The 69,502-nt window shown below is 40.0% G+C and overlaps 7 protein-coding genes across 10 annotated transcripts in view; 6 read left to right on the top strand and 1 right to left on the bottom strand.

Annotated features, from left to right (window-relative positions):
* Positions 1-15,543, bottom strand: part of tsc1b (TSC complex subunit 1b) — a 32,057-nt gene extending 16,514 nt beyond the window's left edge. For 2 of the 3 annotated variants that reach the window (XM_040157477.1, XM_040157479.1), the window contains exons 1-13: positions 15,308-15,543; positions 9,289-9,503; positions 8,910-9,013; positions 7,280-7,432; positions 6,274-6,418; positions 5,606-5,760; positions 5,430-5,503; positions 5,146-5,324; positions 3,431-3,549; positions 1,516-1,681; positions 1,264-1,385; positions 497-590; positions 141-248 (exon numbers count right to left, since the gene is read on the bottom strand). In XM_040157477.1, the coding sequence (XP_040013411.1) occupies positions 141-248; positions 497-590; positions 1,264-1,385; positions 1,516-1,681; positions 3,431-3,549; positions 5,146-5,324; positions 5,430-5,503; positions 5,606-5,760; positions 6,274-6,418; positions 7,280-7,432; positions 8,910-9,013; positions 9,289-9,397 (1,528 nt within the window). In that variant the 5' untranslated portion in view covers positions 9,398-9,503; positions 15,308-15,543. Of the gene's footprint in view, positions 1-140; positions 249-496; positions 591-1,263; positions 1,386-1,515; positions 1,682-3,430; positions 3,550-5,145; positions 5,325-5,429; positions 5,504-5,605; positions 5,761-6,273; positions 6,419-7,279; positions 7,433-8,909; positions 9,014-9,288; positions 9,504-11,775; positions 11,861-15,307 lie in introns of those variants that run through there. The other variant, XM_040157478.1, reaches the window with a different exon arrangement.
* A 3,186-nt stretch (positions 15,544-18,729) lies between these two features.
* gfi1b (growth factor independent 1B transcription repressor) lies at positions 18,730-23,012 on the top strand. Of its 2 annotated transcripts, XM_040157692.1 has the most exons (7): positions 18,730-18,828; positions 19,271-19,371; positions 19,744-19,923; positions 20,031-20,260; positions 20,513-20,650; positions 21,750-21,915; positions 22,424-23,012. In XM_040157692.1, the coding sequence occupies exons 2-7, from the start codon at positions 19,278-19,280 to the stop codon at positions 22,600-22,602; spliced, it is 987 nt and encodes a 328-aa protein (XP_040013626.1). In that variant the 5' UTR covers positions 18,730-18,828; positions 19,271-19,277; the 3' UTR covers positions 22,603-23,012. The 2 variants fall into 2 exon arrangements, with proteins under 2 accessions (XP_040013626.1, XP_040013627.1); XM_040157693.1 differs by lacking the exon at positions 18,730-18,828 and having other exon boundaries at positions 19,229-19,371.
* Positions 23,013-31,089: 8,077 nt separating this feature from the next.
* gtf3c5 (general transcription factor IIIC, polypeptide 5) lies at positions 31,090-38,637 on the top strand. The gene is made up of 11 exons (XM_040157914.1): positions 31,090-31,476; positions 32,227-32,425; positions 32,609-32,804; positions 33,115-33,298; positions 33,680-33,784; positions 34,353-34,467; positions 34,646-34,726; positions 35,491-35,579; positions 35,814-35,896; positions 37,069-37,211; positions 38,207-38,637. The coding sequence occupies exons 1-11, from the start codon at positions 31,273-31,275 to the stop codon at positions 38,389-38,391; spliced, it is 1,584 nt and encodes a 527-aa protein (XP_040013848.1). The 5' UTR covers positions 31,090-31,272; the 3' UTR covers positions 38,392-38,637.
* A 1,228-nt stretch (positions 38,638-39,865) lies between these two features.
* Positions 39,866-44,607, top strand: LOC120806597 (bile salt-activated lipase-like). The gene is made up of 11 exons (XM_040157913.1): positions 39,866-39,931; positions 40,354-40,501; positions 40,895-41,014; positions 41,096-41,293; positions 41,394-41,524; positions 41,709-41,816; positions 41,955-42,069; positions 42,706-42,892; positions 43,047-43,250; positions 43,927-44,136; positions 44,261-44,607. Exons 1-11 carry the CDS (start codon positions 39,866-39,868, stop codon positions 44,442-44,444), a joined length of 1,671 nt encoding a protein of 556 aa, XP_040013847.1. The 3' UTR covers positions 44,445-44,607.
* Positions 44,608-47,518: 2,911 nt separating this feature from the next.
* Positions 47,519-52,998, top strand: LOC120806405 (bile salt-activated lipase-like). The gene is made up of 11 exons (XM_040157555.1): positions 47,519-47,581; positions 48,029-48,176; positions 48,334-48,453; positions 48,588-48,785; positions 48,938-49,068; positions 49,516-49,623; positions 50,912-51,026; positions 51,556-51,742; positions 51,897-52,100; positions 52,461-52,670; positions 52,799-52,998. The coding sequence occupies exons 1-11, from the start codon at positions 47,519-47,521 to the stop codon at positions 52,989-52,991; spliced, it is 1,677 nt and encodes a 558-aa protein (XP_040013489.1). The 3' UTR covers positions 52,992-52,998.
* A 2,672-nt stretch (positions 52,999-55,670) lies between these two features.
* Positions 55,671-59,513, top strand: LOC120806670 (bile salt-activated lipase-like). Its single transcript, XM_040158038.1, has 6 exons — positions 55,671-55,676; positions 56,794-56,952; positions 57,256-57,455; positions 57,892-58,101; positions 59,120-59,298; positions 59,410-59,513. The coding sequence occupies exons 1-6, from the start codon at positions 55,671-55,673 to the stop codon at positions 59,511-59,513; spliced, it is 858 nt and encodes a 285-aa protein (XP_040013972.1).
* A 121-nt stretch (positions 59,514-59,634) lies between these two features.
* On the top strand, positions 59,635-69,047 carry zgc:92275 (cholesterol 7-desaturase nvd). Its single transcript, XM_040158037.1, is given in 12 exon segments — positions 59,635-59,739; positions 59,741-59,827; positions 59,829-59,889; positions 62,974-63,165; positions 63,566-63,591; positions 63,593-63,679; positions 63,682-63,720; positions 64,045-64,169; positions 64,365-64,490; positions 67,427-67,578; positions 68,883-68,992; positions 68,994-69,047. Coding segments are annotated over 12 exon segments (1,164 nt in total).
* The last annotated feature ends 455 nt before the right edge of the window (positions 69,048-69,502 follow it).

Below are 69,502 nucleotides of genomic sequence, written 5' to 3'. Positions count from 1 at the left end.
ACACAATTTTAGAAGGTTCACCTTGTCATTCTGTGACTGCCTTGTGTACAGCATGATTTGTTTTTGATGGATTATTTTCTTGAAGAAGGTACCCTCAAAGTGACTGGATCTGGTTCTGTGATACTAAAGCCAATACTCACCCTCTTCCCTCTCTTTCTCTGTTCTCAGCTGAAGCTCCAGCTCCTGTTTCTTCATGTAGACCGACAGTTCTGTCAAAGTCATGGAGACATTCTCAGCAGCTCCTGCATCTGATGGGGAAATGCATGTATTAAGACTGTGGGTATGACAAATCCAAATCATATTGAGTCTGATCTGGTTGGCAGAGTCCCATTGTATTGCCCCAGGTCTCAGTTCTATTTTTCAATGTGTCAAATTAAACCAAGTAAATCAGACAGGACCCACTATCAGCTCTGTTAAGTGTCGTGAAAACCCATGAAGACCGCTAATGTTAAATTTAATGAGATAAATTGCAGTGATGAAACTCATCATGACTAACCTCTACTTGTTGTTACTTCCGCACTCTTCTCTGTGTCTTTCACTGGCTCCTGTCTCACCAGTGCAGGTTTACTGCTTTCTCCTTGTCGACGATCCTGAAAAGTCACAGCATTAATAGTTTTATTATCAACTGTATTATGAGTTCATTTTAGATAAGTTGGTGATTTGCTCTAGCTCTTTCTGGTTCTTGTAGGATTACTTGTGCAATTTAAAGACCTGCAGGTCAGCACAAGGTACTTTTATTAGATAAATAAGTGGTAAAATGAAAAAAATAAATAAACAAACACCTGTTTGAATGTGAATGTGAGTCACTGTTTCTTTGCAATCCAATACAACACAAGTTCCTGATCCTCGGATGACTGACAGATGCAGGTTTAGATTTTTACATTTATATACTAGAATAAGTAATCCAAAAAATCTGACAACTGTTGAGAACCAATACCATGACTCTAATGATTTCATCTGTTTGCTCCTATTCATTTACTTCTGAGTACAAAATCAATCACTTTATCCACATCTGAAAATTCAATTTGCATCTTACTGTCAAAGAAATGAGTTTTCAAGATGACTGAAAGATCATTTCAATCGCTGCCATATTTGTCATATTTTTTCTGATGCTCCTAATTAAGCAACATACGAGGAACAGGATCCAATTAGGCTTCCATGAACTTTGGAAAAACAGCATATTCTTTTATCTTTTTTAGTTCTGTTAAAATAAATCAAAAAGTCTGTTTGCAGATTTTTTTCTCTTTCAGTGAGAGAGCATACCTTTCTTGGTGGACTGGACTGGACTGTGTTGGCTGGTAAGGAGATTACAGGGAAGTCATCTGAAAGTGTGGGAGGTGGGGAGGAGGTGGCTGGAGTGCTGGAGGCAGGCGTTCCTTTCCCTCCTGCTCAGATCAAAAACAATCGCCAGTCAACAGAAAAGAAAATTCAAGGCCGTCACTCAGGTGCCACGTTAAAAAAACTACAGCACACATATAGCTGAGTTGGAATATTTTCTAATGATGTAACCTGTACCTGATGTGCAGTGGAAGCGGCTGGGAAGGTGTGAGGCACTGTGGGAGAGCTCTAAGTTGGGCGACATGCCCCTGGAGGAAGGGGGCGTGGCCATGCCACACAAAGAGGAGGGGCTCCATAGAGGGTCTTTTCCCCCGCAGGAAGAGTTGAGTTCACAGGTGGAGTTCTGCAAAGAAAAAGAGGCCAAACAGAAAAATTATCACAAATCTGAAAGACGAAATATGTAACAAAGACAAAAACTGCAAATCTTGAAAGTTAGCTAAATTTCCACCGCACTTAAAGGAAGAGTTTGACACTAAAGAAATACAATACTTTGATTTCTTGCAGAGAGGTGGATGAAAAGTACACAATATGAAATTACCGCCAGCAGCCAGTTAGCTTAGTTTAGCATTAAGCTAAACTTAGACTGTGAATATGTTAACTATCTGTTTTCCCCTGTTTCCAGTCTGAATGCTCAGCTAAACTGACTGGGTGCCGGATGTAATTACATGTTGAACAGAAACATTTCGCAAAATGTTGAACTAGTCCCTTAGGCCTAATGTGCTGTTCTGTATGAGACACCTGGTTCTGCATATGTGGTTCTCAACCTGTGAAATTCATTTCTTCTGCATTCACATGTCCTTGCTCAATTTACTCAGTTACAAAAAGCATATTTTATCACTCCTTGTCCAACAGCCCCAAGTAATATCTGCCCATGCAAATAGGTCTGATTTTACTCCCCCTCCTCCTCAGGATAATCCAAAACAGTCTATGAACAAACATTTCGATTTGTAATTGTGCTGAACAGACCTTTAAGAAATGGTTCAGGAAATATAGCATGTTAAAAATTTTGCACACATTACTTGACTTTAGTGTCATGGCCCCAAATCCACAAACTTCTTTATGCACTGTTGATTTTTTTGACAGTCCAATTTCAACAAAGTTCACAGATTTCCCCCATTGTTTTATAGTGGACAGACACCACCTCTGCTGGCATCATAAAATTGAATAAACTTCTATAAAATAAAAACACTAACCTTTAGAGAAAGCAATGCCCTGCCACACAGCAAATGCCATATTATTTGGCATTACAGCGTGTGGCTGTAATTCAGGTAAAATCTAGTTCTTGGGGGGGGGGGGCCCTTAGTTAGCAGGAGTTTGCTGTTCTAAAGATCCATATTTGAGACCCTCTGACAGATCGTCTAATCCAAACCATGTGCAACTGCACCTAACCTCTGACCTCACATTGGAGTGTTGTCCGAAAAGTTTTGATATTGGGATTCAAGTACTGCGTAGTTAGGTATATTGATGTCATTATTATAACCGGGGACTACTACCTATTATACTACACCTCAAAATGTATCGAAATTGACTCAAGATCCTGGGATATTCACCCTGTTGTTTGTCGGGATTCATGCATTTATATGCAAATGGTAACTTTACTAAAATATATGATTTTCAATATTAATTTATATAGTAATGACAGTGGCGCAGGTGGAGGTTCAGTATTTTGATCCAATTTTGTCTTTATGGAATAAGAACCAGGTCAACAACACAACGTCAAGCCAGTTTAAAATGTAGTTTTCCTAAAATGGCGAGTCCCCCATGTTTTCCAGATTTCCTGTCTGTCTGGGTCGCAAAGACAAATCCTCAGATAGACCCCAGGGGGCAGAAAAACACCCAGACCCCTCCCCCATGTGGCCGGCCCAATAATAGAAAGGGAGAGGCGGCATCTCCAAGGTAACCAACCCTTGGGATTGTCTACAGAGAGGTGGCAGGACAAGGACAGAGGGCATGTGTTGTAATTCCTGAAGCTTGACCCAACTGTCTGCCAGACTACTGACTTTGAAGACTCAAAAACTGTCTGTCCACTCACTTTCTCTCCGTATCAAGCCAGGATTTTGACAGCTTTTGACTGGATTATGGATGACCTTACCTGGCGTCTGGAGGTTTGTGGGCTGCGGTAGGAGGACTGTGTCCCTGAGAAGGGGGGCAAGGACAGGGGCGGGGGTAGCGGTTGCCGTGGAGTTGAGAACGGGGTCGAAGAAGAGCTTCCTAGTGTCAAGAAACAAACAGTCTAATCAATCTTCAAATAGATGCAACCTGAGGTCCCTCTCTGCTCTTTTGAACACTACTGTTAAGATTTGCCCTTTAAACCAGTTAGAAAACACAATGTTTAATATGAGAAATGCAACAGAATTACGAAGAAAAAGCTGAACTTTCGTCATTACAGAAAACCCTCTTTGGAAACCTATTAGGGCTTAATATGCATTGCTGATTGTAGATGGGGTTTTTTTTCATCAATTGATTGATGTTTTTATCTATAAAATGTCACAGTCACAAGTTCCCACAGTAAAAGTTGACGTCTCAAGATTTCTTGTTTATTCCAAAACCAGCAACATATTAATTTATTTTGATATAAAAAACAGAAGTAAAGCACCAAATCCTCACATTTAAGAGGGTGAAACAAGTAAATGTTTGGTATTTTTCACTTAATAAATAATTTAAATAATTAGGTGCCTTTAGAAAATGTGGCCACTTGTCTGCTGACGGACTAACTTATAAATCGCCTTATCGTCCCAGGACTAGAATGCCCATATTTCGTCCTAAACCAGAAATATTATCTTCAGGACATGTCAGTATCAGTGCTGATGCAAAACAAAATAGGTCAAAAGATATCCTTAAATATTAATAACTGAGATTTTAAAAACGAAGCAAAACTGTAAAACAAAAGATGAGCAGGAAAGTGGTCAAACCACTTACAGAGAATGAATGAACTTTTACCACATATACAGAGACTTTGCCATAAGGATTAGATCACAATATGGCAATACTGAATTTTAATATGATTTTTACATCAATGTGTAATTAAGTACTTTGATTTGTGTGGTATTTAATATGTCAGAAACAGTTACTCTATCCATAAACAGTTTCTCAATTTATTGTTCCAGAAAATGTTCAATATAACAATATATTAATTTGCAATATAAAATAACATATACCATTATAAAGAAATGTACCTGTATCAACAGCTCCTATACATTTTTCCAAGTAAGAACTGTTAATCCTAAATTACATCTGAAACATCTGAATGTGTCCCATAAAATTCCAAACTCTGACTAGATCAGATACTGATGAACTAGTAAGTTCCACCAGAAAAGATAAAATTGTGCATATTAATAACGCCATAGTAAAGCATGGTGATAAATAAGGAGCCACAAGCTATCCTGTTTAACAATTCCTGTCATTACACTACGCATGTAATTGCCGTCAGCTTCCTGCTGTATCTTGTTTATCATATTAAGGAAAGAGTAGACTGATTAAAAACATAAACCAAAAGCATTGTCCTCTCTTTCCTCCTCAGTGTATACATTGGCTTCCAGTTAACCATAAACTGCAGTATAGAAATGCCAAATATATATGTGAAGTAGTTCAGAAAAACACTCTGTAGCATAGTTTTTCCAACAGAGAGCAGAATATTATTGTTCAATAAAAATAAAGTGTGTGTTGATTGTTATGCATTTATGTAAAAAAATAATTCATATCACTAGATCAGATTCTCTCAAATTTAAACATCAGTCTCATCCTTAAATATCCAGTATTCTTCCTACTCTGTTAAATTTAATACGTATGTGTAAGATTTTTTCTGACCGTAGCTGCTGTGAAGGTCTGTGTAGGGGCTGGAAGTGCAGTCTTGTGGTCGCATGTGGATCTGGGGGTAAAAATTCTCAGGCATGGTGGCGTAGCCCTCCTCACAGGAGGCCTCCTTGGGGTCTAGAGACACTTTGGCACATTCGATGACGATGTCATGGATTTCATACTTTTTCCATCTACAGCAAAGCAAAAGCACTATTAGTCAAAGTGATGCAGCAGACATGGGTGAGAAATTTAATACCAGAGTGTTCCTCTGCTGGGCACAACAGCATGCGACTTGCCTAGTGGGATCAAGCTCATGATCCTTTGTTCCTGTCACCAGTTCAGGATGTATACGAACGTGTTCAAGCATCGGCTGAATGAAAGATTGGACATAGAATTTATATTAGCGATCATTTTTTCTATATAAGCTCGAATGAAGAGCAACACAGCACAGCAGCAGGGGTGATATCCTCACCTTTACTACCTCCTCAAATGTATCCATGTTCTCCTTCATGCTGTAATGGGATCGCAGGTAGGACACAAAGTTGCACGGGTACATTCCGTAGAGGCGGTGGAAGAGTGAATAGACGCTGGCGTGCAGGTGGATTAGATAAACCTCCGAAACATGCCCTGAATGTGTAAAAAAACACAAATGTGAACTCCAGGGCAACAGATACAACTTACAGCAACAGAATTAGTTTTGTTGGCTTTTTTTGGCCTGGTTTGTTGACCCAAACTTACTCCCCATGAAACGACTTTGGATTTCCATGCTGTAGTTAACAGCCTAGATCACTCTAAGTGTAAACATCCTCCCAGAAGCCTGTGCGTGGGTTACTCTTTGATAGATTATGATAAATTAAATAACAAAGCAAATATGATATTTAAGTTTCTAAACACCCAATCCTGTTGCTTCATGTCATAAAACTACAAATGTAGCCTGATGCAATGTCCTTGTTTCTCTACGGTCTGTGGCTGTATAATTCAACACAACAGTCTAAAGGCCTAAAAGCGTCTAGTCTTGACCCTTAAGTTAGCAAGCTGGGGCTAACTTACTCAAAATGAACTCAAAAACTCTCACTGACATTTACAAGTACATACATGTAGCACTGACATGTTTTTTGAGACATGACAGGATGTTCCTACCGGGGTTCTTAAGGTTCCAGGATGCCAGGCGGCCAAAGATGTCGAAATACTCCCACAGGTGTTGTTTCCCAGCTTGAGGGATCATGGGTAGCAGAGTGATCAGTACCAGCACTCCAGTTATCAGCACCACTACATCCGTGTCCGTCTGCCAGGAAATTAATTTATTAAAGTTTACGACAAAGTCAAACATTAAAAGGTTCGAATTAAGACCCTTTAATTATGGTCTAACAAAGACAGTCACCCTTTCTAGATATTTATCGCTATTGAGGAGGGACATTTTACAAAAACAGCTCTTTACGTCAACCAGTATTTCATCTAATGGACAACATCAAGGAATTTTGGAAATTGTGGACAATTTTATACGGGCTACTGCAACAAAATTATTACAATTCATCCTGAGTGGGGCATAAGTGTGTCTACCGCATTTCATGGCAATCCATCCAATACTTGTCAAAATGTTGGTAGCATGGTTAAAACATAATCTAATCAAGGGTCAATCAGCAAATGTTTGAGCGACAACCTTGCAAACTGTCCCGTTTGACTAGACAAACAAGTAGTGTTGCTCTGAGGGGCACTGAGTGACAAAGCTAATCAATAACATACTGCATCAAACCTGTAAGGAACTGTATACTGTTCTATAGTTCGACAACACCCTTTCGGTGCCTGCCAGTATTAAAAACATAATCCATAAAAGGCTACATCTGCAGTAGTTTTACAAAGAGGCTCTGAAGCCAGCCTCAAAGGGTCAGTGCAGATGAAATAAATCCAGACAAATATTCACTTAAGCAGCTGTTCATTGACCTGACTACCGCTTGATGTGCCTCCAAAACCTTGTAAAATTATGTAAAAAAAAAAAAAAAACACGATGAAATGTACAGTCACTGAACATTGCATAAATTCTCAAAAGCAGCTGGATGATAAATCGCTAATCCTCATCCATCCACATACTTCTCAGCGGCTTGACAAGGAGATTTCTTTGTTCACAGAGTCATAACTGGGCCGTTACCTTTAGGCATTTGAGCAGCGAGAGCAGCAGAGGGTATCGAGCAATCTTGTGGATCCAGGACGGCTGCTTACGGATTACATGGCCAAGCAGGGTGAGGGTGGGCAGTCGGCAGGCCTGTTTGGTCATACACTCGTTCATCTTGTCCAGAAGGTGCTGTGAGGAAGGAAGGAGAGGAGGAACAGCAGGGTAAGATTTGTATTTAACACAATCATTTTTGGTGAAAGGTAGCAGGAGGTCTTTTTCTGTATAATTATAAAAGGTAAAGGAAACTTGATTCAGAATTGTGTTGTTTTTTTTTTTACCTATCAACATATAGATATACACATGATATAATGTACAGTGCATCTGAAGTTACAGAAAACATCAACAGCTAAAAATCACAGCTGTGATTTTATTCTGACCTATCTAACAGAAGTCAAAATGCCAGGATGGTATGGGTGTTCTTGTTACATGCAAATCAAACCATAGAAGACCGTAGAAGTAATTATGACGACCTCAAAGCCCCACGCCACAACAAGTCCACATGTATTAGGTTGCTATGGCAATATGCCAACACACAAAACCAGAATCCAACAACAACATGGAAGCAATTGACGATATTTCTAAAAGCTGAGGGCAACACCACCAACACACTGAATGCCTATTTTCTTACAGGTGCAAAGTTTTGAGTTTAGTCCACAACTTAAAATCACTACATTTTGACACATTTTTATTTTCGACAATAATGGGAGACAAATTCTAGACTACATACAGTCATCTGTACAGTATATATCAGCAGTGCTTTCTTCTCACTAGTCATTTTTACTAAAAAATTATTTATTTCTTTTAATCTTTACTAAAAAGACTAAGTCTTTTTAGTAAAGAAATTTTTTTCAAATACTGAGAGTAGAGCAGCAGTCCCACCACAAAGTGGCATCCCCTTGTCCAAGCAGAATGGGTGGGGGCTGGAAGCTTAGTGACATTGTGACTACTCGCAGGCCTAACTGGTGAACTGCTGTAGCTGGCGAGCTAACCATTAGCTTGCTAGCTGTTCCAGCTGAGCTAGCGCTAGCCAGTCACAAAAGCTCCTGGAGCTTTTCTCTATTTTCTATCTACAGTTCCATTCACTTCCCTCTGGCATGTTGTGCACTAATACACATCATTCTGTTTAATAGAAAGCTATTTAAGGAGGGAAAATAAAGCTCTCCGAGCTAAAAAGGCTCCCTTACTGACCGACAGCAAGCATTAGCCTAGCTCAGTCACTAACAAGACATTAATTTCACACCATTTATTCAAAAGACGAATCATTGTCATCATACCATGAGCTCCTGTCTCCTAACTGTCTGAAAACCATGTCAGACAGTTTTTACTCCGACAAAGGAGGTTAAATAAAAGTGAACGGTACGGTAGCTTTCTCTACTTTGGACTCTCCGCCTTTCCATCCCCTCAAAGCTCAGCACTTTCAAGACAACTTGCTATTGGTCAATGGTGCGAATTTGTCAGAGTTCATCAAAGTCGAAATCTGCGTACTCACGCAGACTAATTTCACCTCCTAGAGCAGATACTCTCATCACAGCAATTCCATTGGAATGAATTGATTTGGCTGTTTGAAATCCTGGTGTGACCAGGATTACGTAGGAGCGTTTCTCACCTTATCATGTGGCTCTCTGACTGAGGAGAGGATATGCATGGCCTGGGCAGAATTTGTTTCCAAAAAGTAGTCCACCAGCCCATTCAGCAGCATGGACCCTCGCTCTTTGAGGAAAACGGGAAAAATAATTATAACCAGTTAGTTTTAAAACGACAGACAGGCAGGCAAACTAAATCAGGTGAATTCCACCAACGGGGAGCTATGTTAACAGACCATCATTCTTCAAACAGTTGGTAAAAAGGACACTAAAAAACAAGTCTGGTGCAATCTTCACACACTAGCCAAACCAAAGTAAAGTTCCCATTTCTCAAAGCCCACCAGAAAGCTGAGCACAGAGAGATAAACCATGCTGATGTTAAATCAAGCCAAGTAATCCTACCAGTGCTGAGATGCTCGTTGATAAGGCCTCTGATCTCTTCTAGCTGGTGGAGGTCGGAGGTCTCCAGGAGCGGGAGGAGGTCCCCCACATTGGGCTGCTCCCTGGCCATGGTGGTGGCAGTGCTGGAGGTGGAGGCAGCGTCTCTCTCACGGTGTCCGTCCCTGGCTGCCTGGAGGACTCCTGGGGCCACCCTCCGATACAGTCTCCAGGCACCTCTACATCGCACCAAGACCAATTCATAAACATGTGCCAGAATTACTTAGAGCTCTGATCTAGGATTAATGGTCACATGACAATAACAACTCTGTAGTGGGAACGCAGGGTTTGTGCTATTTCTTCAAATCAGAAAAAAAACAACTGAAATGTTGTCCATAATGATGTTACTTCATCTAATTTACTCAGACATGAAAAAAAGCGTCCCTGAAAAATAAAATGAACTACATTTTGGATGGCCTTTAAACGTCATCCTTTCAGAGGAATGCTGCTTCATTTTCCATGAGGTCATCATATTAGACGGTATTATCAGAGACACTACGTCCCTATTTCTCTGCAATTTATGGTTGTAATACTGATATAGACCCAGTGTTTCTGCTATAGACCTGCAAATTTCAGTGTTACTGAATAATGTGTAACAATAACAAATAAGCTTCAGTTTCAGTCCAGTTTAATTGTAACACTGTCACTGATGATTTCCTTTACATTTGCTCTGCAATTCCATCTTTGGTTTTAAGTACTTTTGCAATTTTTGTGCCATTTTACCCATTAATTTAGACAGACCCTGATGGTGTGTCTACTGGTGACATTCTGATGAGGACGAATTATGAGGCCTAGGGCTGTTGATGAACTGACAAGATTACATCTGTGTGAGGTCATGCTTTGTCATAAAGAAAGGGCAGGGTTGTGACAGGATACAGTAAATGTGAGTGGTGAAAGTGAAAGAGCAGCACTCGTCCCTACCACATTCCCCCCACTGAGAAGCCCTTATGCAAAGGCCTTAAACTCAAACTGCTGAGGTTGTACTGGGCAGCTTCCAGGTGGAACATCCGTGGATTAACAAAGATTTCTTTTTAAAAAAACATACGTATTATTTCAGTCCCACTGAAAAGAATAAATGCAAGCCGTGCGTTGGCCGTAATGGGATTAACTGGCATAAGTAGCAAAGACAGCTGACAAGTGTAAACTGTCTCCACTAGCTTAATAACTGAACAGACACACATAAATGAACTATCATTTAAAGTAAGAGTTCTATTTAACGCTGCTCTAATCAACATTTTTTTTTAATTAACAATAGATTAAATGAAGTGTACTGTGAAAATGGTGCATTTGTAGTGATAAAGGCACAGAGAGCTTTTTACTAACTCTGCAGTTCCCCTGCAGTGTTTGAGAGTCTTAACTCATTGTTTTGGTTTTACGACCCTCAACTTTTAGTTCACTCTCACACTCTCGTCAGCTTTGTTTTCAGCGGCAGCTGGCATCTGCTCTCAGTGAAAACACTCTAAAAACCTGTTAGCTAACATGTTCGCCATAGCAATTCCATAAGATGATAATACATTAGTGCTTTGTTTACAGCTTTTTTTAAAATGTAGATTTATGTATAATGTCAATGTATTATGTCTGGAACAAAGGAACCAAGTACATATGCTAACGAAGGTTGTGGGATGCGGCTGAAAGCTGAGTGGACATTGAGTTAATAGGATTTTGTCTTAATGAACTTGATTTTAATGAGAATAGACCTTTTTCACAAATGGAATTCTCCCTTCATTCATTTTATTATTTATACCTGTGTTTTCCCTTCTGTGACATGTCAAAATGTCTCTAGTAAAGAAGGCTTACATAATTTTGTTCTTGAAATGAGAAAATAAATTATCTTTACTCGGGAAAGTAAAAAATCAGCAGGCATTGATACTTTTCCCATTGAAAACACCATGTAACATGTGAATTACTGAACACTGAACCAGCTGGGATATAATGTACTGTTATATCTGACCTACAGTAAAACACACATTTTATACTGATTTTTCATACCAGTCCTAGTGTTCAGTGCACGTGTTGAGAGTATTATAACTGAACCGTACACAGCCTCATAAACAAAAACAGACCTAAACCACCTCACTTATACAGCGCAAATAAAGGAAAGATCAGAGAACAGACTTAAAACAGATTAATCAAACAAATAAGACGCAGAACTTCCAAGACGTAATTAAGACACTGCAACAGATCCCAATATATGACCTGCACCTTATCTGACCCCGCTAGCGCCAACTCATTTTAATCCTCCCTTTGAACTATCGGCGCGTTGAACAAGGAGTATAATTCAAGAGGTATATTTAACAACTGTTAAACCCCAGCAAGAATTTGCTTTAAAAAAAAAAAAAAAAAAAAAACATAATGTGTGTGACGCTGAGTCAGTCATTTAAAGTAAAGGGGAGCCGTGCAAATCTCCATCTGAAAAGCAGGCATAAACAGTTCTGATAGGCAGGTCATTACCATCAGGTTGTCTGTCCCCAGCAGCTTATTCCCTCACAGGAGTAATGAACCAGCACCAGAGATCTCATCAGTCTTTAAGATCTCCTTTCAGCACTTAGGCCACAAAGCAAACACAGTAGAGGATGAGTAGAATCCTAATATGATTTAAATTGGTTGTTTTTTGGGGGTTTTCAGGTTATAAACTATTTCATTAGTGCAGAATATTGAATCTTTCAACACATGTAAAATGCTACCAAAACCAAATTAACAGGAGCTATTTTACAATGTGAAAGAAGAAGAAATGACAGGATTTTATCTTATTTCCATTTAAGTCATATGTCAGATAAAGACATTGGCCTCTGGGAAGAAACATCACGATATTAGCCTCCTTGAGCCTCTCATTCACAAAAAAAAAAACAAAAAAACAAAACAAGATGATAAAAGCTTGAATACATTCCTGTTTGTTGATTCACAGAATAAGTCACAACGCGATTGTCTCCCTGGTATCAATTAACTGCTCAGTCATGGGGTTGTTTCGAGCCGGGGTGTGGACAGTGGATTCAAATCTGGCTGTTTTCCACCCTCTTCTCTCGGGGACAGGTCAGTGGCCCAAGCATGAGCTACCCTCAGTGTGGTCTCGGGCAGCTTGGGAACGATCAGGAGGACACAAAGAACCTTTATGCCGCCCAAGGGCTTCCGTACACACACTGGAAATAACATTTTGCTATGTGTGAGCTGTTACCAATAGGCTCCTTTTCTCCTGTGTGAATATTTTAAAGCAGTTTCATAAAAGGGACAAACGGCCTGCTCAGTCCATTTGAAGAAATGATTACCATCAAACCAATTGCCTTTTCAGCTAGCAGAGAGAGACTTGTTGCAGGAGATAAAGGGAAATAAAAATATTATAGTGCTTTGCTGAACAAACCAGGGTTTAAGGCTACAAACAACATTATTTTCATTATCAATTACTCTGTTTATTGTTTTTGTCAATTAACCAAGTAACCGTTTAGTTTATAAAATGCCCAAAAATGAATAATGCCCATCACATTTCCCCAGAGTTCAGTTACCTCCTCTAATTGCTTGTTTGTGTCTGACCAACAATGCATAACCCAAATTAGTATTAAAATATGGGGCTGCAACGAACAGTTATTTTCAGTATCAATTAATCTGCTGATTATATTCTTGATAATCAATCAATTGCATTCCAGTCTTGTTTTGTCTGGCCAACAGTCCAAAACCCAAAGGTATTCACAGTAAATTACTATAAGGTGAGAATAGGAAAAGCAGCAGTAACCTTTGAGAAGCTGAAACCATAAAATGTTTGACATTGTTTTCTTGAAAATGGACTTTTAATTGATTAACAATTTATTGATGATCAAATTACTGGCTGCTTCATTTTCTGTTTACCAACTAATTGGTAAACAGATTTTAATTAAATTGTCGCAGCTTTATTCAATTTACAATGATATAAAAGAGAGAAAAGCAGCAAATTTTTAGATTTGAGAAGCTGGAACCAGTTTTGCATTTTTGCTTAATAAAAAGACAAAAATTATTATTCAATATGATAAGAGATACTAGATATTGTTGGCAAATTTTTTTCTGTTAATACACTAGTCAATTCATCATTTTTAGCAATAAGAAGGTAATGAGCCTTGACATATAAAACTTATACAGATAAATAATTGAATTAACTCTGACACAAAAGCCAAACTTTAAATTGCTTTACATATAAATTCTTACATAAAAAGTTTTATTGTTTTAATTCAATATACCCACAAACTATATGAGTATATATAAATAACCAGAGCATTTAAACAAGGTCAATTTTGATGGAAAACTGCAGCGAGGGCTGGGCAACATGCAAAAATCTTATATCATAGTAAACAGAGGACGGTCTCCTCTGATATTTATCAAAACATCTGTCAAGTTAAAAATCACATGTCATGTGTTTTAGTTTATATTTATCTCATTAGGCAGACATGATAAAAGGAAGTCAAACTGGAGGCACCATTTTTTTGTGCAGTCTTCAGTGTTATAGAAATGTAGTAATTGATTTCTAATATTAAACTATGCAACAAAAATTGTAGATCACATTTCGGAATAATAATTAAAAAAAAACTCCCACAAAAACAAGGGACAAAAACTTAAGAGTTAGGGCTGGGTGGGTATCAAGCAGTGTGAAGACCTTTGAGCTCTGGGAGCTTGTGGTTAAATCTGAAAGTGGTCTATATTCCCGAGAAATCCCAGAGTCCGTCGTTCACCCCGACAGGCGGCTTGAGCTGCATTACCACATCAGGACCCTTAATTTACATAAGGAGACAACTACCTCATTTTAGACTGTGTTTTATTCTGGAAAAATTTGCGTAAGACTGCTTTTGTTTAGACATTGAAGGTTGTTTGCACAGTTTTTCTTATATTTTGTTAGAAATGGCTTTTTTTTTTTTAACCCAAAATCAGGTATCATAGTGACATTTGTATCAAAAGTTTAAAATGATCCAAAGTCCCACCAAGCAGGGCCATAGGTACCGTTAAGGCCACATGGTGGATACTACCGAACATAGCTGAATAAATCAAATATGGCCATTGCAAATAAGCAAATGATTTTGAAGACGCTATTTTTTTTATATCTAATCAGGCAGTGTGTTTGAGGGGGGGTCTGCAGGGCTGACTACAGCCCTCTACAACCCAAGTTAGCATTTTGATAGATTAAGCAAAGTAGTGACAGACAGCCATTAGACCAGAGAACGGTGAGGCCAGTACAATGTGTCAGAGGGGTCGAGGAGGTCAAACTGTGTGAAACTACTGACCCATTTTGTCTCCACGATGACAGCAGGGCCTGAGTGATGGTGGCCGATTGAACACATGCCAACAACAGGATATAAATGACTGATATGCCAACAGGAAATAAACGGTCAGTCTGAATTCGAGTTTGATGCAGCTGGAAGACTAAAGCAAGGGAGCATGATGCAGAAAGCTGCATGGGTTCGTAATGATGAGATGCATAATGAGGCATCAAATAAGCAAATTAAACACACGAAGGCCTTAACGACAGTGTGTTGTAGTGAGGTGCACACTGAGAGCAGTGCAGAGCCCAGGCAGGCTAAGGAGTGAGGCTGGAAAGCGGCAGAGCTGCTGCTGTATGTGGACTGACCACTGGCTGCTGCCTGTCGTAAACAACTCGCAGAGAACAATGGGCAGGGTTGGGTTTACTTTATCCCATTATAAAAATATGTAGGCAGCCTTTCTCGGGCAAGCCGAACACCGCTTCAAAGCACACAAAAAACGCAGATTAATTCACGACGTAGCTTTTAAAGCATCAACATCTACTAAATCCATCACCGGGTCTTTCGGAAAACAAGTCAGTCCCACCGCCGAGAGCTAACGTTAGCTGGGAGCAGCGACCCACACTCGGTCGGGGAAGCATCTCGCCTGTCAGCCAAGTTCAGACGGCGGAGAAGCAAGCCGAACAACTCGTGTTTAGTAAAACAAGTCTTGTGTGTTGAGTTTCGCTGTAAAAAAAACACATTAGATGTAAATAATTGGACCTGTTTACCTGTTAGAGTAGCTCCACTCCACAGGGCGCCGCCATCTTGAACACCTCACAGCCCATCCCACCGCAGTCAGCCTCCGCTGTCGGGCTGCATACAAACTAATCCCACAAGTTAGCGCCCTGGGAGTCGCAACCGCAACTTCTGCAACTAATTTACCAGAACAACATCTAAAATAAGTTTGGTAAATTACATCTAAGAACTCAGAAGTATAATTTCCATATACGCCCCGAGAGATTCTTCGCTCTATTGGCTCTACTGCAAAGCTAAGATTGTTTTTCCAGTCTCCCCATTGGTGGAAGGATGAAGTGTGTGTAATGCGGTTTCGCGTGACCCACATGTGAAGAGCGCACGCGCAATACATACATACATACATACATACATACATACATACATACATACATATATATATATATATATATATATATATATATATATATATATATATATATATATATATATTTGAGGGATGCTTATGGAAGCCCGTGTCTTGTTAGCAAAAGTTATCAATGGCAAAAATATGGTGTGTTAAAACAATGAGATAATATGTCAACACAAGTCAAAAATAACTGATCAAATAACTGATCAAAAACTGTGCAAAATCTTCATTTTCTAAGTCAGATTATGAAATAGTAATTCAAATGTTTGACTTAAATAATTTCTCATAATTTTGACATAAGAAGTTAGAATTTTGATTTTGAAAGTAGTGATTTTGACTCGGTTTACTTTCACATAAACTGTCAAAACTTTGAAATAGTATCTCAGAATTTTTACTTACCATGTGGATTTTTTTGCTTTAGCCACTCCTTTTGTCTTTTCCTGGCACAACTGGGCTTCCATACCATCAATTCCAATGTTAAAGCTGGATATGTGTTTATTTTAAGTTCTGATTACATAGCATGAAAGATGACTGTGCATCACCGTCACTGACAAAACACCTGCAGCTTCTTTCTATCAAAATTATTCTGATCAAACTGCTGGCCTGACAATATGCAATTGTTTTTGGCTCACTCATTTAAGTCTTAATTCATGGTATTAGGTGACAGGATGAGCATTCAGTAGAAACTTTTCTGACAAACTCAGCAACGTGAGAGAAAAACAGGACTTAGAGCAGCCAAAAGTTAACAAGTCAGTAGTGTGAGGTATTACACTGAAGTTAACTGGGTGCTGTCATACAGTTTAAACTAGACATCACAGTTCTACAGTCATATTTGATTTGATTCTACTCAATTGTCACTGCACAAGCGCCAGTCCAATTGCATGCAGTTTAGCATCTAACCAGAAAGTGCAAACAGTAGTGAGGTGCATACAGATTTAAAAACAAATGAATGATATTATGAGATGTACACTATGGAGTCTGCAGTAGAATGATGTTGCTATACAGTATGCAGGGTTCACAGCGGGCTGCTCTCCAGACATGAAGCCAGCATGTTAAAAGGCCAGTTCATTTACAGGGTGGGGTGAATGTCAGAAATAGACATCTAACTTGTTGCTTTCAACCTTCATGTATAACAACAGGGTAGGTTAGCTAAGCATGCGTGCTCTGTCACAACAGCACTTAACACTGGAAATTAGATAGAACAAGAGCAAATAGGAGCACAAACAGGACTGCATGATAAACAAACAGACAGGGTCACCTCGCCACTTTAACCAGCCTCATATCAGACAATATCAACTCCATAGGCCTGCATGTGTGTGTGTGTGTGTGTGTGTGTGTGTGTGTCTATGTTTGTACGTCCCTGTTTCAGACCTGCAGCCCTACTCTTGCAAGAGTAGCATGCTCCACCTATGGGTAGGAAAAGAAATAGCAGCAGTTTCACACCTGCACACAAGACACAGGCAAATACCTGGTAGTAACATAAAACCTGCAGTTTCTAAAGTCTGATATATAAGTTACATAAATGATGAAATTGAGAATGAAAGCTGACCAAGGCTTCACATGAAGCTTTATTGTGAACTTGTCCATCTGAAAAGTATTTTCATTATATAAACGGAACATGCACAAAAAGTAATATTATGTTAAATATTAAAAATTATTAAATAAGCTGAATTTAATAGTGTGGAAAAATAGTCACTGATCCTCTTATTTCTCACTTTTAATAAATAAACTTACACTATTGTCGGTTGAGTGTCAAGGTTTGTTTACATCCATCGTATTTTATTGTATTTTATATTGTGCTTGTAGAAACTGATCAAGAAAAGCCTCCTGCCCTCCCAGCCAGTGTTGGATCACTGACTGGAAATGACTGAGCTAATGTATATTCAAACAATGTATTTCTTTATTCTTATTTATTTATTCATTTATTTATTGGGGGATGGCGATACTGTTATCTGGAGCATGGAGAGGAAAAAAGCACCAATCAGGCTGCCTGAATTTAACATCTGGAAAATTGTGTTATGTGGTGAAAATACATTTTAACAAATGTTTTGAATATGTCCTAATGTTTCAGTCTTTTCTCAACGTCCAGGTAAAAGTGTCAATCGTCAAGATGCACAAACTGTCCGCAAGATGTCGCACTTGCACTTTCTCACTCATGTAAATCCACTTCTCAAAGTGTTTCTCGGCTTCCACTCTATGTTTTTTAACATAACTTCACAAGTTGGCATTATTACGATTATGATTATGATTATTATGATGATGATTATTATGATTATTTCAATTTTGGGGGAAAAGATGTCACTTCCCAGGTTCCCCGTATAACTGTCCATCCTGCTCTCCGGTATATCCTGCATATGTGACGGCAGTATCCTGCAAAGAAATGTGTCCTGCCAGAAATATCGATATGCTGTAATTAATAGAGACAGCACACGAACAGTCAACAGTGCTAGTCTCCAGGACTGGTTTGGTGTGTGTATCTTTGGAGGTGCCAGAGTCTCAGATGATCTTGTGGCCATTTGAATCTTGCGCACAGTCATAAACACTTCGCTTCGAGTAAATCTTGTAAATCAAATATTGTTCGGTGGAAATAGGTGGTCGGACTTTTGGGTTGAAATTCTTACTTGTTTTTGCTTTTTTTTTGTGCTTTTTTTTTGTGCTTTTTTTTAAACGTTCAAATTGAAACTTAGCTTTAGGCCTATATTTGTTTGAAATTCAAATGTCTCTCTAAGATCGGCGCAAATAAGCAGCCGGTGAGGCAGCGAGACATTACGAGCCCTAATTTAAATGTGAGCTTCCAACACTTTTCCACACTCTTCCTCGGAGCACTCGGTGTTTTGTATAACTGTTGCAGGGACAGCAAAGGCCCTGTGTTTTTCTAGGCAAATTTCCATCTTCAGGTTGGCCCTTTCATTGGTTGAAACCACACTCAGATTCCCCCTTGCGAAATTATCTGATTGAAAATCAGGGAGGGGAGAAAAGAAGCAGCAACAAGTGTGATGGTTTTACGCTGCTTTGCTTTTCTGACTTTTAGGAAAGGATTTAGCTCCTGCGCCGAGCGCCTCTCATCCAGAGAAGAAGCCAATTATTATTATTATTATTATTATTATTATTATTATTTAACTTCGACGGGAACCCGTTCGGTCAACGGTGAGTAGCCGCTACCTGTGAGAGAAACCAGGCTACAGTGAGACTTTGTCAACTTGTATTACTTTTTCATGAATGACGGGATGATGCGAACTGTGAAAATGCCTCCAATGTGTGGATTCATCGTTTCTTTTTCTCGCAGCCTGTTAAAAAATATAAAGACGAAATCCTTTCTAGAGTTTACCATATGGATAATATTATGACAGACTGAAATAAAGCGGAGTAACCCACCTGTAATTTCAGACGGAAAACAAGTCAGTTAAATATAAAAGTACCCGGGAGATCTTAGAATTATATGTTGGAAAGGGACCGGGGTTTTTTTTGTTTTTTTTTTGTTTTTAGAAACCAATTTTGACTTGATCAGCGTTTTATTAACATCTATTCCATTTTCCAAAACAAGCTGCTTAAGAGTCACTGTGTCGCTAACTACATCTGTCTGGTGCAGGATCAACATGCCCCGGTCATTCCTGGTGAAAAACAAGAGGTGCACGTCCTACAATGTTCACCGATCATATGAAGAGGAGCCCAAGGCCCCCGTAAGTACAGGTAAGACCAGAAAAAAGAGAGGCATTTTATCTGAATGTATGAGGGATGCAACGTTTAGAACAATCAAACTGCTGCTGTCTACTTTAGTCTCCTTATTTAAATATTTTTTATACTATTTTGCTGTTTTAAACATTTGACGTTTTTAGGCAAATTGTTTTAGAAAAAGGGATACTTATCAATCATCCATATGCCATTCAATAACTGTTAGATCTGAATTTTGAGGTTTAGCACAGAATATCCACAGTATGTTTCCTATCTGGACAAAATATCCTCCAAGAGGAACTGCTGGGTTTTGTTTTCATGGGATGTTTACTTAAAGCTCCCTGTCTTTTTCTTGAGTCAATCACACTTTTATTTGTTGTGGATTTGCAGAAGTCCCGCCCGAGGTTCAGAGCACAGACTCTGCAGACAGGCCTCAGTCGGAGGGGCAGTGTTCCCCGCCGGACCGCTGTTCATTTGAAAAGGAGGAGGCAGAGCTTGCGTGTCCCTTACCTGTTCATCCGGAGCCCACCAGACCTCCCGCGGCTCCCACACAGCCATACTTTCTAGCCGGTGAGTGCATTTATATCCATCTTCTTCTGCCAAGTCTGCAGTACGGCATTACTTTAAATCAGAGAGGTAAGATGTGTTTTTCTGTGTCTGCATATGTGCACCCTCAGAGCCACACATGGCAGAGTTTCCGCCTTACTACAAGCCAACGTATGCCTGGGAGTCGGTGCCTTCCTCCTACGAGCTCCGTCAGATGAGTTTCAGCCCCACGGTGCTGCAGCATGCCAACAATCTGTACGGCAGCCACATCAGCCGCAGCCCACAGCCTCAGCAGCCTCTGGACTGCAGCACGCACTACTCCCCGACCTCTAACACCTACCACTGTATCACCTGTGATAAGGTACACATCACACGCTGGCTTCACACCTGCACATACACCATGTAGGAAAAGATAAAATCTTAAGTACATTTTGGAGTAATTTGTGAGTTTGTTGTGCAGCTTCTCTTTTCCAGTCAAGTGTGCTTTGTCTCTCTCACACACATACCTGCGCTAGATCCACTTCAAGGCCAAATGAAAATGTCAAATGCAGATGCATTTCAGAGTGACTTCACTTTGTCAGCAGGCTTTATTGACGGACTAACTCCGTTTCAGGTGTTCTCAACGCCCCACGGACTGGAGGTTCACGTCAGGAGGTCACACAGTGGAACGAGACCTTTCGGCTGCAGCATCTGCAGAAAAACCTTCGGTCACGCAGTCAGTCTGGAGCAACACATGAATGTCCACTCTCAGGTATATCAGTGACTCTACGCCATCATCAGCTACTTCATTTTAGAGGCGGACTTCAGCAACTTAGTATTGCACAAATACTAAAAAGTTTGGAGGACTTTTGTGAGACAGTTAAAAAAGACTGATGGTCAGAATCAAAGCAGCAGAGGCTGAGATATTCAGACTTTTAGTCCCTTGTGTGGATTAAGTTTCAAAACTGCTGGATCCTAAACTTCCCATAATGCACGTCTCTTCATTAGACCCTGATGACGTCACTGTGACACCATCAGAGTTAATTTCTCAGACTGGCCAAAGCTCCTCCAGACCCACGGAAGACATTATACAAATGTTTTTTTCCAGACTGTGTAGTACTCTCACTTGCGATGAGTAAACCAAACTTGATGTGTAAAAGTGGTGGCTTGCCACTTTAAAAACACAATTAATGAATACTTATCAGTGCTGATCATGCATTAAAAAAAAAAAATCATCATTTCAAGTCATAAAACTTAGAGTCACAAGAACTAAGAACTTTAAGTTCTGACACTGATCTGAGAATAGGGACTGAAATGCTAAGAGCTTGTCAATCTATATAAAGTTAATTAAAAGTTCAGTTGATTTCACTAAATCCCAGGAGGAGGTTTTACAACATATAGCTGAATAAAAACAACTTACTGACTTTTACTGCCTTTTCTGACATTGACAAAACGATCTCACCACAAGGTCAATTTAGTGGCTCTCGTAGGGCTTTCAATCATATCACACGATCTTCCTCCACATGAAATTTATCCGGTTGTCATGGAATTGTAGATGTTGCACTTTTTTTCCAGAGCATTCCAACGACTAAGATCCATACTGTCTTAAAAGCTTAGCTTTAAAATTAAATTGCTTAGAAAAGATGAAAATTTCAACATCTACAATTCCCTGAAAGCAGGGCAAAGTCCATCTGCTGATGAAGATCATGTGTTATTAGTGAAAGCACAAGAACAACTACTGCAGTGAATGGATCTTGTGGTGAAATTGTTTTATCAGCTGCTGTGTCCGAGGCCAAGAGTGAACTGTGAAGCTCAGCATTTCTGACATCCAGCTCTCGTGTAACACCTTTTGTGCTTTTGTCTTTAATCAGGAAAAAAGCTTTGAGTGCAAGATGTGTGGGAAATCATTCAAGCGCTCCTCCACTCTCTCCACACACCTCCTCATCCACTCGGACACGAGGCCTTACCCCTGCCAGTACTGCGGCAAGAGGTTCCACCAGAAGTCTGATATGAAGAAACACACATACATTCACACTGGTAAGTCTACATGGAGATTATTTTACACTGGGTGGCCCTGTTATTATGACAGTAGTAAAAAAGGAAAACTGTCCATGGCTCCTCTCGCTGTAACCGTCTGCTTTTCAAGTGCAGCATGCAGGAATTGTTTCCAGGAGTAATATAACTGCTGATAAATCAGAAAGAGAAACTTAAACAAATGTCCTGTTGATTTGCATATCTGGTTTTCCTGCTTCGTGCAGAGTTCTGTAAAAGGACCTTCATTCAGTCCACATTGGTTGCCATAAATGTTTGACAAATCTGAACAATGGCACGATTCTTCACCCATCATCAGGATCACGCCATTCAGTAGTTCAAACTTTATCTTTATGTTTAAAATGTTTGGCACCATTTTTGGTGTGGATGACAAGCCTGATTTTCCAGAAAGAGGTGGAAAGGAAATTGCATCTCCTTTACACAAATCATTTGAAACGGATTCAGGATTTGATTGTGTAGATTTCTCACTGTTTGTGTGTGTTTTATTTTATAGGCGAAAAACCCCACAAATGCCAAGTGTGTGGTAAAGCATTCAGCCAAAGCTCCAACCTGATCACCCACAGCAGGAAACACACAGGCTTCAAGCCGTTTGGATGTGACATTTGTTCCAAGGGCTTCCAGCGTAAGGTAGATCTCCGCAGGCATCACGATAGCCAGCATGGCATGAAGTGAAAGAGAAACGAACACGAGGACCTACACTCAACAGTAGCAAGTGTTTGTACGTGTACAATAAATTGCTATTAAAACAATAAGCTGATGTTATTGTAACCTGAATATCTGGTATATTTTGGATGGACTTTACAGATAAAGTACGAGAATAAGAAAGCTGTGAAATCAAATTGCAAGCGAAGGCGATTTAATTCCAGAAAAATGTCATCTGTGTCATGAAGAAATTGAGTGGTTAAGTAAAATATATTTAGTTAATATATTGAAAGTTGTTTTCTCTCAAAGATGTGTTTACGTGTGGATGAATGGGAGATGTCGCTTATGTTTAACATGTGCTTTTGGCAACAAGAACGTCACTTTTGGTTGCATAGAGTTAATTTAAAATATGTTCTGTATGTGAGTTGATAAATGCAAATAAAGGGTGAACTGAGCAGGAAGATCTTTGGTTGTTCTGTTAAATTAAAATGCATAAAGACATGGAAAGTGAAATACAATATACAATCCCTCACAGCTAGAAGGTAAAATACACGCACAGTGTTTGTCTAAGATGACGTGATGAGCACTGTAAACACACGTTTTCTCGCTGTTCAGCTCTTTCTCTGTTTTTCTCTGAGTCACTCTCCTGCCGGAGCAGGATGTAGACTAACGACATGACTGTGGCCTCAGGTGAAAATCTCTTGCGGGACCAGGGGTAGTGTGTAATGGAGTAATTCCGCATTCAAATAACACACCTGGAATACCATGCAAATCCGAGGCCAGAGAGCTATTCATTCCTAAGAGTGGCCTAGAAAGCAGATGAAGGAAGGTTTGACGAGATATGCCGTTCTGTTTGATGCTCAGCAGCTTCCTTGTTATTACTGGAGAGGCGAAACCAGCTCTATAATCTCAGTAAAAAATCAGAATTGCACAAACTGTCAGCTCGACCATAATGAATTTTGGCCACGCACCCTTGCATACATCCATTGTCGCTGCTTGGCCTTTCCAGTGAGTCTAATGGGATACAGGGATTAATAAGAGGCTGTGGGAAAGGGATTGATTACTTAGTCAACTGCCACCACACCCAGCCAGCCCGTTGGATTTACTTCAACTCACCACCTTCCTCAAACACCAAACCTGTTGGAAGATCTGGATTTGCTGCTCCAGGCAAATCAGATCTTCACCTGAGCCTCTTAAATCTGACAAACACTGGATGAAGCATAGTCATAGTCAAAAATGGTTTTTAAAGGTACAATGGACCAACTTCAGCTCAATGGAACCTAATTGAGATGTAAAAATTGCGTAGAACGTATGGCTGAATGACACTTTTGTTATTGTGTCACACACAGCCATTCTAATGTTTTCTCATCTGTACATCAGATTCTTTCAGGGCTTCATTGAGCCATTTCATGGAAAATGAACTGTCTTAGTATCATCATTAAAATGGGAGTACTACTTACAAATACAAACTGGCAATGTTATGTCCTTTCGTTCTTGTGTCTCAGGCTAAAATATTGTTAGGATATTGATGATGAGAGCGCCTTTGACCATCTGCCTGTTGGAGACCTCTGCCTTCAGGAAGATGTTGTCCAAAACCTGGCCTCTCTTCACCTGAACCCATCAGAAGCTGGGATCATGTCGGGAGGCGGTGTTGTCAGGGATGCACTTGGGGCAACCCAAATAACAAAATCTACAAAATAAACCCCAAATTATGGGACTGGCCTGGTGTGAGGTATAAAAGGGTTTTTTAGGAAGGATATGGCACATTCAGTGTTTTTTATGTATATGTCAACAACAATGTGTGTTGGATTGATGTTATGTTATTTGAAATAAAATTTGATAAATCCATTGCATTGTGCCATTAGCAAACAAGACACATTTGGATTTTTCTCAACTTAAATATTATTTATAAGTAGAAATCATTATGCTTTTAGTGTATTGAACTTAAAATGTTACTTCTGATCTATTCAGTATTTAAGTCAGTTTCACTCAAACGAAGTAGTTTCTCAATTATCCATTACTTACATTTTTTTAAGTACAGTCAACAGAGGAAGAATACCAGCTCTAAATTGTGTAACTAAGCATCTTTGGCTTCTAGACAAATGAGATATAATATAGATCATCTACAAATTAAAAGATAAAATCAAAGTTTCCAGTGCAAAAGTTTGTTCCCCTATGTTTTGTCACCTTGAGAGTAGAAATCAGTGTCTGAACAGGTAAGAGAGGAAACATGAGAGCTTACTGTCTAGCAAACAAATCTGATGGCTTTATGCAAAATGTCCCGATATTGCCAGGGGAACGGGGTCCGTTGTGATCCTGTGCGACAGTTAGACCAGTCCCTGCAATATGGTGTGAGGAAACAGAGGGATCAAAAACCTGCACAGGTAACCAGCCCAAAAAACAGGCAGAGGATCATCGTGGGTGGGACTAAACAAACAGGACATAGGTCCTGAAGGGGGAGGTGCAGTGCTGTGGGGGCTGCCTGGGGAAAAACAGGAGAAAATGGAGAAAGCGTGCAGGCCTGTATACACCTGTAGCATTTCCTAGCTGGTGAACAGGTGTATGGGTGTGAAAAGCTTTATGCAGTGGAGTCATTTTGAATTTTTTTTTTTAACACAAAGTAGCAGAAGACGACTGTAATGGAGGTGTTTATGTGGTTATACAGCCCTTGATCATTTGTTTATGTGTGTTGCCTGAGGTGCTGTGGTATCCTAAACGTTGCAAATTTTCCTGATTTTCTTTTTAACTGCGCAGCTCTTACTAAGCCCTCCAGGGAACAGACAGCAAGGGAAGTTTTTCTTGCACAGACACAGTATCTTGAGCTAACAGTGGAGTATTTTTATACATTTTGGGTGTTATTTTCAGTGTGACAGATATCCACAACATGTCAGCAAGTCGCTGCCTGAACAGTGGAGTTACAGCACAATCTGACACCAGAGACAGCATGAACAGCTATAGTGATCTACCAAATCTGTAGCATCCAGCAAAGATCAACCAACAAATTACATAATCAGGATTCACACCAGTGCTGTGTTGTCAAAACTAACACACCGCAATCCAAATGCAGCTCTGTCTCTCTATCTCAAAGACAAGCACAAACACACACACCGACACAAACAGAAGGTAAAAAGATGGAGCACAGAGCTGAAATTTGTCTTGCAAATGAGTTCTATGCAAATTAAACCCTGGCCGGTACTGCGGAAACGCAGCAGGGTGGATGTACGGCTGAACATGCCTGAGACAATGATACATTCGTGGAAGACTTAGCAGGACATAACCACTGTCTTCTTTTGAGGTTAAACTAAGATACCTGTCGTCATAATGACTTTTTGTCACAGCTTGTATCTCTAGCTGGCTTTGGTTTGGACATATACATCTGACTGGAAACTGGTTCATTAGGTTCAACCTTACAGCATACAAGGAAACAATATGAAATAGCTATGACGGCACAAATATCAAATATTTGAGACTTTCTGAGACTATTTAAAATTTAGATTCAAGGAACATGTAGTTTTTGTTACAAGATGAAATTTGATATGATGATAACTTATTATTTTCCAGTGAGAATTTTCAGGTGTTACAGCAGCAAAGGGAGGAGGCCAAAAAAGATGCAGCTACAAATAATCAGGGTCTACAAATATGACAAGAGGTGTAATCTATTCTTAAATGATAAAAACAGTCCTGATAAACCCAAAAGCTGTTGTTAATGGATAAGAAAAAGTGCTTACACAGAATATGTTTTTGAATTAAATTGCTACATTGCACAAATAAATATAATGGAATTATAGATATTATATATAACAAAAATAGCAGTATTGTTGGTGTCTGGTGTAAGATATTTCAGTTTCTGTGTTTTGTTGTTGGGAGTGAGCTGAAAAATACACATTTTATTAATAAAAAAAAGAAAAAGAAAAAAAAGTAAAAGTAGGCCCTAAAAAAATCTTAGTTATAAACAGGAGAAAGTTACAAAACTGTGTTGTTTTTGTATTGTCAGTGTTAATGTTGAATGTCATGCCAGGGATCCATCACTTTGTTTTTAAAAAGGGACAGAATATTCCAAATAGAAAAATAAGCTGTCAGCAGATTTCCTCTATATGACTGGACACAGGAAGATGCTGTATGATCACATCTGCTGCTGTCAAACAGTGTGGGGGTGTGATACTATTTGACTGCCAGTAACACTGTGTTGTGGTCCGGCCCCCCTATAGATAAGTGCAGTGATGACGTCTCGAAAAGGCTGTGTCTTCAAAGTGTCATACAAGAGGGATGAGAAAAAAACAGATCAACATTTCTTGAGGTTGCTTTTTCTAGGATCCAATCATCTATTTTACATGTGGGCAGCAACACTCCAATGCAGGAAACAGGAAAGAAAACAACTTGCCGACTTAAAACATGCCGATCCCTTCTTATATCTACAATTGTAAGCTTCAGAGATCATTTTATAACACCACTTTCTCAGCTTAAACTCATCATCAGGCACTAGCAGCCAGTGAGGGCCCTCTTTACATTCATTACCTACTAGACACATTTTATTTTGTTGCAAAAGATTTATTTATCGACAAGAGTTTGACGTGCCAAGAAAATATGTCCGAGCTGATACGGATTGGGGCATCCTGTGTGTACAGCTGTTTGTGGAGAGTGGTAACCCAGGAGACCCATATCATCCCCTTCTCTCTCTCCCTATGTTTTCATGTCAAAACTGTCCAATAATGGCAAAAGAAAAATGCCATGAAATTAATAAATTTAATATTTATTAAATTAATAATGTTTTTTTTTCAAAAGAAAGAATTGATGTTGCTTAGTAATGAAAAAATATTATTTATTTATTTTTTGTCTGTGCTTAATAACACCTGAAATGTTTATAGAAAATAATTCCCCTGGAAGATTTGAAGGCAGTATCATTTCTAGCAGATACTAGACTGCAGTGGTTCCCAACCTGGGCATCATGTCTCCTCCAGTGGGTCACAAGATAAATCTGAGGGTTCGTGAGATGATAGAGGGTAGGAAAGCAGAAAAAACACTAATGCTACACAACATTAGATTGATTTCCTCAAACATTCCTTTAGTCCTTGCTTTTATTAGCCATGGCAGTGGCATGGCTCTATGGACAGCAGTGTCTGTCGGTCCACCGCTTTGGTCCAGACTGAAACTATTGGGTGGATTGCCCTGAATTTTTTTTCATCTACCTCCATCATCAGGTCAATATTTTATTGAAAAAATACTTGAAAAAATAATGACGTTCTCACCATTCTCAGTTGTACTTTGCTTAGTGCTACTCTGCAAATATTAGCAGACTCACACGCTAAACAAAGAGGGTGAACATTATACCTGCATAACATCAGCGTCTTAGCATTATCATTATGAGCATGTTAGCATGCTGACGTTAGCATTGAGCTCAAAGACGCTAGCATGGCTGTAGTTTGTTAGTCTTGTCAACTTACAAATTACTGGATAATTTTTCCATTTTCAGGCCTCTATAAATTGTTCAGTTAAAACAGGGAGAGAAGTGCCACTTTAGTTGACCTAGTCATAGTGCGCAGACATATTTAACCGGTTATTATGAATCACAAGAAAACACTGCTTTGTTTTAGGGGTCATAAGCCAAAACGATCGGGAAACCACTTGTCTACTGTACTCTAGGTCTTGTTTGCATTTTGAGAGTTGTATGTAATTAAATGTTGAATGCAGTTGTGTGACAACCGTGGGTGAATCTTCACATCAGAGCCACTTGATGAATAAGTTACCAGAGTGTCGTGAAAGAAATCACTGATAATTATCTATTGGTTTGCCTACAGAAAGTGGATAGGGTTTGTGGGTGCGGCCTAATGCCTACATCACACATCCAAACATGGGCATGCATACGGAAAGCCTTTCCAACTGACACATGGCAAGCTGATGGTCCAAAGCTGAAGCAAGGGATGACAGGAGGGAGGGGATATGCTGAGTGAGAAGTCAGAGTGAGTGGGAGTGTGAGCAGGAGGTTGGGGGGGTGTTTGGTGAAATCTGAAAGCAGCAGGCGCTTCCAGCGTCAGCCGGGTGATGGAAGCTGTCTGATAACCTTATCATGGCCTCCCCACACTGTAACGGCTGGAACAGGCCAGCAGGGAGGAGCGGACAGGCCTTCAACTGAGATAGCACCAAGAGTTGGACGAATATTTGATGTACGAGGGCCCCCCAGAGAAAAAGAGAGAGAAGAAAGGAAGAGAAAGATCATCAAAATCTTCACTTCACCACAGCACACAACAGATTGTCAGTCAGTGCCTTCTGTCCCCACCTCTTTATATCCCTCCCACGAAACGCTGAGCTTTATAACACTGAGATAGACCTGTACAGGCTGAATGTCACTATTTATGTTTTTATTGAAGCTCTGATAGTATTCACAAAGCTGGTACAGTTGTATGCTGTTGATATGTCAATTTTCCATAAATGGAAGCCAGTACAACAGAACAGGGAACATAGCAAAGCCACGAGAACAGATATAGCTGACAGGGTGAAGAGTATAGAGTGAAAAATCTGACTAAACAAACTGAGATTCAGAAGAGAAGTAAATAAAGTGAAAATAAAAAAATAAATAAAAGCCTCACACAAAAACAACCCTTCCCATAACCCATCCTACACCAATACTAAAAGAAGTGATATGATATGAGAGTAAGCATTATGTTTTGAACAGGTATGGACGGCACCAAACAGCAGGCAGACAGAGTTAGCGACTAGCTGGTGAACTAGGATTAGCAGGTAAAGAGCCATCTCCTTCGGCAGTTGGTAGAGACCACAAAAGCAGGCTAAAAGAGAATGAATATTGAACTTAAATTCACCAGGTGAATTCACCAGCTTTTTCGCAGAGTGGGTTTTAATTTGTGATAGCCGGAAAAGCACACGTTAAAAAATAACATTAGCGACGATTTTGTCTTATTCAAGCGCGACCAGTGCAGAGACTGATTCAGGAACTGCTCAGCCTAGCTTAGCGCTAAGACTAGGAGCACAGGGAAACTGTTACATAGCCCAAAACAAATACACTTTCCAAGAATTCCAAAGCTCTCTTATGTACTTTACATGTTGTAAGCTTGCTTTAAGAGTTACATGTACAACAGCACTCAAAACGGGCAAAGCCACTTGGATAGAACTGGTCAACTGATAGAATTGGTCAAGACATAGTTCATACACCTACCTTAAACAATAATGCCTTGTTGTTTAGGTGTAGGTTTTATTTATACATTTGCAGGAAAAAAAAGTAGTTACGGTGAGAAATAGACAGTTTTGCAGTTTTCACTCACTGCTTTTCATCTTTAAGGTAAGCTGGGCTAAACCTGTCCCTGTACTGGCAGCACAAGGATGGAATTCAATGTCGCCAACAGGCTGGTAATTCATTAGTCGCAGCCTTGGGAGTCAGATGCAAAACAGCATCACTTTCCCAAACTGACCTCCAATTAGGGGAGTTATTTTCACAATCTCTACAATGTCAAATGAACGCACCATTCCAGCAGACTGCCGTTCTGCCCTTGCAGCTCCATTTTCACACAGACACCTGGCGTGACAAAGTGTTAAAAACACTCCGTCAGAGTGCCAGATTGTTCTTTGAAAAGATAGTAGTATAAAAGAAAACAAAAGAAAATCCTAATACCCCAACTCGAATGAAGGTGATTCAAAAAGCGCTAATAAGATGGCTACAGGCCTACATCGTTAAAATCTAGTGTTAAACCTTGTGCTCCATGAAAGACACGAGAAAAGAAGACAAACTAGAATCAGTGTAAACACAGGGTCACATTAGTGTAATTGCCTTTATAACAGTGTCTTAAATAACTTGGTAAACACACTGACACATCTGTTTTTTCAGAGTCTTCTTTCTTCTCTGAGGGGACGAGAGTCTGTTGACAGTTTCTGGGAGGGACAGCACGCAAATCCTCTTTACTAAGGTCCTTCTGACAACAGTGGATGGCTCCTTCTGACAATACAAAGATACACTTTATGTAAATGTTAAAACGCCAACTCCTGTGTATAAAATAATAACACATAGGCAGATAATATAAACTTAATTTAAACTGTTGAAAATGTGTTTACGAGGATTCAGTGACTTGTATTGTTAAACTTTACTGGAGGTATACTTGTATCCCCGCAGCCAGCTAATGTCCTCCATTGACTGCATTTAGTTTGGTTATACACCGCCACCCTGTGGCCAGAAGCGCGTCAGCAAAAGCCAATTGATTTAACTACACTATGTACATCGAGTTTGCTGTGACACGTATATTTTTTGAAACTGCCAATAGAAGAAGCACATACAATAGAAGAGTCAGGAAAAAATAGACAACAAGAACGATGATATATCATTTGCATTATTTAAAATCAGTATTTAACAAAGTAATATTAAGATATATATAAAGAAAACAAAAGATAGAAGTAGAAAAGGGGACAGATTTCTAAATGTACTATTTTAGTGCTCTTTTTTTCACTTGAGTTAAGTTTACACATTGTTCGATATCGAAAGGAGTTAAACGGAGGAGACCGTTTTGGTTTAAGAAGTGCCCGCGGAACTCTATGTGTCTACACGAGTTTCCGACCGGCGTTATTTTGCACTTGGACACACACTCACGCTGCTGTAACTTTGAGCTAGTAGCGTTTTAGCGGGTTTTCTTTATGTGTCGTTTATAGTCTAACTTCAGTGATGACTGCTCTCGCTTAAATATCACTAAACGAAGAGCCAGAATGGCGGATTCCAACGAGCTGAAGCTGGATTTCACTCTGAAAGAACTGACTCTTTCCTGCCAGGGTGAGGATGTGGATGTGCCCGGCAGCTCGTCTGCCGTGGAGCTGCGGGACAACAAGCTGGTGTGTGTGGAGTATCCGGCGGTGGTCAGCAATGTGGCAAAGATGCTGGAGACTCTCGGGGGTGAGCAAGCAGTGTCCAAAGTAAGTAGACCACAGCTGGGACAGACTGCTGCAGCTATCAGGCCTGGGCTTCTATTATCGTGACTTTGTGTCCCTTAAAACAGTGTTAAATACTGATCGGTTCACAAAGTCTTCTTTAGACTTCATACGGTTGTACCTTACTCTGTAGTGTAGGGCTTTTCCTTGATGTGTGTTAAAATAGCTAAGACAAACGTACTTTATACTTTTATCACCATTGTTTATAAAATTTTATTATCATCCTAATATGTTGTAGTGCTGAGATCTTCGAACTTAAAATTACATGTGCGTAAGTTCAGGGTTTCAAAACGTGTGTCCACCCAACCAAAGATATGTTGTCTTTAAAGCTGTAGTTTTAAGCAGACTAGCAACAGCCTGGAGGCCCCAAACTACCAGGGGCCACCAAAAGCCCCAGGTTCACTGTGTGACAATTTGTTGGTGGTTACCAGAATAATGTGAACTTTTGGGAGGGGGAGGGGGGTTGCACTACTACAGTACATTAACTGCTAGGATGATGAGGGCCTTCACTGCTCTTGAATCTGTGTGCAGCAGGGGGTTGGTTTAATGGCCCTGGACTTGGATGTTGTGTCACACATTACACAGTTGGGCAGTAGGCCTAATGTCAGTTTGATTTTGAATAAGGTGAATTAAGGTGTTGATTGTCATCATCGCTGCTCTGGTCATAACTGTCGTCACTGCTGTGGTTAAACCGCACCAATCTGATAACTGTCGGGGTTTCCTGTTCATCCACAGACCTTTGCTCACCCCAACCGGCGGCTTGAGCTGCGTTACCGACCTCAGGACCCTTTCTGTCACTCTCTGTGTGGAAACCGCTTCCCCTCCAGCAACCTCCTCCTCAGAGTGCGACGGCGGGTGCGAAAAAAAGACCCCAAGGATGCTGAGATCCACATGGATGTACTGGGAGTTATAGGAACAACATATAAATTCCAAGGTTAGATCAAAAGTCCTCTCACTTGTGAAGTTTTTGGACATTTCAAAACCACAGAATGAGAATTTCAGTCATGTTCTTGTATTAAAGAGACATGATTTGAACAACTTAGAATAAAAAAAACTGACTGATATAGAAAAAAATTGATGAAGTTGGCGGCTCTGATTGCATCTTTGTTCTTTGCAGGGCTGGCAGACTTTCAGTGCCTCGCTGTGCATTCAGAAGGTGGAAAAGACATGTCCCTCTACGACAAAATCATACTACGCAAATCAGAGAATCAAGAGTTCTTTGAGCAGCCCATGCCTTACTTTCTTCCCCCGGCCATCTTCTCACGTCTCGACAGTCCTGTGGATTATTTCTACCGGCCCGACATCTATCAAAAGTCAGTAATGGCTCTGTGGGAAAAGCGTAACTTCCTGGTTCAACCTAATAGCTTTTGTAATTTGACCTTCTTTTGATTTTCTTGTAGCCAAACGTTGGGAACAGACTACATGATTTATACCATGATTATTACCCTGCTTTGACCACGATAACTAATACAGATATCCAGCATGGAAGCTGTGTTCTAAGAAATTTAAATGAATGTTTTTATACCTATTTTCTGATGTCAATACTTGAAACGCTATATTTTTAATTTCACTGTGATTCTAACGCAGTATATTTATTCTATCACCCCTCGATTCTGTTTATAGCCAGTTGCCTGTCAACAAGAAGAACTTTATCGGTCTGAATCGTGCTCGTCGGCCCCATAACGCCATTTTTGTCAGCTTCAGTGATCCCACTGTGCCCACCGACTGCCTCGAGGCGGCCAGGCTCAATTGGGCTCGAGTCTGCCTGAAGGAATCTGACAAAGACGCTGAAGAACAACTGAAAAAGGTTTGTGTGCTTCTGTGTTTATGGTCACTGGCTTCTGGGAGAACAACACACCCTCTGATTGTTAGAGTCATGTGCCTGCAAAAGGAGAATAGGAATAAGGAGGTGACGGCTCAGCCTGGCACAACTTTTGCACCTGTGTTTTAATTTCCTTCTGACACTTTAAATATTTTGGCTCACATAGTGCAGTGACTTCTGTCCCCAGTTATTTTTCCCATCAGGCCATTATCATCGGTGTTGCCAAACAATCCTAAACAACTAGTTTTCACTCCAGAAATAGCATCTGCTTGAAGCTGGAAAATGATGTTATGTAACGCACAGGTATGACATTCCATCTTTTTTCTGAGCTTTTATCTTATCTCAAACCAAACTTTATGTGCGTAGATGTTTGAGAGTCGGCCCATCTGGTCACGGAACGCAGTCAAGGCCAACATCAACATCCACCCTGATAAACTGAAACTCCTGCTGCCCGTCTTTGCCTACTACATGGTGAGCTGAGGGGACTGAATGTGCCTGGCAAACAGTAAGGTTGCATTTTAGGGGAAAAAAATATATGCTGTTCAGTGAATTTTTCCTGACGTCATTCAGATATATTTTGAAACAGCGAAGCTTAAATGAATATTGAACACTTGGCATACTTACTGAAGCCTCAGTGAGGAATTGTTCTGCAGTAGCTGAACAGAAAAAAATCCACACCGAAACCTATTAATTTGTAAAGATATGTGAAGCTTATTAAATTGCGTAGGTTGGTTTAGACTGTGGTGTTGACTTTACAGTAGATACAGTATGTAATGAAATCTAAAACCACAGCCCCAACACTCTCATAGAAGAGAAAAATTCTTCTTGGTCAGAGTCTTAAAAAATTGAATGCTATAAACTTCACAAAGGCAGTATTTATTGCAGGGCTGCTCTACTTGGATTATATTTTATCGTGTTCGTGTTGTGGTGTCCACTCTGTGTATTTGTAGAGTGATTCCTAGGGTCTGTTCTCTACTGTGACAGAATAACAATGCTCATTTTCCTAAATTTAAGTTAAAAGTCAGGCTTAATTTTGTAGGTGACAGGGCCGTGGAGAAGTCTGTGGGTCAGGCTGGGCTATGACCCCCGAAAGAGCACAGAGTCCAAGAAGTACCAGATGCTGGACTTCAGGATCCGCTGCAGCACCAAGCACGGTAAGAGCCTGAGGCAGGACAGGATCCCATTGTCAGTGAGTTTTTTCAGAGTTACTAGTAGTAACACCAGGATTTGGTGATATTGTGGAATATTATTTTCTCTAATTTGAGTCTTAATGCAAAGTCAAGACCTCTCTGCTTGACGCTGACTGCTGGTTCCTCTTTTTCCCACCTTTAGGCTATTCACTATCTGACATGCCAGTAAAAGCCAAGAGGAGTGCTCTTAACTATAGTCTGCCAATCACATTCAACAAAGCAGGTGAGTGGGTGAGATTATTTAGATGAATATGTTTACTTAATATGGAGGTCAACAGGCCTTTTTCACAGCAGACATTTTGACTTGTCATTGTTAAAAAAGCAGAGGTGTCACTAAAAACTTTAACAATGGTTCTGATCTCAGTGTCCCAGTTAAGACATGAAAGTGTGCCAGCAGGCACAACACCAGGAAGAAGCTACAGAAACAGTTAAATGGTATTAAATCGTCATCAATTTTTTTATTTACACCTCTATGTTTCCTGCAGTAACTTGTTACAGTTAGCTGCAGTAAAAGCACATAAAAAGATAAAACTAGGTACTCACAAGAGGCCCACAGCAAATGAGCTCACAGAGGGGACAAATGTATTCAAAGTCCCTTAAACATCATTAAATAACACCTCACCTCATAAAACCAAGTCAGCGAAGGGGGATTAAAAACATGTATTTCCAACCAGATTGTTGTTTCTGAGACAAGAGATGCCATAATCTGGGTAGTAGATTGAAGAAATCTGATTTCCCCAGCTAGATTTACACAGTTAACAGCTTTTTAATCAATAAATAAATGATAGGTGTGTGAGGAAAGCATTATTGCAGTTGGATGGAAGGAGAGATCATTACACGTAGCAATGCATCCTTATATTCAAAATAATGTCATCCAAAGTCCGACTCACGACTCAGGTCCTCAGTAATCTTCTACCACCGTGCTGCTTTGCCAAGGTAAACTGACCACATGTTGGAAAAACAGCCGTGTTTCTTGTGTTTTTCCAGGTCCCCAGCCAGCTAGTGTGATGGATCTTCCAGCTCAGGAGGGTCCAGGTGCCAGTCGAGATACAGTCCCAATCACATACCAGTTGAAGGTCAGTGAATGTCCAGAATTGGCGCGTTATGTGAAAACATAATTAAGGAGCATGACTGACTAGGTTTTGAACACGTTGCTGGAGGATTATAAGGGTTGTCTTATTAGTTCTGTGAAAGTTTCAAGTGGAAAGTGAAGGGGTTGGCTATCATATTGTCTTGTGAATAGCTTTCAATAGACAAAATCTGTACACTATCTGCTGCAATAAATACTGACCACTGTGTCATCTCCACAGGAGTCGTCCTACATTTTCAGAGGGGGCATGCTTCCTCCTCACAGACAGATGTTTTATCAGCTCTGTGATTTGGATGTGGAAAGGTACATTACAGTCTGGTGCATACACTACTTTCTTACAGAGTATTATTTTTCTTCTCAAATGCTTTAGTACCCTATCAAACTGATATCAGAGTGTGTGCAAGCACTGGAAATTCCTGAAAACTAAAAAAAGAAGGCCATAAATTGTCCCAAATATAATTAAAATAGTGTTTCAGGTCTTAGGCTCAGTTTTAAGGATCTTAAATAGTTTTGGTGACTTGTTTGAATATTTTTCATTGACTAAATTCGTCTCTTTTTTGACTGTAACTGGCAGGAAAAGGATCTTAAAATGTTCATTTTTGGGCACTTAGGTTGTGTTTTAAATGTCGCTTGATTATTTGAGATTATTTGAGCTGAACAGTAAGGCTCTTTTTTTGGATTCACAGATTTTCATTGGAAAATATCCAGACTTTTTGAAACCACATTTCAAGCCCAGATTTTGTTTCCACATATTGTAAATAAAAAAAAAATTGTTTTGTGAAAGATTTTCACATAGTTTTTTGAATTAATTAATTTTATTAAATTCAAAATACTGAGTCCTAGGAAGAGCCGGTCTAAAATTGTATCATTGGTTACATAGCGGTTGTAGTAGCCTGGTACCACAACGTGATAAAGCAAATATCAGAGAAGTGGTATCAGATCATTAGTAATATTGTAATGACAATGGTTATTTGTCCCTCTTGCTGTGGTTTGGAAGCAGTGGCAGAAGAAGTACCCAAGTCTGAAGTACAGAAGTATTAGCATCACAATATACTTGAAGGAGTAAAAGTATTCCATGCAGAATTATATCGTTAGAATTATATTGTTGGATTTTATTTATTGATGCATTAATGTGTATATCACTTTAATGTTGCAGCTTGTAAAGTGGGGGCTAATTTTAGTTACTTTTTATACCGCTGGGTTGCTTGTAAATCTTCTCCCAGTGATCAATGAGGTCTTATCTTAACCTATAATAATACTTCATAATTTATTTGTTGATTATATTTTGTATAATTAATCTGAGTCTGCAAAGTAACTAGTAACTAGAGTTATCAAATAAACGCAGTGTCGTAAAAACGACAATATTTGCCTCTGAATTACAAATACCCGGAAATTGACTTGTGCACAGTAATTGACTAAATATACCTACTTCCCACCACTGTTTGGGTTTAATGCAGCTATTTGTGTGTTTCCAGTATCAAAAAGGTGATTGAACAGAACAGCGGTAATGAACAGGTATGTAATGAGCGGGATGGCTGGTGTGTTCTCGGCACTACGGACAAGCTGAGGGACATGATATCAGCCATGATCAAGAAGGTTGTCCGAGCACAGAAACCAGGTAAGGAAAATGTCCTTCAAAAAAGAATGACATTCAGGGACACTTCTTGGACACCATGTCCTGTTTGTGAGCACTCTTAACTACTCAGACAGTTAAACTGATAAAGCACTTTCCTCTTACAGGAAAAGGCTTTCTTTGCTTTGTGTAATTTTTCATACTCGGTTTCTTTCATTGGTCAAGTGGCTCCAAACCTTATAGGCTTGTGGGCCCTCAAGTGAAGCAATGGACACTTATGACTCCTCATCACACTTCATGGCCTTAGTGTGGACGTGAATTGTCAACGGCTCAACCGAGGAGCATGCTAACACGCTAAACTAAAATACTGAGCATGGTAAACATTATACCTGCTAAGCATAAGCAAGTTAACGTTGCTGTGGGCATGTTAGCATGCTGACATTAGCATTTAGTTCAAAACACTGCAGTGCCTCAGTACAGTCTCTCAGAGCTGCTAGCAAGGCTGTAGATTCTTAGTCTTGTCTCCTCTGTTTAATTTGCCCGAAAGAGGTGAAAGTATCCAGCATTTCACAAAAAAAGCTGAACATAATTTTGTGTCATGTTTTTCTGTCTTATCCCATCAATCATTTTGTGACTTGTCATATTGATATTTCTCGATGCCCACATTCTAATCTAAATGACTATCTAATAATGTACTTGACAGTAATTTTTGAACAATATTTCATTTTTACAAAGATGAAGGACTGATTGTTTTGTTACCAGTCAACTACAAGTCGGTGTTCATGGGATATGTAGTTGTTGAATACTTACACAATGACCACTGTCGAAGTAGAAACAAATTTATATGATGATATGGGGAGAAAACCCCAGAACACTGTGAAAAAACTCTGTATTTTCTATACACTGATTAGGTTAGTGGAACAGGCTAGATAAAAAAGGGGGCAGGACTTTGGCTCCTATAACAACTAAACACCTTGTTGAAAACCGTGTTAACTAGTAGGTCTATTGGTCTGTTAGCCGATGTTATTTCTCTCCCTCAGCATTGCCAGAAACCCCCAAGAGAAGCAGACGCAAAGGCCCAAGTTTAAAATCCTCAGTGAGAGATGTGGATGCAGAGGAAGAGGAAGAGGAGGACGGTGAGAATGAGGAAGATGACGATGATGAATTTCAGCCGTCTGAGGGAAGTGAAAATGAGATGGAGACAGAAATTCTCGATTATATGTAACAAAGGACAACCATTTTGATGACATGTCTTGACTGTTAAATATTTTTGCATTATTTGTTTCTGTAAAATGTGAAGTGACTTAGTTAATTGTAAATAAAAACAGAAATGTTTCTAGTGATTTGTGTGAGAACTCGATCATCCTTATAATTAAGTCTTAATACATGTTGACTTAAATTTGTCAGGGATGTTAATCAAGATGTAATCTTTCTTCAGATCATCAAATAACATTAAAAATCATGACTCTTACCTGTCGAATAAGAGGTTCTGTGTCTCTATGACCAACTATATGTCTTCTTTTTCTCCTGCTGAGTATGGTGTGCCTCATGGGTCAGTTTTGGGACCAGTTTTATTTTCCCTATACATGCTTCCTATAGGACACATCATTCATAGGCATGGTGTCTCTTTTCATTGCTTTGCTGATGATGAAATGCAAATGAACCTGCCCGTTAGATCCCCTGACCCTGGAATTCAGAGTTCACTAAATGGGTGCCTAGCTGATGTCAAAAACTGGATCAAAACATTTTCTCCAGCTGAACTGGAAAAACATTAAGCAAGGATTCACTTTTGAATTGGCTACAGCAGTGTGACTTTGAGTCCAGTTGGACAGCTGTGTCAACGTAGCAGGGGATAGCTTCCTGATACCCATTGAAAAAGTCTGAAAATCACCTCTCAATGGTTAGTCAAATAAACCTTCTCTATGTAAACATGCATGTCTGACTAATTTAACTCTTTGAATGCCTCAAAAGTATTTTAAAGCCAAATGAAAGCCTGACACAAGACCATAGGCTGTCACCAACCGAAAACAGGTTTTTCAAAACAAATTTATCGTCATCATTCTACTTGAGATGTCTTTAATTACTGAATTCTAAACAAATTCACATGTCCAATCATGTTTTCAAGAAAATAAAGTTATTTTATATTTCACCTTTTATATTCCACATCATGAACAAGTAAAACAGGTGTAGTGGCTGACAGCTACAAGGTTCATATAAACCTTGGTGGTTGTCCTTGGTGAATGTCCAAGGACAAAGGGAGTCTTTGAAGTTTTTTATCAAATGAGTATCTCATTTCCCATGATGTTTGTAGTCAGAATTTTTCTCACCTAACTAGACCTAACTCTCCCACTGCATGTAACAATACAGTAAGCATTCTAACTGGTCACTGTTGACTTCATCATCAGGCTCAACAATCAATGTCCAGTGAAAACACCCTCATGTCCTGTACTGAGAAAGCTGTGAAAATTGTCTTTAATTTGATAATTTTTTTTAAACCAAAGAGGTTTGAATATGTTTTTAATGTAATCCACAGTAAGTATTGAGGGAAATTGCTGTGGAGACAGGGTTGATAAGCATTATGTATTACATAATAGTGAGAAAAGCAGGCCCACAGACTGCACAGTGGTCACGTGTTGTTTAGGGGAGGGATCCCCTTTATAAAAGTCTGGTGGACAATCAACCTGGTTATCAGTTAGGTCATGATGGCAAAGCTTGGGATTTTGGTTGCTGTTGCTGTGTTTTTAGAGACGGTCTCTGGGGCTTCTGTAAGTATCAAAACAAATGTATTTTTATAGAATAAAAAACAAAAAAATCTGTTAAAGTATTCAGTATGTAAAAAAATGCTATCATGTTTGCATCCACTGACCTTAAATTCAGCTACTACTCTTAATTAAGAAAATCAATGATAGATAAACACTATTGGAACAAAGGTCTATATGTCTCTGTGATTTCATATTTCTAAATTATTACTAGTAAAGCATTCTTTGAATTGCTGTGTTACATGATGGTTTGATTCACACATATTCCTTTTTTTCCCCCAAAACATGCCAAACTGAAACTGAGAAATCAAACCTAAATGCTACATGCCAAATGCATTAGGTCTATTGCCATGTTTAAATGAATACACTCATTCAAACTTTTTGGTGGACTACCACATCAAGGTTTTTTTTGTGCTTCATGTCTGTAGCTTGGGGTGGTGTACACAGAGGGAGGGATGGTGAAGGGCAAGAACATTCGTCTTGGTTTCCGCCGTCACATGGACGTCTTCAAGGGAATTCCCTTTGCTGACATTCCTGGGAGGTTTGAGAAACCAAAGCGTCACCCTGGCTGGGATGGTGTGTAGACTGACTGAACTTCTCACCTACTGGGTTTTACATTCAAACTTTTAACTAAAAAGTATAATCGTGCGTTGTTGCTCAAGGACTCAAAGCACAAACAAATGTAATTTATTTTAGCAACAAGAGCCACAACCCCAGCAGCCAATTCTGCCAAACTTTCTCTTTTAATTTTACTGACTGAAAAAGTTTTACCTTTGCTTATCCAGGCAATATTGTTCATTATTGTTTTAGTAGGAGCATGGCATCTTGGTCTAATTGTGTTAGCTGTAGAGGTAAATGAGCATCAGCTAAAGGCCTAAACTGTATGAAGTAAGGTGCCATGAAAACATACATAAATTATCCTGGTTATTTTCAAGTCTTACACTGCTCTTACACTGTGTCTTTTGTCAGGCATCCTGGAAGCAACTGAATTCAGGAAAAGATGCCTTCAGCTGACCCTTCTCATGACTGATACCAGAGGTAGTGAGGATTGTCTTTACCTGAACATCTGGGTCCCACATAGACGCACAGGTAAACACTGAGGGAAGCCCACAAAGTATCATCCATTCTAGATCAACACTACAACTGGCTCTAATTCTCTGTGGTCTCTAGTTTCCAAAGGTCTGCCTGTCATGGTCTGGATCTATGGAGGAGGCTACCTGGCTGGAGGCTCGATGGGTGCAAACTTCCTGGACAACTATCTGTACAGCGGGCAGGAGATTGCAGACAGAGGAAATGTTATCGTGGTGACACTGGGATACCGTGTGGGAACTCTGGGCTTCCTGAGCACTGGAGACTCTAGTTTGCCTGGTAGATGCCAGATTATTCTTTCACAACAGCAAGACAATTGCATTAAGCCTGGTAGATGTTGACCCTGCCAGTTTTCTAAATTGTTCCATCTTTTTGTCAGGAAACTATGGTCTTTGGGACCAGCAAGCTGCCATTGCTTGGGTGCACAGGAACATCCGCTCATTTGGAGGAGATCCTGACAATGTCACCATCTTTGGAGAGTCTGCAGGTGGAGCTAGTGTCAGCTTCCAGGTGAGAAGTTTTTTTTCTGGACATTTAGCTCATCGTGTGCATTTATCCGTTAAGGCGGAAACACCTGAGAGGTTGCATGAATCATTGAAATAGATGATGATAAAATGCATAATTTGTACATAAGAGTCTAACCTCAATTAAGGAATATACTAAAACGTCTGTTTTTCTGTCTGTCTGCCCACAGACACTCACACCCCACAACAGAGGGCTGTTCAAGAGAGCCATCTCCCAGAGTGGGGTTGCCCTTTGCCCATGGGGCGTCTCCAAGAACCCCCGCAGAATCGCTGAGGAGGTACATCACACACAGCTTCACTGAAATGTTTTACTTTTTCTATGGAACTTTGAACCCTCTTTTTTGGAATAGTTAATAGGCATGTAAAGGTGGACATATTTCTTCTGGGAAAAAATTGAAAATGTTCCCTCTCCCCAGGTTGCTCTGAAAGTCAACTGCCCCACCGATCACAATATGGCAGCCTGTTTGAAGATGAGTGATCCTCGGCTCCTAACGTTGGCCAGCACTATCAATCTGTCCACCTCACCCGATAGTAAGGACTGCACTCCACACAGTCTAGTTTACATTTTCATTTTAGACATAGTGTCACTGCTTCATACCACAGCAACGCACAGTGAAGTAAAATTTTGTCTTTGCCTTGATTAGTGACCAAGCCAAAATTGATACTGGCAGTGTATTACGTTCGTTGAACACCTGCCAGAAGAGAAGCTATTTTACCGCTACTGTACTATGACTACTTTATCTCTCTGTATGGTATGCCAGATGTGTACTAAAGGTGTAAAATGACGTGACGGTAAGCCACATAGACAGTAAGTGTGTTTCAGTCCAGCTGACTGAATGTACATTTTGAATTTGAGCAATAAAAAACGCTGGAAATGGCAGACATTTGAAAAAAATTCAAAATATTGTAAAAAAAACTTTTTATGCTTGGCTAAAGTGGAAAAATTGATGTATAAATAAAAGTAAAATGTGAAAATGCAAGGTCACCTTGTTGCACCCTCTTTTTCTGTAGTGGTTTGTCTATGCATGTATATAAAGTGTGAATGAATGTTTGTCTTTAAAAGGCAACAGCAGATCTGCAAATAAGCAAATTAGAATGCCAGTTATGTATAAAACATGCAGTTAGCATATTTTATATTAAGTGTCCGATTGTATCTACCTCTGTTAGATCCTGTAGTAAAGAACCTTGTTCTGTCTGCTGTGATTGACGGCGACTTCCTGCCCGATGAGCCTTATAACCTGTTCCACAATGCCGCTGACGTCGACTACATCGCTGGAGTCAACAACATGGATGGACACATCTTCACTGGATTAGATGTTCCTTCAATCAATTCCCCCCTGGTAGACACCCCTCTGTGAGTTCAAGCCATTTGATAAGTGAGAAACACTGACAATTCTGCAATGGATCTACCCAGAGCAACATACCATACTTTTATGAGAACGGTGGAGCTATAAACATTTTTGGTGGCAGAGAGACCTAACTTTCAAACATTCTCTTCCCAATTGCAGTGAGGATGTGAAGAGACTCCTGGGTTCATACACTCAAGAGAAGGGCAAGGCTGGTTTGGACTACGCCTACTCCGTATACACTTCAGACTGGCCATCAAATCCCAGCAGGGAGACTGTCAAGAAAACAATTGTGGCCATTGGAACAGACTACATCTTCCTGGTTCCTACACAGGCTGCCCTCTACCTTCATGCTGCCAACGCTACGTGAGAACAGGATCTTGCAATACGGATATGCTTGTCATTTTATTTATAAGCCCTTTCTTTCCCCTCATTGCTTTAGAATATCTGGGGAATAAAAGTAGGGAATAATTTTTCTCTAACTCCATAACTCCAAGGTGGCAATGCTAGGAAAATAAAGAAACAATGATATATATATATATATATATATATACGCAGACGGTGCTGCGAGCTAAAGTGGTGTCTTTGCAGTAAGTTGAAAATACTTTGCTGTAAAGTTAATAAAAAATGACCCCATCTTTTTCACTTTTCAATATAACTCTAATAATATATATATATATATATATATATATTGATATAAATTGGAGACACACCACAATTAATGACAATTAATTAGTCATTAAACTCAATTACAATAATGTTGTTAATAAACACTCCAGCATTATAAAATATATTTATAAATATTATAAATATTATTACACAATCCATTCTTATAAGCCATGGTTACCGTATGGAAAAACAATAGCTTGCACAACTACACCTTTTGTCATTTTTACTGGACTCCTGCATTGGCCCTGATTTTGGATTTTCTTAGACTTAATAAGAATTCAGCTTTTAGAATGCTATTTTTTTTCTTTCTTTCTTTTTAACTCTCTTTGGTGTTGTCATTATCACATCCTTATCTTTTCTTGTCTCACCATAGAACTGGCCGCACCTACTCTTACCTCTTCTCTGAGCCCAACCGTATGGCTGGCATTGGCAGGCCGTACCCTAGCTGGGTGGGAGCTGACCATGCTGATGACCTTCAGTACGTGTTCGGAAAGCCTTTCACCACACCACTGGGATACTGGCCTCGTCACCGTGATGTCTCCGGCTACATGATCGCCTACTGGACCAACTTCGCCAGAACTGGGTATGATTCTGCAGAAACAAGACATGAGAGCATCGCAGAAATTAAATAAACTTGAATCAAAGACTGAAATAGAAAACTAAAAGTGCTCCAATTCAGTCGCCCTGTGTTTTGCTAATGTCCACAGAGATCCCAACAAAGGAGAGCTGAGTGTGCCTGTTACCTGGCCCAGATTCACCAGCACTGGAAACCCGTACCTAGAGATCAATTCTAAGATGGACAAGAACTATGTGAGAGAGAAGTTGAGAATGCGTTATGTGCATTTCTGGACCAGTGACCTGCCAAACCTTCCCACAGTCATCTCAGAATGAAGAGCTTTTGCATCTGTGCAATGGCATTATGGACCTGCAGATCTAAAGTATCACATCAGTATTGGCTCATGAAAAATAAATTGATGTTTAATACATTTAATATTTTTTGATTTTATTAGGTAATTGTTCTTTGCCTCTCTGAATTTACAATATACCTGAATACTGCTAAAAAAAACTAACTTTTCCTGTACGGCACCCGAATTTTGTGTTTGTTTGTATTTTTGGCTCTGCGATGATAACAGACACTACTTCTATAATAATAAATTTTGGTATTGAGCTCCTTAAATGTACAGAACTAAAAAATTATAATGGTGCAGAAGTGTGTGTTAAATGAATAATGCGAAATAACCAAATCAAAAAAGACAATAAAAAAAAAAATAGACATTAATGTATTTTATTATCTTGGTATTCAAACCAAACTGCCATTTTGTTACCAGTCCATCTGTGGTAGCTAGCATACAGTTTGCCTAATGAATGAATGAATGAATTCAAGTTTATTAAAAATGTCAGTTGACTTTTAAGGCAGTTTGCTTATTAAATACATGAAAACATGCAACAAGGTGGAAAAATACAGGAAATTAAGAGAAGGCTAAGGCGATCATTTCTAAAGCGCAAATTAAGAGTCCAATGTTTTACCGTGTCAGGACATGAAAGATATACACGCATTTCAGACAAGGCTTCCAGAGGTTATTTTCATTGCTAAGATACAGATGCTTAACAAAGAAACAAAGGAGAGGCTGTGTTTAATTAACCCAAGACAAGTAATTGAGACAATCAAGAATATTAAATGAAGACTGTGACTAGCTAGCTTAGGTGACAGGGCTAATGCTGGCAAGCTGCCTGGCTGCCAAATAAGCTAACTTACTGGCCAGCGTGTGTCCTGCTCCCAGTCTCGGTTGACTATTTTCTACTGTTACTAATCTAATGTGTAATGTTGTCAAACAAAGAACCAGGAACTACAGATTAGTTTAAGTACAATAAGTGGATTGGGACAACCAGCTAACATAGCAAACACACAATTTTAAAAAGTCAGTATAGCAAGGCTGTGGTCTGTCTGCTGATACTGCTAAACCTACCTCTTCAAGAGGAGAAGAAGATTGTGTTTGTATTTACAGGTGCAGTTTAAATTATCCTAAGCAGTGATTTACTAACTTCACCGACAGCCGAGTCGTTAGGCCCCTTGTTTTTCTTTAACTAGGGAGGACTAGACTAAGTCCTTTTTGCTTACAAGAGGAAAATATGTGCTGCTTTTGGTGACCTCTAACCTTTCCTCCACCAGCTGTGAAGCCTAAGGGTTGGCATTAGGGTGATCCTAATTAGAGGATAATTAAAGTGAAGTATGCATTTTGTATAAATTATTTTTTTTCCTGAATTTGTTCAGCATTATGTATTCAGAAAACCCTCGGTTAAGATTTTCTCTCTTGGCTTTTCTTAAAACACAAATTTTACTTTTGTATTTTTGTATACTGGCAGAGCTATTTTCAAAAGGTGCTGCTAAGTGATGGTCCATTTATGTTCAGGTCAGATGCTCCAAGTGTGGCAAATTAGACTTGTCTGCCAAACAGCAGCTGTACTCATTAACTGTGTCAAACCCAGAAAACACACAGCCAAACTCAAACTTTGTTATAATTGTGATAAATGATTAACATTTAATTTGTAAAAGGAACTGTTTAGTAGCCAACCTTTATACTGTTGTTATACTTCATTAACTGGTAATGACATACGATTAAAGTGACAGCTCAAAGTAGGGATGTCCCATCATGTTTTTGGTCCCGATGCTGAGTTATTTATCACTGAGTATCTGCAGATACAGAATAATTTTTAGCTATTATTTTTTTAAGGTGGCACAGCTACCTTGTCCTTCATAAAATAACTAAACCAACTGACATGTTTAATTCCTGAATAGCTCTGCATTAATAGAAAACATCACAGGTTTCCTTTGAGGTTCTCCTGAAATATTTTTTTATATTGTCCTACAGTGTTATTGTAGGAGTGTCTGTGTGGATCTGTTATGGCAGGAACACTAATACTAAATCTCAAATCCATTTGTCAACAAATAGCAGCACTTCAGAGGTTTGGAGTTAGTTTAAAGGTTTTATCTTATCTCAAACCATGTGTTTTTGCTAATCTGCGAACTACTCCACCTGTTTCTATAAATCAACAACACCATGGTTTCATTACCAACTAACTTTACAAGGACTGCTGGACTTTCTCTCGTTTTAAATATGGGTACACATACACTGTATGATCTGTGTTTGCCATATTTTATAATAGTATTTTAGTAATTTACAAAAAGAAGGGGAAACAAGCATTTACAACATTTTCAGAAGAAAACAACATTCTTACTACAATAGAGTTGTGAAATGTTTAAAAGTTTGCTTTTTTGTGATATCTGATTTTGGGTGTTTGAGCTTTTGAGTTTTATTGAAAAAAAGATTACTTAATTCATCAGGATTTCAGTTCTCATAATAGAGCAATGCCCCTGGACATAATGCAGCCAGCAGTTACAGTTTCCAAAAAACTGTATTAGCTGTTGCAAAAGATTAGTTTCTATTGACAAATGGCTTCAAAATGTTTCAGTATTCAGAATCCTGCCCAATTTCAGTAATTGGGAATGAAAAAAAGCAATATATTGTCCCCTCCATGTTAAATACCAGCCACTCTAGTTTAGATTTGGCATAAAGAGGGTATCTGTGTGAGTCTATGTAAGACTTGGACTTTATTTTCCAAGACAAGTGAACCTTTATGACCATGTACCAAGGATTTGCCAAAATACAAAATTGTGAAAATGTGTGAAAATAGACTGATCAACCCTGATCATTCTATATGTGTTTTGTGAAACATACAACATACAATATGAAGTGCGGAACAGAGTGGACTCGACTGGATGCTCTTTCACATCAGAGGTCAGAGGTTTAGAGTCCAAATCATGGTCAGCGGGACCACATGGTGACAGTATGGATGTAAAGGTTGCTTAACGGGAGTAAACAGCTATATTTACCAGTAATTCTCCTGCAGGGGGTGCTTGTTGTATATAAGCACCTTGAGAGGCACCCCCTGGTTCCCGGACAGCCATGGAGAGACTGAAGGTTTTGTTGGCTGCTGTCCTGTCCCTGGGAACAGCCTCAGCAGCCAGTGTAAGTCTGTAAGAATTTTAACTGATTAGAACGTGCAAATATGTGAATCAAAAAGCATACACAAAGATGTCTGACAAATTTATCGGTAACAGAAATAAAATCTGTTACTGTTGGGATGTGATAATTCTTAAAGTGCTGTTTAGCCTTCACTTGTAGCGAGTTTATTTCATCCCTGTGAACTTGTGATTGCAAATTATCAGATGGAAATTTAACAGCTGCTCAAAAACACCTGTAAGGTTTAACTTGTAACAATGTAACATAACACTGAAGGAGAGGTTCACGGTCTGTCTTATCGTAACACTTCAACATAGAATATAGACCTTCTACTTTTTGTGGTAATATATTTTTTTAAATGTCACAATTTACTGTTTTTTCCCCCCTTTATTTGTAACAGTAGGCACCACTGTCTTCTACTGTCACCCTTTTTTTTTTGGACTGTATCTCTAGCTGGGCGTGGTGCAGACAGAAGGTGGCAGCATTCGGGGACAGAATATCCCCCTCGGTCTTTTCCGCTCTGTGGATGTTTTCAAAGGGATTCCCTTCGCTGCCAAACCTGGGACCTTTGGGAAGCCCGAACCTCACCCCGGCTGGGACGGTGCGTTCAGACCTGATCCGACCCAACAGAGTTGAACATACTTTTTTTTTTTTTTTTTTTTTGTATAGTATATATAGAAGCGTAGACATCTTACCTACTCTGCAAAATCACCCCTTCAACTCTGAGGAGAAACGATCAGTGTTCCTCTCCTCCCCAGGCATACTGAAGGCAACAAAGTTTGCCAAGAGATGCCTCCAGATCAGCATGCTCCAGACTTCGGCTTTTGGTAGTGAAGACTGCCTCTACCTCAACATCTGGGTTCCTCACGGTCGACGCGGTACCTTTTTGTGTGTGTCTGTTTAGGAATGTTGGAGGCGTTGATGCAGTAGAGGAAGCGGCTTGTAAAAAAAAATAAATATATATATATATATTTATTTATTTATTTTAAATGCCTCTCTTCTTCTCCCCAAGTGTCCTCAAACCTCCCGGTGATGGTTTGGTTTTACGGAGGGGCCTTCATGGTCGGGGGCTCTATGGGGCCGAATTTTCTAAACAACTATCTGTACAGCGGCCGGGAAGTCGCAGACAGGGGCCATGTCATCGTGGTGTCAGCGGGATACCGTGTGGGAACGCTGGGCTTCCTCAGTACGGGGGACTCTAGCCTACCCGGTGAGAATAAGTCATCGGAACTGACCCGAAACTGAAGAAATCCTATGTGTTACTTTATATCTAGCGACTGGAATAAGGAATTAAAAGCAGCCTCGATGCCCGTGTGTCGGCGGACCTGTTGGCGGTGTTAACGGGACTTGTCACCATGACAGGGAACTATGGTCTGTGGGACCAGCATGCTGCCATCTCCTGGGTGCACAGGAACATCCGCTCATTCGGAGGGGACCCTGACAATGTCACCATCTTTGGAGAGTCTGCAGGGGGAGCTAGTGTCAGCTTCCAGGTGAGAGGCTTAACAAAAAACATCACACCACTTTATAATAAAGCAAAAGTAGTGGCTTTCTTGATAGTTCATAAATCCCTTCTTTTTTATTTAGAGGTAAGTAATAATATACTAATAAGAACCATTTAGAGGTTGCCGGGTTAAAGAGAATCCATTTGGCTGATGTATATCATTCTCCTGATTAATAGCTGTTAAAGCATTAATAAATCTTTTACTAACCCCTAATGAAGCCCTTATTTACAGCTTATAACCCCCCTATAGAGTAATACTCATAAAATTTGGCTGCACAACAACTAATATGCCATGACTATACGTTTCAGTCATCATTGGCAAGTTTAAGGCCTGCTATTTCATGATCATTTTTCCACCACTTAAGCTCGGCAAATTGGCAAATAAACATAACCACAAATAATACTTGTAATACTTTGTGTTTGTATTCCCTCACAGACCCTCTCCCCCCACAACAAAGGGCTGTTCAAGAGAGCCATCTCCCAGAGTGGTGTTGCCCTCTGCCCCTGGGCTCTAAACAGGAACCCACGCAAGGTTGCAGAGGAGGTATGTTACTGTCACACATCATGGGGATGGACTCTGCCGTTGCAGAAGAAGACCTAAGTTTTGATTTTTGGATGGTAGAGATACAGACTAATACAATTATATTATTATTATGTCCAAAGCTGATACTAAGAATTGGAATTCTGACTGTGAATAAACAAAATGCCTGCTGCTATATGTTAACTGTCACTATGTTACATACAGTGTAAATTTAAGTTGCGTATACTGCACATCGGAAGGTAGTGAATGTCTTTACCATCAACTTTGTAGATAAATTGCAGGTTGATTAATTTGCTAGTGATGCCGTTGTGACCTGTGTGTAAAGACTCCAGACAAAGCACTCATTTCATTGGTATTTATACCAAATATGTTAATGCTTTATTGAGTAACATTTCGCCAGTACTAAATTGTCTGTGAAATAGCCAACTGCTATCAGTGAATCAGTAATCAGTCTTTGTCAAGATTGTTGGCTTTGGCAAAAATGCTGGCATTTTGGCATAAACTACACACTGATTGTAGGTGCCTTGCAGTACTTAAGAAGTGAGAAAATAACTCTGATGGGACTGATGGGCCACTGACCTTCTTCTCCAGGTCAGGGAACAGCGGAGGGCTGGTAACCATAGGCACTTTGAAAGAGAGTCAATCTGGTGCCGGCACTGGGCAGAGAGTTATGGTTGTATTTGACCCACAGTAATTGCTTACTCCAAGAAGGGGTTTTGGGAGGCGAGACAGCACAGGCTGGTTTCCATCTCCTGTTTGAAATGCTCCGTCTGGCCGTTGGACCGAGGAAGGAGACCTGAAGGGAGGCTGACAGAAGAACAGATTAGCGAGCAGAACTCCTTCCAGAGTCCAGAAGTGAACTGTGGCCCTCTGTCTGACACTGCATCCCTGGGGAACCCATGGAATCGAAAGACCTGATTGAACATAATTTCAGCAGTCTCTTTAGCGGCCAGGAGTTTGGGCAGGTGATGATTTAGAAAATCTGTCAACAACTGTGAGGATGGTGGTAGTGCCTTCAGACGGAGGCAAACCCGTAACAAAGTCCACGGAGATGTCGGACCAGGGACACTGAGGAGTAGGCAGGGGTCGGAGAAGACCAGAGAGAGATTCTTGTTGTGGGCACACAGTGAGCAGGCAGCAATGAACGATTTTTAGAGGCTGAAATAGATGAAGGTTACCAGTATTTCAGCAGGGGAGAAAAAACCCATTGGCCCAAAATGCAGTGAGAATGCATCTTGCTAGCGTACTTAAAACAATAATAAAAAGGCTTGATAACATACCATGTTCTCAGGTTGCTGGGAACGTCGGCTGCCCCACTGATGACAGGATGGTGGCCTGCCTGAAATCAACGGATGCCAGGACTCTCAGCATGGCTTCTCCTCGTATCCAACAAGGCTCCCCCGACTGTGAGCATTATTACTTAACATTCACAAATCATGTAGCACACTGGAAATAGTCAAATCATGAAAATAGAACTGTGCTGTGTACACAGATGAATCACCTCATAGTTAAGTGAAATTATTCGTTAAAAACTACGATTCAACGTGTTAAATCAATGTATCATAGTAAAATTGCATTGTGGTTTTCAAAACAGCTAAAATGTGCTTTACCGACAAAAAAATGACAAATAAAAAAAGGACTTACCATAAGAAGCCATTTTATTGCCCCTGACAAGGAGGTTATGTTTTCATGTCTCTCTGTTTTTTTTTTCCGATTTATTTGTCAGCAGGATTACGCGAAAAGTACCGAACCAATTTGCACCACAGTTAGTGGAGGGAAGGGGCATGGGCCAGGGAAGAACCCATTCAATTAAGGAGCAGATCCGGGTCATTTATTATGATTTTGAATTTTTTTCCCTGAAGTTCGGTGTATGTTGCTTGACATTGGCCTTGGCGGAGGTGTAGTTCTAGTTACATCTGTTTCAATCCATCTCAGATCCCGCTGTGGAAAACCTGCTTCTGTCTCCTGTCGTTGATGGAGACTTCCTCCCTGATCAGCCTGGCAACTTGTTCCACAACGCCGCTGACATAGACTACCTAGCTGGGGTTAATGACATGGATGGACATCTCCTCACTTCGAGCGACATTCCTTCCTTTCGTAACAAGAATCAAGAAACTCCTGTGTAAAACTGATTTGTCTTAAGAGGGAAGGCATTTTGCTTTAGGCGCTCCTATAGCTATGAAATTTAAACCATGGAAAACCCAGGAAGGGAAGTAATGTGGAAGCCTGCAGAGTCCTTTCACTAACAGAGCTCTCTACCTTATTTTTCTCTGCAGAGAAGATGTAAGGCGGCTCCTTGCTGCTTATACCAAAGAGAAGGGACAAGCTGGTTTGGAGATTGCCTTCGCTGAATATTCATCCCACTGGGGGTCAAAACCCAGCCAGGAGACCATCAAGAGAACTGCTGTGGACATTGGGACTGATTATATCTTCCTAGTTCCCATTCAGACTGCCATTTACCTGCATGCTGCAAATGCCATGTGAGACTAAAAACACCTCTTAGTTGCTGTAGGTAACTGCTCAAGTTTAAATTATTATTGCAGATTAAAGATTTACCATGTTACATCATGTTAGATGCTTTGGCAGCAGTTACAGTGTTTAACATCTGAACTGAACCTCCAGTCCAACATTACAATCAGTGACCTGCTACAGTTTTTGCTTCATACTCAAAATAAAAAAAATCATACTTAAGTTAATGTTTGAGAAAAAAAAATCAAGATGGGCTTTCTTTTATGCCTTTGGAAGGCAAGGGCAAGTTTGAGACTGGCATCATCAGATTGTAGATGCCGTAGTAATGCAGGACAAATGACGAGTAAACACACTGTGATGGTCTTTAACAGATCTGGCCGTACCTACTCCTACCTGCTGTCTGAGCCCAATTTAATGGCTGGACCAGGGAAACCCTACCATGACTGGGTGGGCGCTGACCACGCTGATGACCTGCAGTACGTGTTCGGCAAACCCTTCACCACACCGAAGGCTTATGGAGACAGACACAGAGACCTGTCTGGCTATATGATTGCATACTGGACTAACTTTGCCAGAACTGGGTAAAACACACTGTGCATGCATGTGGAACATTGCAAAATTTTAACTGCTTAAGGATTATTTTACAAAAGCTTACTGGAAAACTAATGAATACTTTCACAAGTATTTCTTCCTCTATTTATTTTCACAGAGACCCCAACAAAGGAAACCTGAAGGTGCCTGTCACCTGGCCTGGATTTACCAGCACTGGACAGCAGTTCCTGGACATCAATGCAAGGATGAACGAGAGCTCCATTGGACAGGAAATGAGACTAAGTTTTGTTCGCCTGTGGATCAGCACCCTTCCCAGCCTTCCATCGTATGATGCCACAGATGCTCAGTGATGTATTTTTAGTTTAAATTAGACAGTTATTATACTAATAAAGAGTGTTTACATTGAACTTTATGAGTGAAAAAACACTGTGACTTTTTATATGGTTAAATCTGATTACCTTCCAAAAGTGGTAGTCTTTAACATCATCGGCAAAAAGCTCTGTGGGTGTCATGATGAATAAATATCTGAAGACCATTTAAACATACTGCAGCCATCAGCCCTCAATTCGACATCACAAAAATACTTTCTAATTGAGATACTGTATGTCTCACAAAATGATTGAAAAGTGACTATAAAAACAAAACCCATCATCAAAAAAGAAGTTGAATGCACTGATTTTGAGTGTGCACGTCAATTGGCTGTTCCCTAAACCCCTCTCCTGAGCAGCAACTGTCCAATCATAGCTTAGCAACCACAACAAGGCATGGCATAGCTGTCAAGCTTTGGGTTCCTCCTCGTGCTGCAGCAGCAACGGTGGTGCTCTCGAGCAATAAACAAAAACAAGAACCCAAGTCCAAGAAAATGGATTTCAGTACGTTTGCAGCTCTAACATAAGCTGCAGGGTCCCAGTGGAGTTATGGGTAGTTTGGGTTGAGATTAGTATCACAGAAGGAGAGTGGTTGGGGTTAGGGATAAGGTTATTTTGATGTTAATGTAACGGCAAAATTGATGGGGAAACAAACTTCACACAACAGCTGCTCTGTCCTCTAACCCCACTCTTTCATTCCAGCAACCCCAGTTGTTACCAAAGACGCTGTTATATTTGCCAAACTCATCAATTAGTCTTCTTCCAAAGCATTTTTCCTTATAAAAGTAAAACATATGGTTTGCAAACAGGAACAATAAATCATTAATCTAGCTGTGTTACTTCCAGGTACATTTTAGTAAGCAGTTTTTTTCCTTATAATAATGTACTGTAATATTAGGACTACTTAGCTCTATAGGAACAATGCTGCTTCTTTATTTCCATTTCTTGTACAAGTATGATCAACTGCTGAGGATGCTGACTTACTGTCTGGGGTAATTGGCTTTAGCCTCAATCTTTTAGCCTGGTATCATGTATGAAGCCATCAAATGCATAGTTAAGACCCTTTGGGTTCTTGTTTTGAAATGAGTTTAGCCACAGACAGTGTTTTCAACGAACCCAAAGAGTTAACATTAATTAGCCAGCTAACTAAAGGTGTTACAGCCATTAAAATCTGGCAGGAAAAGTTTTCACATCTGCTGGCAAAGTTGATGGTCTCCTGCTAAAAATGAGAAGTTCCTTTTGTGTACTTCTGTGGATCTGCTGCCCATCCTTTCAAAAGTTACTACAAAATTTGGGTGATAATGCTATCACCCGAAATTTGGGTGATACTGGTACCAGCAAGTGCAGTGTACGAAGGAAAGCTTAACTTGCACAGCAACAGTAGCGGTGGCTGGTGGAAGTTAGAGCTGTTTTGCCATAGGTAAGATGTGGTTTTAAATCGGGTCTAGCTTCATAGAGCTAGTTGTGATTCCATTTTATAAATAGCTTTTTATCCTCAGCATCTAAATGGTTAAAGATATAAACTGATGAATTGTGTGGCATTGGGGCATCAAGCACACAAAGTAGAGTAATGGGCCAAAAATGTACCTGAGGGTCATAACATGCCTTAAAGAAGCTGAAAAGAAAACATGACATATTTATGGAGACCCAGAACTTTCTGATGAACAGATAAAATCTAAACTATGACAATGAAGTTCCAGATACAGTATATTCCCAACCATCTGCTGAGTTAAACTGCACCTCCATTTCATGGAAGAGAATTTAATTCCATATTTTCAAAACCGTATCACTTCTGCCATACGTACCAGTGTAAATGTTGGTTTTGTGAATGTGTGATCTCTGTCGAGCAAATTATTCGTATGCTCGGACTTTTAAAGCAACAGCCGATAAAGTAGATACATGAAGCCGACCTTTCCGATTTTAGTGAATGCCATGAACCCAGAGTAACTGGTTAAGCTGTATGCCTTATGTCCACTGCACCCGGCTGCTTTCATTCTGTTTGAGCCATTGCTCAATGTCCACTGAAAACATTTCAGAGCCACCTGCTCTTCAGCAGCATTACTAATACAGGTTAGAGTTGTTTTACCGACATTTTTCCGTATTTACAAGCATATTGAAAACACATCTACGGCTCTGTGATCACAGACAGCAGGAGGGCACCAAATGGATACTTAACCAGCTGACGCTACTTCTCTCCATCTAGCTTTTTTCGTTCTTTCTCTTCTCTTTTTTTTACTTTCTAGCTACGTATTTACAAACCCAGCATACAGTATATATTGGTGAATACTGTACGTGCTATGACGAAGTCAGTAACAAATGAAATGCCTCATTAAGTATCAATTTTAAGTAACTTGCCATGAAATATAGAAATGTATAAACATTCGTATGTGAATTTCAGGCATCAGAGAGAGAGAGAGAGAGAGAGAAAAGAGCCTCATGTGCAGGCTCATACAATGCATTGTTGGGAGGTGTGAGGAATGCACTAGTGGAGGTAATAACTATAAGTCCTACATGCAGAAAAAGAAATAAATACAGGAGATGGAATGTGCCATCATCACTCAAAAAAGAGAGCTGGAGAATGTATTTCAGTTGTTGAACCCATGTCGCGAGCTGAAGCGAATTCAAACAGAAGAGCCCGTGGACATTTTCACACCAGCTAGAATGGCAGTGAGTCATCTCCAGCAACTGCAACAGACCGGTGAACACTGACTCTTAGTGTGAGCGGGGTCTCGTGACCTCATGATCAGTCTCAACAAATAAATGTGTCAATGAAAAAATGCTACTCAGACATTTGGTTGCCCAACCATGTGGCTTTAAAACTCAAATCACATAATACTGTATTTCAGTAATCAAATAAACAGACATTTGACTCTCCTATCTCAAAAGCTTCTACTTTGAATATGGCTATGGTATTTTCACGACATACAGTATAATCACAGCTGGATATAAACCTTTTTTTCTCCTAGGCCACCTTTTCAAGAGTTATGAAAATTATCCTTGATGTTTTACTACATGTTATCTTACTTTATTAGATTTTTATCAGTTTATTATTATTGCTTTATTAGTCTGTTGCAGAGTTTGATCTATTCTAGTATCTAGTAGTATCGACTTAAACATTGTGGGAACAAGGTTTAAAAAAACACAAGGTGATTAATTACGTATCATTTAACAGTGATGAAAGCAGTCCCGCAGAGTACACACTGTTCAGATGCTTTTTATGGGAGGGATCACCTGTAAATATAAAAGTTTGGGTGACAACCTGCACTAACCCAAATGAAATGTTTTGAAAGTGGCTTATTCTTTGATTGCTTTGTTACCTGACTGATTCTTTTATACCTTCTCCCAAAATGCCACATTGAAATGTAAAAACAAAATGTGTCATAATATTTCCATACACACTTTATATGTATTCTCATCTGAACAACTGGCTCTTATTCTCTTTTGCCTGGTAGATGCCAGAATATTCTTTGTTCACTGAAGTGGTACAAAACAGCCTCCATACTATGCCTGACTTTTCTTATGGGTGCCTGTTTGTAAAGGACTGGTTCCTGTGGCTCTAACAATGGCCAGCAAACGTAGGGTGTCCTCAGGCAACAAGTGCTACTCCAACACGAATGACTTTGGGAAAATGGAAAAAAAAAAAAAATATATATATATATAAGAGAGATAATGCACTGGAATGTTTTGATCTAGCGATTCAAACAGCAGTGGAGTTTACAGAACTTAGCTTAGAGTTTAGCTTTATGTATGCATTCAGACGCATATAAAATGTCAATTTACTAAGTGTCTGAATGAATATTTCCTGACGGATGAGCCTCATAATTTGTTCCACAATGCCGATGACATCGACTGCATAACTGGAGTCAACAACGTGGACGGACACGTTATCACTGGTTTAGATGTTCCCTCGATAAACTTCCCACTGGATGACACCCCTATACGAGTTTAAGGCATTAGGTCACAACGCAAAAGATAGTTGCCAATTATGCAATACATTTACCTACAGCCATGGCCTTTGTGGAAAAAGGTGCCCTCTAGTGGGGTTTCTTTGTTTTACCAGTAACTGATGCTCTCTGCTGTAACCTTCTACAATTAAAAGAAGAGGAAGAGAGGGGGAAACAAACCAGCATTATATGCATGCAGCTAATTAACCACATAATACATATATCTAACATGTATGTATCTAAATGGTGCATTAATAAATTGTAATTTTCACTTACTGCACACGTATCCTGTTTTCAGGGAGGATGTGAAGAAGCTCCTGGCTTCATATACTAAGAGGAAGGGGGAGGCTGGTTTGGACAATGCGTACTCCGCATACACATCAACCTGGGGCAAAAATCCCAGCAGGCAGACTGTCAAGAAAACCATTTTGGACATTGGAACAGACTACATCTTCCTGGTTCCTACAAAGGCTGCCCTCTACCTTCACGCTGCCAACACCACCTGAGAACAGGATCTTGCAATATGGATATCACTGTATATTTGTATACAATTGTTTTATACCCCACCTTTATATGGTGGGAAATAAGAGCAGGGAAGAGCACTTTTTTCCTCAGGGAAGCCACTGGGTTTTGTAAATGTGTCTATATCCAAAGTGTGTTGCTATCCGCCACTATTTTTTTTAAAATACTATCCCTTGGGACAAATACTATTATGTTTTGAAGATCTCTTTTGTAAAAATTGTGTCTTTTTTCAACGATGTTGCTCACAGACATTGCCCTTAATCAGCTTGTCAGATATACACATTGATTAAGGAAGTGATTTATTTATTTTTTTATTTAGTTAGTTAGTTTTTTCTTCCAGCTATTAATTGTATCACTACCTCCTCTTTTGGTTTGGTGCAATTAATAAAGCCTGATCTGTTTTTGTCCTATCAAATAACTGGCCGTACCTGCTCTTACCTCTTCTCCGAGTCAAACCGTTTGGCCGGCTTCCGCAGGCTCTACCCTACCTGGCTGGGAGCTGACCGTGCTGATGACCTGCAGTATGTTTTCGGAAAGCCTTTCACCCTATTGCTGGGACACTGGCCTCGCCACCATGACATCTCTACCTACATGGTGTCTTACTGGACCAACTTTGCCAGAACTGGGTAAGCAGTGATTCTGCAGACAACACCAAGAAACATCAATGAATTAATTAATTGAACTTGAAATGGAAATAAAGACGACCTGGTACGTGACTGTTTGAATTCAGTTGCACTTTTCTCTCGTTATGCCCACAGAAACCCCAGCAAATGAGAGCTGAGGGTTCCTGTTACCTGGCCCAGATTCACCAGCACTGGAAACCAGTTCCTGGAGATCAATTCTAAGATGGACAAGGACTATGTGAGACAGAAGATGAGAAAGCGTTATGTGCATTCCTGGACCAGTGTCCCACCCAACCTACCAACGAACGTCTCAGAATGAAGAGCTTCTGCAATCGCCTGTGCAGTTGCAGTGTACACCTGTAGATAAACCAGAATTGGTTGATTAAAAATAAATGAATGACTATTTGCATATGATATTTACTTGTTTTTAAATAATTTTGAATAACTTTATTATTTTATGAATATTGTCCTTCTGTAATAAATGTTCTGCTCAGCTCCAGTAACAGGACAAGAAGCCAACATTACATTACAATCTGAGATCTCTGCAGTTATAACTTCACAGAGCATTAGCGATAAAAGACCGCAAGGAGGATGCGTGCGGAATACGAGTCAGCTGTACTCAGGTTACAGGTTACAAACTTGCCAATATGGCCGGAATCTTCACATTTACGCAGACCACATTAAACTAAACAAACATTACAAATGGAATAAAACATATGAATAAAGGAATGCAATGTATACAGTGAACCGAGGGACTTCACCTTACACATAAAACTCATGGAAACCCCTGTCCACATTTTTTGAGCAATTTTTGTCTGGGGCTGTTTTTCATGGTTTGGCATCTTAATGCTACAGTATATGATGATATTTCAAACAATAGTGTTCTTGCAACTTTGTGGCAACAGTTTGCTGAAGGTCCTTTCCAGTTTCAACATGACAATGGCCCTGTGCACAAACCCAGGTCCATAAAGAAATGGTTTTCCCCAGTTTGGTGTGGAAGAACTTGACTGGCCCTGCACAGAGACCTGACCTCAACCCCATCCAGCACCTTTGGGATGAACTGGAACACCGACTCTGAGCCAGACCTTATCAACCCAACATCAGCGCTGGACCCCACTAAAGCTCTTCTGGCTGAATGGGATCAAACCCCCCTGGGGCCAGGTTCCAACATTCTGCAGGGAGCCTTCCCAGAAGATCGGAGTCTGTTAAAGCAGTAGATTAGCGCCCATGATCTAAGGTGTGTCCTGTAATGAATTTCACCGGTTTCTCTGGGTTTGACAAAGGAAATAACTCAGACCATTGTGTTAACAGTTGCAGTCGGGTCAGAGCCCCCAGACCGGCCCTGGGTGTGGCTCAAACAGGGCGGCGCACCTCGTCCCCAAGGGGCTCGTGTCCAGCGTACCACTCCCGGGTGACACATCGTGGTGGTAAACTAACTCATTCATAATGTGAACGTGAGGGGCGACGCCGTGTCACTGCAGAGTGGGACCGTGACACCAGAAAGGGACAGCATGTCCACTGGGAAGCCAGCCGCTGATGTCGGCTGCTCGGTGCCCCCGCATCATCACCGGAGCGTCCCTCCTCGCCGCGGGCTGGCTGTACAGGCTGCTCCACTGTCCCCCCGAAGCTGCACAGGGCGCTAGAAGGTGTGGGATACACCGCAGAGGACGGTCGCTCCGGAGCCCAGGCGGCAAACGAGGTCCGGCGCAGGGGGAGGACTGGAGAGCTGCGATCCGGTCTATCCAAAACGGCTGGTACTGAGGGGCGAGGTCAAAAATGTCTCTGTTCTAGGTATGATCCGTAGAGCCGGTTGCATTACCACCACTAAGCCACCAGCTGTCAGACTTTTATTGTGTGTGACGCATTCACTTGTAAGTAAAAACTGGACATGACCAGAACTGGGTAACTATCATGAAGAAGACACTCAAGAAAAATATTAAATAGTGTAAACGATACATATCAACTGATTCGTCCAGCCCCCCCCCCAAAAAGGCCATGGTTCCCCAAACATCAAAGTGTTTAAAATGAGATCAGGTAATGCCAGACAAACGGCTCAGCTCAGCAGTGGGACTGGTAGTGAAGTGAACTGAGTATCTTTTAGAAACTTGAAGACGTGATCTTGGGCTTTAGAAGAGCTCTCATGGGAATTTTTCACTGTTATTCAGACATTTTATGGACGAAACGATTGTTCAGTCAACCAAAAAAATTATCAGCAGATTAACTGACAATGAAAATGATCATTAGTTTCAGCCCTAGTTGATTCAGCCCTGATTATTCAATGCTGGCCTGCCAGTAATCCTCATGGTCGTCAGTTTACCTGACCAGTTCACCGTCTCTGTTGTCTTAGGCAGGAGTCTAGCGAGGCTAAGTTGCCTGGGACTGAGAGACAGGCTCATTTTATAAAGTCTTTGGTTCACCTTTCGAACACAAAGGCCTACCGCCTTTGTTAGAGCAGTTTACACGCTAGGGTGTTTAGTGATGCTTTCTTTTTGAACCTAGCCTCATTGTTTCAAGTCAAGCAAGCTTGCAACAGCTTGTTTGATTTAAGAGTGTTATGGAGGTGGATGTTGTGGTTAATAATGTTAACTGAATAATCACATAATGGTAGAAAAGCTGCAACTACACCGTCAATCTATCTGCTTATTCCTGATTAACCTTTTCACTGATTAATGGCTTTGCCTTGGCAAGAAAATGTCATAAAATTGTGAAAAATGCCCATTAATTTTTCCTTTATGATTAATTTCGTCTTAAGAGCACTAGCTGACCTTTTTGATTTAATTTTTATGGTGATCTGACAGCCAATCTATCCTGCATCAGGTCCTAATTATCAATACTATGACGATATAATCAATCTCAGTTTTAAAGCTGTTAATATCTTATTAATATCTCCGTGTTGCTTGACATGTAGCAGCTCTGTTTAAGTTTATTTCATGCTGATATGTGATTTATTTTGGCATATTTTCATTGCAACCCATGATGTAAAACAGATACGCCTTTCACATTTTAAATTTGTTATTCTCATAGGATGGTTGGTGGGACCGTTCGTGGTGACACCGTTTTCTGAAGATTGATTAATCGATTAAATATAATTGTTTGTCAGTAGTTATGTTTTTTTTCCACTGTTTTCACTGGCGTCCTGTGAATGGAGTTTGCTCAGTTGTCAGGGAGATTTATCTGTTGAACGGAGCTCAATGGTGGTAGTAACTAAAATGGATGAAATCATAGCGCGTGTCAACAGAACTGTCTCCATGACAGCTGTCACGGAGACTGTTTGTGTGGTCAAGAATAAACTGTCTGATTGTATGTCTCGATCACATGTTGAAAGACTGCTTTCTATTTTGGATATCTTACTGCAAGCTCTACTGTAGCAGGTTATTAAAGCCCCCACAGATTGAAAGTGCGATGCAGATCAGTGGTTGCCAGAGTTGGGATGAGGGATTGCCAGAAAACCACAGGGGTGTGTTGGCATGTTGGAAAACATTAAATAAAGTACAGACTGTTTTCCCCCAGAGGACATTAATGACTTTCTGTCCATGATGCTAAATATACAGTGTATCATTTATTTTTCTTATATATCCCTCTGGTTTCCTTTGTCCCTCTCTCTAAATCCCTTTCAGCACAAGTTCTTCCTCCAGCCCCAGGCATTTTACTGTCTCATATTATGTTGACCCAAATCAAAACTTGGCTTCCTTCAGGATCTGCATCCTGTTGTGAATGACTGCAGTGTCTTGCTCCTAACTTTTCTTTGCAGTCATCCATTGACATCATATATTAAACTCTGCCAAGTGTGTCTTTTTCCCCGGCCCTTTTCTCACACATTGCGCTGTAGTTCAGTTCTGCTGCACAAATGTCTGGCGACAGCAGTGCGATGCTGTGTCACACCTCATTTGGATGAGCCTCGTTTTGGATTTCTCAGAATTTTACCGAGGAGTGCGCTGACTGAGCACCGCTAGCGCTGGCTCAGCGGTCACTCTTAACCACTGTCGCCCAGCCTGCAGTTAATCTGAGCACTGTAGGTCAGCCAAAAGTCAAGCCGAAGACAGTAGCTACAGTAACTAGAGAGCTCCAGATGTGGTGTCTGACTGGGCACAGATTCGGTTTGCCCACTCATCAATACAAAGAGGTTAGAGATCTACCATAGTAATCTACCCGCGGAATCTAATCAGACCAGGTGATGTAAGGAGTGTAACCATCTAAAGCCGTGACATCAAATGTTTGCTGCTTATCCTGCGCAAAACAGTTAAAAAGTGGGATGAGGGTGGAAAAAGGCTAACGAAGAACTTAAAGTGGCCTATATTTGTATAAAGCCACTGTAGAATTTGAAAATTTCACATTTTGATGCCCCCCCAGTTGTAGTACTAAGAGAGACACTGTGGTACACAGCAATGCAAACCAACCCCCCTCATGCACATTGACTGCACCTGTTTTCACTGTTAGCTCCATCAGCCATCAGCATAATTTCAAAAATCACACAAAAATTCTGCCATTAGAGGCTTAATGATTAATGAAACAACCGTTTTTAATAATTGTTGCCGCGACACATTAGAGTAAGTGAAATTTGGCACAGTATTAACACTCTAATCTACGATGAGCAAGTACATGCTATGCTTGTTAGTCAAAGTCTCACTTAATAATTCATTAAATTGCTCCAAATAATTGGGTGCTGAGGAAGATGTTCTGAGAAATATATAACAAATTTGTAGCATGGGTAACTGCTGTATGCTTATTGTTCCTTCCTCTCAGTCACTGTTCAACAAATTCGCAGTTTCTTGTTATAGATTTGTCAGCGGAGTTAGGTACAGCCATATTTGAATCATTATATACTGATTCTGGGTTGTTTTAAAAGCCTGCCCCTACCGTAATCACTTATCCTAGGTGAGCAGGTGGCAGTGTTCAGACGAGGCCAGGATGGGAAGGCCTATGTGGTGGATGCCTACTGCCCTCACCTGGGCGCCAACCTGGCTGTAGCAGGACGGGTGGTGGGAAGCTGCATCGAGTGCCCATTTCATGGATGGCAGTTTTGTGGGAACGATTGCAAGTGTGTGAGGATCCCCTGTGCAGAAAAGGGTATGAACTGAAGGTGATGTTTTTGTCCGTTTACAAATGACAAAACTCTGACACTTTCATAATCTAAAAAGATGTGAAGTTCAAAAACGAAAAAAGGGAAAACTGATGGAAAGTCCAGAAGTAAAATGGTTCGTCCTCTGCGTAGCATGAATATGCTCAGATCGACTTCAGATTATGGTATTCTGTCATTTTATATGGTGTTTAAAAATTACATTAGTATAAGTCAACAGACCAGCAGTGTTTGTTGTTCATATGCTGATGGTGGTGAAACAGTTATCGATAATTGAACATCCAGTGGTAGCAGTGAACAGTGCTTTGTCAAAATACAATTGAACATTACTCTGTTTACATCCTGACTAAAGTGACTGTGATTCAGATTCGGGTTTCATTTGTCCTTCAGTGCCAGAGTTTGCCAGGGTGCGCTGCTTGGCCCAGCTGCGAGGTCAACGGCCAGATCCTGGTTTGGTTTCACTGTGATGGTGAAGATCCTCAGCAGACCAACCCAGAGCAGAAGGGGAGATTACAACAGAACATTTTATCAACACGCACATAGAGGTGGGTACATATGTGTGTATGGATGTGTTTTTGTTTATGTAGCATGAGGATGTTTTAGTTTGTTTGAAGGTTAACCCCAAATTTGTTAGGTGTTTTATTTTGTCAGTTTTATTTTTATTTTGTTAGCTGACCAGAGAGTAGGGAGGGGAAATGACCATTAGCTCCTAACATCTGTTCACTTTCAGTCCTCAGAAAATCCACTTTTTGTAGCTGTACATGAATTCAGGACATCAGAATACCTCCTCCAGGCAGTGTAGATGGTTTGGACACTAATCTTTTAACACAATCACGAGAATGGTTCATAGTGTCCTCTCCTCTCTACAGGAGATTCCTGGAAATGCAGCAGACATCGCGCACCTCGCTCATCTGCACAGCCCGGGCATCGTCAGCCGTGTAGATCTACACTACACCAACAGCAAAATCTGGGAATTTTTGCGACATGACTGGAAGGTAAGATGCTCTTGCAGATAAGAAAGCTGAAGGTGTTATTTATGAATGATAGTGTATTTCATGGCATTTTGATCTTAGATGGTGCAGAATATATTTATTGTGGGAGGATGTAGTATTATTGAACAGTGTACTTCTGTGTCTGGATGCCACTATAGGCACTTTGTGTGTATGCACGTGTGTGTGTGTTTTTTCAGGGTTCAATGGGAACCAGAGTCAGAGCCCAACAAGCATTGTTCTCAGATGTTGGTGAAACACGCTCTAGCAGTGTTTGGACACCAGTGACCTCTGCTGGAAGGTCAAGTTGTGGCCAGACAGGTACAGTGAAGTTCAAAGTAGATATGCAGTTAGCCAATAATTTCCTGTGATGGACTCTAAATTATATTGACAATAATTAATAATCTAAGCAATAATTCAATTTGAAATAAAAAGAGTTTGCCATCATAAGGTTTAAGATGGAAAATATCTGCTTTAACTCAACTCAAGACCACAGAACTGTGTGTCTTTAAATAGCTGTTGAATTTGGATGAAAAGTTAACACTACCATGGCTTCAGGCTGTTTTGAAGACACAACAGCTCTAAGGGTTTTGATTTCAGCCTTTAAACATCTACTCCAGCAGTACAGAGTCAAAGGGACGTTGACTGAGTTTGTAATAACATAACTGGCAATTACAAAACTAGCAGGACTGAAAATCTCAAAGTCTCCAGTGTAGAACATCAGTGGCCTGAATGCAGTGTCCATATAGCTGCAGCTGCGAAACATACTGGTCTGACGCAAAAAACACCATATTCTTTAGTTGGACGACCGCAGTGCAGTCTGTACCTTTTTATCTCCCCCGGTGAATTGAGTATACTGAATAAATGTACCCAGTATTCATTCAGTCAGATCTGATCAGAACAACACACTGTGGCTTTTCAAGCATTATCATTTTTTATTATCATTTTGATAACCAGCTTTAACCGATATACTGTAAAAGGGTTACCTTGAAATTAACAGTAACTCACTGGTATTTTCTGTATTTTACATTGCAGTATATTACTGCAATATAATTACAGTAGAACACCCTGTGCTATGTTTCCCTAAATGTAAAATACTATATTCATTTAAAACAGTATAGTACTGTGAAAACTAAACATGAACTCAATGGCAGCCAGTTGCCTGCTAGTTACTGTATTTAACATTGTAGTGTTGTACAATAATTTATTTACAGCATTATAATCAGTGCTGTGAAGCAGTGCACAGTCAATTACTGTATTTTCACCAAAACAAAAAAAACTACAGTCACCAGCTGGCAACTAGTTCCCTGCTAATCACTGTATTTCCTCTTACACCACCATTAGCACCATTACATAAGATTGGCTAACAGTAGTGTAAGTGTAAGAAAGAAAATAATAAATCCTATAAATATACACCAAAAACAATCTTTATATTGTTTTGTTTTTTAAAACAACTTTTTATTGAACAAAAAATCTTTTCCTCTGCACATCATTCTAGTGAAAGCACTATTCCAGAGTAGATATTGATCAAGAAAAAAAAAAAATACAGAGTAAACAAAACAAAATCAAAGTAATGAAAGATCAGCAGCAAAATAAGAGAGGCAGAATATATGAATAAATAATGGGGAAAGGGAAATGTCTCCAGTTAACCTGGGTAATGGATCACTGGTGTAAAATCCCCGTTTCCAGAAGGCTGTGGCTCCAGAGTAAGTAAACCTGTAGAGCACTAACACACTGGCAGCTTGTTGTTCCTTACAGGATTCTGGTACAAAATAAGCAACTTAAACTAAACCCCCTCTAAACTCAAACACGACCTTTTTGGATGTTTGTTTTCAATATATACACTTCTCAGCACAACTCAAAACAACCGTTAAACTCACCAACGACCGCTGAGAGGAAAAAAATACCCGGTTTTAAAAACCTCAGCTGCAATCGAGTGATCCAAATAAGCTGTGCTCAGTACTTGGTTAGGAGGAGCCTATAAAGCCTCACATTTCTCTACAAGAGTGAAAAAATGCGTGTCCCTTTTTTAGACACAGCTTGTAGATGCATTATTAATCTGCATGATTAATCTGCATAATTAATCTGCAGGTATTACTGACGGGACATTAAATCTGGCCTGAAATGTAGGCTCTGTCTCAAAACTCATAAAAAAAAAAAAAAAATGCAGGAAATTAACTCAGAATAAAAAAGTTAATGAATGCAAATTATGGGGAGGACCAGTAGACCCAGTGTTTCTGATAAGGTTTTATTACAAAAACATTCAGAAAGTGTTAAAAGGATAGGTCAAGTTTGTCAGCTGTTTTCATACCTTGAAGATGAGTCAAAGCAGGTAACATAAGAAGAACCAGAGTAATATACTGTAATATAGATCTACAGCATCAGATGAACAAACCTCATGTGCTACAACATGATCAGGATTGCCAGGCTATTGAAGTCCACTGCAGTGTCAAGAAGCTCTAGGATCAGTTTAGCCTTTTAACTAATCATACTAAGGTTTGATATGGACAAGGGGAACCTAACCTTAATTCAGCAGTCTTTCTCTGAGGCAACAGCAAGTGGCTCCTGTGAAATACAGTACTGTATATTAGCTTCATATTTACGGCGTCAGGAGTCCCTCTACTGACCTTTGTCGCAGGTCTCTCTCTAACTCTCACACGCCTTTCCTGCTGCCAGTCTCCACTATCCAGTGTGATGACAGACCTGCCAAAAAACAACGGCTGAGATGAACAAAAACACAAAACCCAAGTAAAGAAACAAAAGAAAGAAGGAAAACACACAGGTGCAGATTGTTGTTTTAGTGTTAATAGGACTGAGGTGAAAACAAACAAATCAGCCTCAATGCATTGGTACAAATCCACAGTCAAATTCTTCCACAAATTGTTGTTTGTGGTCTGAGGAGTGATGTTGGCCATTTGTCTTCATACCATCTGCCAGCAAATTGTGAACTGGCTGTTTTGCAAAAATACAGTAAGGTGCAGGCCTTCTGTATTCGGTGCAGTATTTTAGAGGAACAGCATAAAATATGTATGTCTCACAAGTTTCCCATTATGCCTCATGACTTACAATACACTACTCTTAAATACCTTCACTGTATTTTACTGTTGATAAAACAGTAATTTACTGTATTAACAGAAATCCTTTACAGCGTATGAATGTAAATGATGAGTTAGTCTCTAGTGCATAGAACCACATGATAGGTATATCAACAACATCAGCAACTTTGGATTGTGCACATCACTTTGCATATTTTCATTCAAAGTATTGCCATATATGAATATACAGGCCGGGGTGTAATCATGCACTGTGTGACTCCAGTGGAGCCTCTGCTGCAGTGTGTCTCTCACACTATCCTCTATCAGTCTAATAATCCCCCTATGGTGCCCAAATTCATCCTCAGAGCGGAGTGCATTCGGGAGCAGTACACATTTACCTTCTTCCGTCACTGTAAAATAGTCATTCATTGTCAAATCTGTTTGCCTAGTGTTTGAGCTGCTGCATCACAGGAGAAAATTCTGAAGCCACTGCTGTTTTGTGATATCTGGTGGGGAAAAAGCAATTTTTTTTTAAAATAAAAATGAATCAAATGACTTAATGTATTGTGAAATGGTTTGCTTGCAGTGATAAACCCAAAGAATTATCACAGAATGTGCAGCTTTTTGGAGCTTTTTAACCTCTTTTAGAACATAGTTTTGGTCTCCAATAGCAGAAGGCTGCTATGTTGTAAGGTAATGTTGCAAGTACAGAATTGCTCTAATGTGAAGACATCATTGTGCATATAAGTAATATTACGTACATAGTAAGTGAATAGCCAAATGTACAAATGCAAATGTGCAAAAAGTGAAAAGCAATGTGCGAGGTAGAATCACAGCACCAGCAGAAGTAACACCACACAGTCACAGAGAAGTGTAAACAGTCCTCATTGACTTGAAAATTAGCTGCAATGTGATGTGATGTGAAAAAAAAAACAGTCGTTGACTGACAGAAAAGAATAATAAAATAAAAAATACCTAATAAGGTGGCTCCCAAGAAAAGGGGTGTTTTTCTGAATGGTAATCTAAAGTTCAGAGCCCATAGCAGTGTCTCCAGAGTGGGTCTGCAATAAGTTTATTAGCTAGATTTACTAAATCCGCCATTTGATTAAACACAGGGCAGACGCAGATGGTGATCGTGTTTCCCCTTCAAAGAATATATATATTTTTAAATTGAATCATTTCAAATTATTTTATTTAATTATTGTCATTTTGTTTCTTCATGTGATATTAAAACGAAGAGCCAACAGAGGAAGCTCATTTTTTAAAGGGTAGTTCAAGAGGTGGAGTCTGAGTGTGGACTGAAATGCCAGATCTCAGCAGCTGATGGAGTAACTGTGGAGTGGCATTTAATCCGCAACACTTCACACAGAAATCCCTGCTGATTAAATATAATCATTTAATGCAAGGAGACGGTAAAAAATACAGATTGTTCCTTGTAGTTTTTCTTTAATTTTTAGTCAAACGTAAGTGAAAGACTGTTCCCTTTCAAATCTTCTGAAACCAGCAGAAGAAGGAGGACAGATGAAGTGCTGAGTTTAAAAAAACATATTTCTAATAGACTTTAAGTTGTATATAGTGTTAATATATATTAACACTATATATATATAGCTATATATAGCTTTGTGTAATCATAATTTACACAAAGCTTGTCCAGTGACCTTTTCCTGTTTTCTCTTTGTATCTAGTTTGAGCGAGAGGTGATGATCTGGAACATTAAGAGGTATATCTCCAAGCCTCTTCTCGTGAGGGAAGATCCAGCCATCCAGAAGCACAGGCGCTGGTTCAGTCAGTTTATACAGTGAGAACAGCCCGCGGCTGCAATACCAGCGCCACACTTTAGACTTTTGACCCCCGGGGAGGACAGGAGGAGACATCAGCAGAGAAGAATGTCAAGTCAGGGTTGGCATTAATGACACATCTCAGAGGAGGGAGTCCAGATTGGGTTTTTATGTGTCACATAAAATAAATTAAAGGAGGAAAGGAGACGGGACTTGTTTGTGGGATGGGGCTGGCCTTGCATTTTAAAGCCCAAATTTTACATTACACCTGAAAACTTCCTCTTCTTGGGCTTGTTTGAGTGGATGATATGACTTGCCAGCCTCATAGAGGCAAGTACCTGAAGTGCAACTGACTGAGTGACCTCAGCCCATAAAGGTGAAACTTTGATGAACCAGCACTAGTGATCAAAATAAGCAATACTAAGAACACCTGAATTGCCTCGTTGCGGTGCTGACAAGAAGATCATTAGATTGTAAAAACCGTTTCAAAATGTGGATAATCACATATACAGCGACATACAGTAT

This window comes from Xiphias gladius, chromosome 20, assembly GCF_016859285.1.
Source record: "Xiphias gladius isolate SHS-SW01 ecotype Sanya breed wild chromosome 20, ASM1685928v1, whole genome shotgun sequence".
NCBI classification, from domain to species: domain Eukaryota; kingdom Metazoa; phylum Chordata; class Actinopteri; order Istiophoriformes; family Xiphiidae; genus Xiphias; species Xiphias gladius.
The sequence above is the reverse complement of the archived record's forward strand: the minus strand, read 5'-3'. Positions and strand labels throughout refer to the sequence as shown.

What these genes read in the sequence shown, in the direction of transcription:
- LOC120806670 (XM_040158038.1), top strand. An exon ending in CTTCACGCTGCCAACACCAC is followed by an intron (nt 57,456 to 57,891) that starts CTGAGAACAGGA and finishes GTCCTATCAAAT; the next exon opens with AACTGGCCGTACCTGCTCTT. An exon ending in AGCCTTCCCAGAAGATCGGA is followed by an intron (nt 59,299 to 59,409) that starts GTCTGTTAAAGC and finishes TTGTGTTAACAG; the next exon opens with TTGCAGTCGGGTCAGAGCCC.
- gfi1b (XM_040157692.1), top strand. Translation starts at nt 19,278, where the DNA reads ATGCCCCGGTCATTCCTGGTGAAAAACAAGAGGTGCACGTCCTACAAT. An exon ending in CAAGGCCCCCGTAAGTACAG is followed by an intron (nt 19,372 to 19,743) that starts GTAAGACCAGAA and finishes GTGGATTTGCAG; the next exon opens with AAGTCCCGCCCGAGGTTCAG. An exon ending in ACAGCCATACTTTCTAGCCG is followed by an intron (nt 19,924 to 20,030) that starts GTGAGTGCATTT and finishes GTGCACCCTCAG; the next exon opens with AGCCACACATGGCAGAGTTT.
- gtf3c5 (XM_040157914.1), top strand. Translation starts at nt 31,273, where the DNA reads ATGGCGGATTCCAACGAGCTGAAGCTGGATTTCACTCTGAAAGAACTG. An exon ending in GTGAGCAAGCAGTGTCCAAA is followed by an intron (nt 31,477 to 32,226) that starts GTAAGTAGACCA and finishes GTTCATCCACAG; the next exon opens with ACCTTTGCTCACCCCAACCG. An exon ending in TGTGATTTGGATGTGGAAAG is followed by an intron (nt 35,897 to 37,068) that starts GTACATTACAGT and finishes GTGTGTTTCCAG; the next exon opens with TATCAAAAAGGTGATTGAAC.
- LOC120806405 (XM_040157555.1), top strand. Translation starts at nt 47,519, where the DNA reads ATGGAGAGACTGAAGGTTTTGTTGGCTGCTGTCCTGTCCCTGGGAACA. An exon ending in GAGCTAGTGTCAGCTTCCAG is followed by an intron (nt 49,069 to 49,515) that starts GTGAGAGGCTTA and finishes ATTCCCTCACAG; the next exon opens with ACCCTCTCCCCCCACAACAA. An exon ending in AAGAATCAAGAAACTCCTGT is followed by an intron (nt 51,743 to 51,896) that starts GTAAAACTGATT and finishes TTTTCTCTGCAG; the next exon opens with AGAAGATGTAAGGCGGCTCC.
- LOC120806597 (XM_040157913.1), top strand. Translation starts at nt 39,866, where the DNA reads ATGATGGCAAAGCTTGGGATTTTGGTTGCTGTTGCTGTGTTTTTAGAG. An exon ending in GGTCCCACATAGACGCACAG is followed by an intron (nt 41,015 to 41,095) that starts GTAAACACTGAG and finishes TGTGGTCTCTAG; the next exon opens with TTTCCAAAGGTCTGCCTGTC. An exon ending in TGGAGACTCTAGTTTGCCTG is followed by an intron (nt 41,294 to 41,393) that starts GTAGATGCCAGA and finishes TCTTTTTGTCAG; the next exon opens with GAAACTATGGTCTTTGGGAC.